Here is a 72,089-nt window from a genome sequence, read left to right on the forward strand (position 1 = left end):
GCGGAGCCAAACAAACAAGCACATTTGCTCACAAAGCAGGATAAAAATGTGATGAGCTCATGCAGTCTCTGTGGAAGGTAATGAAAAATAAAAAGTAATGTCAAAGTCATACTTCAGTTCTCAGGATTGTGAGGAATATGCTATCAAACTGCATCAAGATTGTATGTCTTACAGGTGGTCTTGTCCACATCAACATCTATTTTCCAAGTGGAAAAGAGAATGATGAATTGTGTAATATTTAGGCTGATTGCTGCAACAGCACTAAAAACAATGAGATAACAGCATTTGTCTGTCAGATTGATTTAATGTATCTCACGCAAACAACATGTGAATAGAAGATCCAAGCAGATAGGCTGTGACAGAGATCATTACCTATTGAATAGAACAGTACACCATGGATATTGGTTGGAGTAGGGTATGGTACCCTAATTACAGTATATCAGTATCATAACAGTGTACGGTACATTGGCATGAACCTTTGTTAACTTCTACTCAGACATATAACTGATGATTTGTTCTGCTTTTAGATTCAAATAGCCATATACTGCTGATCTTATGTATTACAATACAAGTGATTTATAACCAAAGGGCAGGTTTTTTATGCTTCATACTTAACTGCATATGAACTGTATTTTTGTAGTTTACAGCCTGAGCTAAATGAAACAAGTTTTTGGAAATTGAAGATACAGAAAATATATAGAAATAAAATATATTATCACAGTATTGCAACATACCATAGTATATGAGCAAATTTACTATTGTGCATTTACAACATTGCAATTTATTATACTGCTGTGGAATATATTTATCCTTATATATCCATTATGAGTTCACTTAAGTTTAATATATTACAGTATGTCTCATCTCAATAAGGTTTCAAATGTGAGTTAATAACATGCTAACATTATAAATCTTAAATTGTAAGAAAATATTATAGGTAATAGTTACATAGCTGCGTAAGAGCTTGAGAAACACCAGCATCAATCCAGGATGCTGCTCCAGGATTATTTCATCAAAGGAGAACCAAAACAAAGTCACTTGATAGGGTGCTGGGCCACCACGATTTTTGATGAAACTGGCAGTTCTTGCCACAAGTTGAAATTCTACAGTAAAACGATCGGGCGGTTGCTTGTCTGTTTTTCCTAGTGCTTTAAAGTAAAACACAGACATCACGACCCTGGAGTAATCCACTTCCACCCACTGTTTCCTATTGCTGAGGATGTATTCCCTTTGGGGTCCTATGCTAACGTCACATTAGACACTGTTACTCATGAAACATCAACGAGCTCTTTCTGCTTCAGCTTCATACTGAAACTCCTGCCAAAGTCACAGAGGTCTTTTTGCAACTACTCACATACTGTAAGTATGAGCATCCTTGTCGCCTTTTTAAAACATGATCCTACACATGTGCAATGAGCTTCCATGTGAACGTCTGCTACAGAACATGACCTCACCCCTGGATAAACAATAACAGTGTGATCAGTTCCCTAATCAGTGGACCATTGGTTTTTTGCTGACAGTGCAGCCACAGATGGAAACCCCCATTACACATACTGGTGCTAAATGAATGGAAGATCCACACCTGTGTGGTAGATGCTTTGTATACATGTTTGTTTGTATAAGGGGGGAGAAACACCATGCCATTTATAAGTGAGGCAATAGAATTATGCATGTACTGTAAACTGCATTTGCAATCCGGTCTTTGCAACTGGGCTTTCATTTGTGTTCTTTTTTCCCTTCATTCTCTGTTTTACTATTTGACATTTGAGTCACATAACTCATATTTCTGATGGCTTTCACAAATCTACCGTCTAGACAATGGGATAAAAAGGTGTTCCAGATGCCAGTGGATTTACAGACTGCCCTTTGTAAGCCAAATAGTGGACTCACCTTTTCTCAGACAGAACGCCAATCTATGTTCCTGTGTTTTTCAAAAACAACTTTTTAATCTCACTATGAAGATTCAATTATAAACGGTATAAGGTTGGGAGGAAAGGAAAGTAAAAAATCCCCCATAATCAATGTAAGTATGTGGAACAGAGTACTAGTGGCATGTTTCTGCCCACTTCTGGATTTAACCTAACTATCCACATCTGGATTTAACCTAATTTACCTCACTTTATTATATATATATTATTGTTATTTTCTTTAGTTCTAAAGAATTTATCAGCTCTAAGAGATATTTATGCCTACAGGGATATTTATGCCTTATTTGGCTGTGTATCCAAAATAAATCTTTATCAGCTTCATCACATTCAGACCTTGACCAGAGGTGACAGCATTCAGAGTTATTTCTATGCAAGCTTTTGAAATGTTTATAATAAATTTATTGAAATGTTCAGTAATTGGTCCATCATAACATCTACGCATCTCCTTCATGAGCACTACATATAACCTTCATAAGTATTTCATAGACAAATATAAAAGTTACTGTTTTCATAAATGCTTTAGTCAGCAACAGCAAAGAAGCACATGGTGATTGTCACTTTGTACTTATGTCATGGTAATAGTGCTCGCTGGATCAGCGGTGACATAACACACCATCTGATTTTTCCTGCATGTGAAGTAAAAACTAGATTATGTTACAGAATAAAGCATTTAAGATAATCCGCTTAAGAATGGTTCCATCTGATCTGTTGTCATTTGAGATAACTCTTTCTCCATTTTCTCTTTTACGAAGTGGTGTCATATCCGCTGTGCTCTGTTCGAGAATGGTTTCATGCATGTTGTCCTGGCACCAGAGGGAATGTTATCTAAACATTAAATTTGTCCAGTTATCCTGTTTGTCTTGGATGAAAAATTTTGGTTTGGGACATTCTTTTTTTTTTTGGTGCTATGAGTATCTTCCCGGAAGAAGCATGATATGAGTGCAGCTGTGGGTTCGGTAAATGAAGTGGAACCATGTTGTCACACAGTGCTCCCAGGAAACCACACCCTTTCTATCTGTAAATATCCATCCTAGCCACCTCCCATTGCCTTCAGTGACACCAGTAGAAAAATGGGTATGACACATCTCTCATGTTTTGAAATCCTCTCTCAGTTGTGACCCAAGCACAGCTCAGTATAATTATATATGGGGGTGAAGTGGGTGGTCATGTAGATCCGCAGATCTTTTGAGAGAAATGCTCTCTCTCTCTCTCTCTCTCTCTCTCTCTCTCTCTCTCTCTTTCTCTCTCTCTCTCTCTCTCTCTCTCTCTCTCTTTCTCTCTCTGTACAGACAGCTGACTGCTGTATTTAACAGGCAGAAATATAATTTCTCATGGCATGTGGTGATAGAAGGCCTGTTCAAGTCTGCTCACTATAGTCATGTAGGTCTCGCACCCTACCTGAGTAAACCACCTCCTGCTTCTCTGTTTAACAGTACCCCTCCCCTCTTTGCTTTCTTCCTCTTCCTGTTCCCATATGGGTTTGACATGCACTTGTTTCAATGGTGGCTGTTTTGCTACCATTTTACAGGAAACAATCACACAAACGACATGTGGCTGTGCCTAAGTGCCACTTTAGGGTTTGGGTTTTTCCAAACTGAACATTATCCAAAAATACCAGCAGCGGCCAAAACACAAGCATTTCCCCAGATGTAATGTGCGTCATGTGTCCACATATCATTGCTGCAGATTTATTAGTTAAAAACTGCTGTGTTTCACTATATAACACTGTTAATGCAAATAATTTCTATTATTTTTTTACAATTATTTTACTTAATATATTTATGTAATTCACGACAGTGAGTGGACACGGTTGACTGCAGAAGTGGCCTTTTTATACACAAATGGGCCCTACCTGAGATGTATTGTCCTACCACAAATCAGCGACACATGATGAAATAGACTAGTCTTCATTCATGCATGATATGTGTAGCTTGGAGAATATCCAGAACATTAGAATAACATTTCAGTGCTCTGCAGCATAATACAAAGGGAAGTACCCTTATAACTCAGATTACAGGTTGCCAGGGAGGTTATTTAAACTGAAGGCGCGTACCCCTATCCCTCCTGCCCCCTAGTGGTATAGGCGGTACTGCCCACAGAATGGGGATAAAGCAAAGATCCATAATTTATTAAAACATGCGAGACAAACATTCCACACATAAGCACTCAGCACCTTCAGTAGACTAACTTTCCGGGCCAACAATGTTACTCATTCCTTTATCAGCACTCTGGGCAATATGTGGCAACAAAAGAAGCCTCCCCATGCCCTGATTGCTTATTACTCCCTACACCACATCATAAACTTATTTTTTTATACTTTCTACAGTTATCATGTCTCATTTATCTTTGCATGGAGAAATCGTATACCCTTTCAGCAGTCAGAACAGCGCCTCAGGTCACAGAATAAATCATTCAGAAAAAAGTTGTAAATGTCCATATGTAATGTACTTACATTGTGTTCACTTTTGGTATATCCAGTCTTAATGGCTCTTTTGTCAATGTAAATATCAGACACTATTTTAAACAAAAGTCTTAGTTCGTGACTGGCAGATCTGATGCTCTTTTTATGTACAGGAGTCCTTTGGCCAACACAACTGTAACCTTTAAAATGAGCCCTCATTGGTGTCCATGGGTCTGGCCATTTGCAAATAATCTATGTGGGTATCTTCCTCCCCCTTCCTGTGTGTAATGTAGATTGTGCTGACAAGCAAAGAGTGAGCACAGACAGAAGCAAGTTCATTTTCAAAACAGCTTAGCACAACATATTTATAATTATGGCAGATTGGAGAAAAAGGTTTTACACTGTGGCAGAAGTCATTGAAGACAAGAGGATCTGAATTAGAGGCTTTATTTTCAGATTTGTAAAGTGGAGACTCTCTTGAAGAGGGTGCTCTACACAAGGATATGCCTGCTGGTGGGCATGTAAGTTCACTGCAAAAGGAAATTCCTACAGCTTTTCAGCAAGACCTACCCAGTTTGCCTATTAGCTTCACCTGGTTGCGGGTGCTTTTTGTGTCAATAGCTCAAATTTCTTTTGAAATTTAATATTTCAAATCTAAATTTCCTTTAGATTAACACTTATGGAACATTCAGGATCTGAATGACACACTTGCATCTCACATCACAATTGGCCACTGCAGCTGCCACAGATACAGACCATCTCCCTCTTGTGCAAAGCTTCAAACAGACAAAATATATGGCGAACATACAATTCCGCCAGGGCAATGGCTTGCAACACGCCATGTACCGGCTGGAAAATAGAGCCCTTAGTCTTGATGGTACATGTGTGCCCTTCAAATAATGGCACAATCCATGTCTCTGCTACTGTATGTATTGCTACACAGTTATAAGGCTTCATTTAAGAGTAGTGCAAACCAGGTGAAAATTGGAGTTATGGGGTGAATTAAATGCATAGCCAACAGTGTAGAATTGCATGTAAGGAAAAGGTAAGATATGAAATAAAATATAAATATCAAATTTAACATGCACATAAAATACAACAAAACCTGGATTATTATAATAAATGGAAGATGGCAACCAAACTATTGCACTTCACCTATATACTCACTGTATTGTCACGTGCATACTATCCATGAAACTAATTATATTCAGTCAGTATTTAAGTTAATACTTGCTGGTTTAAATAATGTAAACAAAGGAGTTAATAAATTGATTACAATTAGCTTTTTCTGAGACGATCCCCATTGATATAAGAAGCTGGTACAAAAAGGCAAAAGATTGTAGAGGAGAGAGGCCCCTACCAGAAAAGGCACAGACAGCAAAATGCACGAGGTCCAGACTGCAAGGCCAAGAGGTCAGGGGTCATGGGTCAGGGCTCAGGGGTCAGACAGTCCCCTGTGGAACCCTCTCTCTGTGGAGAGACCAATCCAACACAAACAGATGGACTCCCAGAGACCAGACTGTTATAACAGACTGCAGGTTGCATGTGACAACAATTTCACCCAACAAAAGATGTTCCAAGAGACTTTGAGCCAAATATTTGTAACGTAGCATCAAAGATTTTCTCCATGAGGGGCAGTGAAAAATTTATAGGATCCCAATAAATCTTCAGATATTCAGTTCCTGGCAGTCACATTTATTGGTTCCATTTAGACTGGAAATTTAAGGTAAAAGTTGGGACAGTAGGTTTTTTAAAACCTTGGTGCCTTATAACAGTACTATGAACTATTAGCATTTCTTTTAATGCTTGTAGTAAGCTCTGACTGTTATTTTCATAGCTTCATGGCAGGGGAACACATCAGTACAAAACAAAAAAAAACTTATGAGCAGCAATACGGAAAACCGTAAAAAGGTATGTTTTACATGTCCGGAAATAACAAACAGAAGTCTACAGCTGCGATTGCCCTGTCCAAATTGAAATCCTGCTCTTAGCTGTCTGTGAGCCCTGCCCTTTTGACAACGCAATCAGCTGTGGAATGTTTTCACAGAGAGATTTGAAAAGCTCAGCTCAGCAAGGCAAATGCAGCACAGATCCAGACATCGCATGATAGGCCAAAAGCATAAACAATACCTAGAGATGTCCAAGGCTTTAGAGGCCGACATCAAAGGGAGCTTGCAAGATTACTCCTTATACGTGTAAGTGTTTTGTAATTCCGCTACTTTCCAAATTGGCATGTTTGATCTCTTAGATCAGAGGGAAACTTCAAAGATAAAAATGAATCACCAAGTGGCTAGAGCTGAACTGGTGTACAAGTTTGTGGAATACCATTAGAACAGTGTTGTGCATAATGTCTGGTAATCCAAAGGTGCTCACTTATGGACCAGTGGTGTATGGATGAATAAAGATTTTCCTTTACTTTCATGGGTACAACCACATGTCTTATACACACACACACAAACACACACACACACACACGTATACACTTGCAGCACATACCAGCAGACTGATACTTTCACAGGAGCATCTTATAGACAGCAAATGTGGGGAGGGGCATATACTTTCATATTCATCATTGATTGGTGAGCAGTTTCTTTAGTGATCAGTCTTGTCATATGAGTAGCAGGACTTAGAGGGTCAGGCTATCTGTAATCAATTAATTTAATTTATGATATGAAACATGTGCCTTGTGATCTGTTCACAAGTTTCTTGTCTTGTTGGTGGTTATCCCTATCCTGCTGCAGACCATTATACTCATCTATTCAAACCATAGGTGGAATATATATATAATACACCACCAGTGCTTAAAATGTTTGAAATCTTTCAGTTTATCCGAGGGTGGATCAATGGTGTCAAAATAATTCATTTAAACTATTCCTTGCACCTGGGGCCAATGGTTATTCATCATTGGAGCGTGTCCATCTCCACTATGTCACAGTGATTACACCCAAAGTAAACCACCCAAAGGGCAAGGCTTTTTGTTACAGTACATAACATGGCCTGCTAAGTGTGGGTGTTTCTGTCATTAAGCATCCAGATTCGTTATTCCCTGCCCCATGTCATAATGCATATTTTCGCTTCTTCAGTGGGTGTTTCTCCAGAAAACCCTAATCTAATTATTATTTTTTTTCCTTTAATAAAAATTTGCCATTTCCAATCCCACCCAAATGCTCAATCTATACGCAAGTGTGCTCATATATGCCTCCTACTGCTTGCTCGCGAGAGTGAACATAACTTGAGGTACTCCTATGAAACACGCGGTGCCAGCCAGATGCTTCTTTTCACACCGCAGCCATAAGTCTCGCCCACACACGGCAGGAGCGGAGGAGATTTATCAGATGATTTTTTCACAATTACCATATTATTTCAAAGCACAACTGACGTTTGTAGCATGCGTGTCTATATTAGCTGCAATCCCAGTCTACTTCTGCTGTTTTCAGACAGATGAGAGGCAAGGGAATCTGCTTGGCAACAAGACAGGGCTCTCATAAAATAAATCTGAGCCATAAATATAAATCTGAAAGGAGTTTAAAATCATAAACCAAAGTGTATCAGGCGCCACTTCGGTTCCCTGAACCACAACCCCCTCCCCTTCACAAACCCCCGCATCCTTGACACAGACCAGGATTTAATCACGGTACATGCTTAACATAAGACATTATCTTATTATTTAATCTAGATTTCTTGGAAGTCAGATTTCTTTCCCAATAAAGTCATCAGATTTTCTTTGAGACTGATAGCAAGGCTGTTATTTGCATTGATGGCATGGATGTACAATGCTGTTCTGAATGCTTATATTTAGAAATTATATGGTGTGGAAAATATCATAAATACTAAACAGGGGCCCATATGTAAACAATTGGCATCACTATAGTTTTAGGATTCATGTTGCAGCCCTTTGAAATGACTCCAATATGAGGTCCAGAAACCCCAGAGAATACGACAGATGACATATTGCATTATTGTAAATCTCACTGTTCGCTGAACATGGGTTGCAACCATATTTTTTTGATCCTCCTTCACAATCAATAACCCCCATCTGACCTGATCTGCAGTACAAAAATAAAATGATACACGAGTATTAGAGATTCTCTGTGGGTGGCCCTTCATGTGATTGAGACATAGACAAAACACAGCAAGCAAACACACACATACCTGTACGTACTTAAGCACACTCATACTAGTGAGTATGTAGAAGTGTATGCATATGTGTATTCACGCACACACACACACACACACGTGCACACACATGTAGCTACACACACACAAACAATGTCACACGCACACCCATATGAGTATACACATACAGACATAAATACAGACTCTCAAAATGAAGGCGCAGCGATTTAGGTCCTGGAAGGTATGGAAGGGATGCTGGCGTGACCGTGTTCAGCATGCTGCAGTGGCGGGTATTAAGAGTACCTTCGGAGGGTCACCATAAGGCATTTCCTCACTGCCTTTTCAATAATGCAATGCCTGTTCTACATCATGAAATAGGAGACACTTACATTTCAGGCCAAAAAGGTATTTGCCCCCGAGCGCTATGCATCAAACTCCAAAGCACATCCGGGTCTTTAAAACCCTCGCCCCCCATCTCTTCTCTTTTATTTTTGAGGGGGAGGGCGAGGGGGAGGGGAGGCCTGACAGGCAATTACAGGATACTTCTTTCCTGGTTTGTCACTCCAGCAGACAGTCTTGACGGATGTAACAAAGGGGGAGACGAATAGCCTGATGGGGCAGCGTGATCCTTGTGGTCAGTGTCTGGGCAAAGCCGCATTCCAGGACTTAAAGGAGGCCCCACATTTCTCTTTCAGTCCATGGCCCACAATTTCAAAGAGCTCCCTTCTCAAAACAGCGCCTTTCAGACGGCCTATGGGCTCTTAAAACAAAATAAAGAACCAAGCAAAAAAAAAACTCAAAGGTTTACGGTCAAAGTACTCCAGCCTAAATCTTTACCAGTGCTTTCTGTCTGCCGGAGAGGAACAGCTCACCTCATGCTTTTTAAAAAAGCCAAATACTATTCCTTATTTACTTTATACTTTTTTTCCCAATTTGGAATGCCAGATCGTATTTGTAGTGTTGCTGCTCCATAACTGCGATATCTTCTGGCCCTTGAGTAGCGCTCCTGTATTTTGAGGTGCCTGCTGCCAACTGGCACTTCCTGTAACTTATGTTGACTTATTTTCAGTCCTCAGCATCAGAGCTGCACTCATTGCCCTGGTAGTCTGCCCTTCAGTTCCTAATCAGCAAAAAGGAGTCACTGTACTGCTATGAGACAGTTCATCTGGCTAAAAATTCCCAGAACCTATTTTCCATACAGCTGGAAACTTTACTGATACAGTCCATTTGAAATGACATCACTGCATGCCATCAGACTTTGCTGAGTTTCCTGAATTTGTAAGTCTTAACAGAAGGTAAGCTGACTCTCACTCGATCCATGTATGTGAGTGAGTGAGTTAATATGTAAGCGTATGAGTTACCACATAACAACATATAATAGAATCAGGGCCAATCCAGTAGTGATTTGATATACATACAACATTTTGTGGAGGGCACAAATTTCATTAGAGTCATTAGAGCTTCACATTTGGTCTGTAATTTTGCAATCAGCCAGTTCAGAGGGCAAGTATTTCCTAATGACTCGTCCTGACTCACGTCCAGTCCATGTATGAGAAACTGGAAGCAGAATGCCTTTGTACTGGCTTGCTGCTTACAACTTCTGGGATCAATGTTTCCATACGTACTGTCAAGCTGATATTTGTCCTGTCCTCTCTAATTATGTATTAACCTGAAATGAAAAGGGATTCAACATAGGCTGCCCTCAGTTCTGTTGGGCAGTGCACTCTCCTAATTTTGGAGCTTTGATTTAAAATGTAATGGTGTGTGTGCCTTGCAATAGATTGGCGGCCTGTCCAGGGTGTATTCCTGTCTCTCGCCCAATGATTGCTGAGATAGGCTCTGTGTCCCTGCCCAGGATAAGTGGGTATATATATAATGGATGGATGGATGGATGGATTTAAAATGTATGTTGCGCTATATTTTGTTGTGAGTATAAATAAAGCATCACAAAGGCTTCACTGATTTAATGAGCCGTTACTAAGAACTGTAGTTTCAACATTTTAAAGGCCCTAAACCTGTATACCTCATATACCAACTTGTTAAGGAGATTGTCATATTGTCATTTTGTGCCATATTTGAAATGAATAGACTGTCGTAACTGCAGATCATCTACGGTTATTCTGGTAATTAAGTGATTAATTTTGAATAAACCTCCATGCCTAGTTCCCATGAAACATTTCCATTCAAATTGTTTTGGAACTCATTTCATTGACAGCAGATGTGCCTACTCTTAAATTGCTGTAAAGCCATTCAGCATCTGTCATAACAGGGTGAAAACAGACTGGCCCCTCGTTATGAAACTTCATTACAGCAGTTTTTCATTAAACCAGAGGGTCTTAATTACAGTTGTGGCCCAAAAGTAGGGCACCAAGCACGTTTACTATTTGCCGCAAAGTGATTAAATTAATTTTATTTTTAGTTCTGACGTGACTAGTGACTATCAGCATCCAGCATGCCTAGTTATTATGATCACTGAGTGCACCAACATAATACTCTACACTGTTGTCTCTCCTATTTATAATACATCAGAAAAATGGAAATAGTCCACAAGAGAAAATGAGGGACAACTGGTAAGTGCAAAACAGAGATTTCCATAAAGGTACATACATAATGACCCATCCATTAATTGAGGGAAATAAAATCCCAGCATTCAGAAAGGTCATGCATTAAAAAGCTGCAGAGCCTGGTTGCCTATAATTATGGCTTATTATGACCTACAATTATGTCCACTGTGATTAGGAAAGAGGGGTGAATATTAGGGCACATTTGGAATGCATTAAGTGACTAAGATGGGTCAACTTTCTGATATTTCACAAGCAACGGTGTCTAGAGAAGGTTTTTTTCAAATAGGATATTCTGGAACAACGCCTGAGACAGCATTTTTGGTTTCCGTCAACCGAGTCAACTGACTTTCTCGTGGAAGAGCAGAGTTGTATTCCACAGATGCTGGTAGTCTCAATGCTACAGCACAACCAGGCCACACTAGCCATCTGTGCTCCCCTATTAAGTTGCACCTCGTTTCCATTCCTCATTTATGGTCCACAAGCCATAATTTGTAGAAAGGAAAGACAACAATGATACGTGTAAATGTAAAGAGTTCTGTGCGGAGAGAAAATCAATTCCCGCTTGCTTCTATGATTAATTCATGTGTAGAGTGTCATGGCCGTCTTGGGATCCCAATCCATTCTTATTGTTCTCAGATTCAAACAAAGCTCTTGAGCCGCTGAGCCACTGAAGTGCAGATGAGTGCTGACAGTATCTGTGCTCCGTCGACCCAGGCACACCTGTGACGTCAAACCCAGGCGCACCTGTGACGTAAAACCGCTGCTTCCATTCACTTTGCATTCCAGCAGCTAAGCTCACCTAAGCCCTGAGTCATGGGGGGAAATTGGGGTGGGCAGACTGTAGGTACCCAAATGACCAGACCAAGGTCGCTCGTGTGCAATGAGACACCAAAGTCCTGGGCAAATGAGAGCTGCCCCTCCTGGACGATGCTACAGCCAGTTATGACTCGCATGTGAATTTGTTTCCAGAATATTGGATCCCCCCACCCCCACCCCAAAGAATCCCCGTTAATTCTTTTTTAAAACAACATTAATGAAAACATCTTCTAAGCAAGTGTAAAGTATAAATATATGTTTCTGATAAGGCCGGGCTAGCGTTATTCTATGTTTGTTCACTTTTGTTTATGTTTGTTTATCTGTATCCAACAGGAAGAGAGGACACATTTACACATGACCGGACCCGGTAATGCTAGCAATATACACTGTATTCAATCGATACGAAGGGGAATAGTCCTTGACAGTTGTTAAATAGTGATTTGTATGGTCGGTAAATCAGGGAAGAAGTATTATTTTTATTTTACCTTTTCACAGTATATCCAGGTAGGTCAACTTGGACTTCAACTGGGGCAACTGGGGGCAGGGGGGCGGGGGACAAAAATAAATTGGAAGGGATTTTACAGCATAGATTGTAGACATTGTATAGCCAGACATATGTAGGGAATGATTATATGGCCAGATATAGAAGGCCAGAAAGATATCGTTCTCAGTAATTGATGAGAACATTTAGACTTTGAACACAACCCACTGAACGTTTTCTCTAAATGAAAAACGAGGAAGTCTGATTTAGATTGACTTTCTGGAAAGGACTGCTTTGCAGTAACACCACAGGACAGCCCTGTTATTAACGCACATATTTACATAGACATTGTTTAATGTTGCTATTTTGGAATAAACATGTCACATGAAACCTATATGGTTAAATTGTATTTTCCTTTCCAGTATTAGTTGCTTCAATATCATGTGTGTCAATCTATATGGTAATTAGTTCCTGGTGGAAATAGGTTTGTGTCAATATCAAGACAGGTTTCTCTCTTTTGCACTGGGACTTTGTACTGAGGGATGTTGATACTACAGTATATGAAATGGGCTTCTTTACAATCTTCAGACATGGGGACCCCTGATTATGGTGGAGGGCATTCCTGGGTTGGGTAAATGGTTCCATGTTGTCACATAAACTGAAAATATGTGAGCCATTTATTCTCGTAATGCTATAACTTTTGTAGCAGGGCTTCTCAGCCTGTTTTGAATAAATATCTGGAGTAATTCATCCTATCCCAGAAGCTAGAGCAAGAATTAGATTTAGAAGAAAACGTGTGAGAATATTTAAAATGCTTGTTTTCTAACGATGGTACCTTTTCATTAATGTCCAACTCATGAATCCAGCATAACGAACAATGAACGTGAGCGCTTGCTCTCCTCTAAAACTGAAATAGTGTTTTATCTGTTTTGTGAGGGGGATGTGCCCTGTGCCAAATGAAACGTAAGGAAGGAATGTGAGGGAGAGGAACATTACCAGGGCAACCAGGGAGTTCTGCAAGTGTCACATTCGATGGCAGTTTTGGAGCTTAACGCTATTTTTCCAAGGCCAAAACAAACCACGGGCAAAGTCACACCATCCGTGCCAGAAAAACCACTCACTCTGAGAAGGGCGCTCATGATGTCACAGCACATGAACACTTGATGAGTAACTGAATAAACTCTGGCTCTTTTAGCTTTGAAGATGTGCCTGTTGTTGACACATCAGCATTAACAAGAATTCGCTGTGCTTCTGGCCGGCACTGACTTGTTAACCGTGCAATGTAAACACTAATATACATTGTATACTTCAGATAGGGTTTAAATTCATTGCTATTAAAAGTTAGGGTTATGATGCGTGCTACGATAATTATATTTTATAGCTAGTTTAGGTATACAGATATTCCTCTGATTGCATTCAATATGGTGTGTTTATTAATTTGGTATCTGTTGTTTGGTTTTGGAAAGTAGCTGAGTAAATGAGCAAGTCCATGAAATATGAAAGTGTTTAATAGATTGAAAATAAAGGATTTATTTTGTCAATAATATTTCTGGGCTGCATCTGTCATTGTGTCTGAATATAAGCTGTCTTTTCCCTGAGGGAGCTGTGGGTGGTATTATTTTTACCGACCAAAGAAATCTTTGACCTCTAATGCTTAAAGCCATATGGGACATGCATCTGCTATGAGGAGCAGGCTTTTTTTGAAGGAAAAAAAAGCATGTTAAATAGTGAAGGGACGTGACAAGAAATGATTTACAAAAGGAGGAATGGAATTTGAGTCAAGGAATCACTAATTATTGTGTTTACACAGCGTTATAGAATGAATTTGTCCATACATATGTTACCCACACACACACGCATGCACACTCACACACACACACAATAAATACAGTATTTTTGCTTAATTAATGATACCAGCGAACAATACCATCCGTAGCATTTCATTGGAAGTACAATAAAACAGCTACTGTGGCTTTAAGGCATGCAGCAGTATTTTCTACAGTATACTCATAAGTATCTTTATGGATGTAAGACAGTCCTAATATTAGCTGCATTAAAGAGCAACGTTTTTTTCCCTTGAGCTTAAAAATTATGCATAACTCCTCTTGTGATGGGTTATTATAGTAATAACATTTACTAATTTATGCAGAAATATTTTTGAAAAGCATTTCAAAGCAAAAGGACTGTCTCACTGTCCATGTGAATATATTGAATACCTTGTATTTCCACAGGACTGTTTATATGGTCAACAGACTAAACAAGACAGCTTAGAATAGACCTACTGGAATTTTATTTTCTCTTTGTAAACAGTTCAACTGAAATCTGCAGTTATAGAATTTTTTGTGACAAACAGGAGGAGTCTGTGGCTGCATCCTTGCATACTTGCATGCTCTCTTTCTGCTCTACTAAGTGAACACATTAAGGGATGCCCTTAAGTAGTCATTTGTTTTCACCTTGTTCCTTACACCACATATGCATTAATATTCACTGCACATTGGATTGGGATCTACTGGGATTTGGAAATAAAAGGAAAGATTTTGCTCATGTTGTGTGCCTCAGTTGACAGCCCTTACTGGATACCTGCCAGCTAACAAACAAGCGGTCCGCCCTCGGCAAAGCTGTCGGTCCGCCGGCGTTTTGCAAACCGGCCCAGTGGCAGCCCGCCTGCTGAGGACAGTTGCAGCAATACAGTACAGCCGGGACAGCTCAAGCCTTTCTTCCGCGGTAGGCGAGATAGCGAACTGGGAGGGTGAAGGTCGCAATGGTAGACCGGGGGGCAGTGAGAATTTTATACGCATGGCCCCCTCAGACATGTGGTGCCCTAGGGGACCGCTTATATAGCCTGTGCCCAGAACCAGCCCTGCAACGGAGTAGACATGAGTTGTTAAAAACATTCAAAATACAGTACTTAGTAAATGGGCCAATAGTGGTCCAACAGGAGCTTGTTTGCTAAGGTGGTTAACAGCCTGGAATAATTGTCTGGTCTCTCAGCACCTTGTAAACAAGATGTATAAATATTTCTCATGCTCAGCATAGACTACCAATCTGAATTTTCAGTGAGCTTCTCTGAAAAAAGCCATGCAATTTGCCACACCAGTGCTGAGACATTTAAATGTATCCCGATGTGTTTATTTCCTGGAAGCTTCCGATATTACACTGCAGAGATTAGAGAGCAGTTCCTGATGCAGTCAATGCCGTTTCCCATGTATGATACAATAAAGGTATTTCCTTATGATTAAATAAGGAAGACAAATTACTTTTCAGCCATGCTCACATCATGCTGAACAGCAAAGAAATGTTAATCCAGCTCTGATAACATTAATGGGAGTCAAAAAGGGATAAAATGTACACTATCAGAGTTGATTTTATGCTGAAATTGCATTGCATGGCCAAATAGGGAGTGTAACAGATTATACACTGTCAGCATCAGAATATTTTCTGTGATAAAAGATGACTGTACCAAACTGAGAAAGAACCATACAGAAAATATTACCACTATGATACCATTATATTACCATCTCATGTTCCACTGATATACAGTAACTGTTCAACAATTAACAATAAAAACAGTTATACAGACTGCATAGTAAAAGGGAAAGGGAAAAAACTGTGCATATGGTACATCACCACTTCATCAAAAGAGTTCAGAATGAATAATTATATCAGTGTTGCATAACTGAGCCGAAAAAGATTCTGTCTAGAAAATTCTGTTAAATGTCTGAAAAACTTTGAATGTTTCATATCTACAGTATAATTTTACATTTTTACTGATTGCATTTATGCTATCTTTATGGGATGTATCAGGGACATTCAGTACCTGATTTAGGAAGCCATATATTGTATTGTACTTCACAGTAAACCTACACATAAAAAGCTACATGTGAAAATTATACTAGCAATGTCTAATAATGTACGTGGAGCATACACCTGGCATCTTAAATTGTCTATTTACAGCTGAAGTTATCTCTGATGTCATGACTGTCCTGCTTTGATCTTTGAAACCCATTAAATGCCTGCTTTTCAGAAGATTCTTTTCTTCCACATTGACTCATCATTATACTGATTTAAGCAGCTGTCAGACTCAGGGTCTTGCAGCATCTTATGTGATCACGTTCCCCATCAATCTGCTGATTGGACTTCGGGCCCTGCGTGACCTGATCTGAATTCACAGAGGGAATCCTGAAGTAACCCTTTGTCAAACAGAAGCAGGTACTTATATGCAACAAATCAGATGCAGAGTATAAGGGTACATTCTAGATATTCCTCCTCTGTTAAACTCATTACAAAGTTTGTCAGGCACTAATCATTCTACAAATAGTATGTGACTGGAAAATAGCCAAGAGTGGTGCTGAAAGAGATGGCTAAGTGCTCAGAAGATCTATCACACAGTATGTAATGTTTTATTTCATATAATCATAGTCTGAGAACTGGGAAACATAAACATGGAATGCTGCGTGTGTTGTGTTAGATGTTCTACCAATGTTCTAAGCATGGTTGTGAACATCACAAACTTTCCCGAGGTCTGGTTGTTTGTGCAATAATGAGTAATAATGAGTTTTCTGAATCATTTTAGAACTGATTTTAGCAATCGTACCTTGAATGTTATACAATAAATGTTTACACAGATTTTAGAAACACAGGAATGTATCGCTTTTATCAGTTAACATTAAGCCCTATGTTCATTTTAATAAGTATGATATGGTTGTGATCCCAGCTGAGTTTTTAGTGATGGCAACTTCTCTGGCTTGTGGAATGAGGGATCTTAATGATCTCCTCCAGCAGATCATTATGGCTGGCATACACCTGTAAAGCAGATGTTGTCAAGGAAAAAATTAAGCAAGTTTCCAGCACCATTATTATTCTCATTTAAATGCAGCACAGCAGCACACAAACCAGCCTGTCATCTCTGGTAAACATCACATGGGCTGATTTGACATGATTGGTTTATTTTAGCTCTAAAATGTCAAGTGGAAGATAAGCCTGTATGTGAATGTAGTGAAGATTTAGGCAAGTCAAAGAAAAAAGATTGTGGAGCAAAGGCATTAATGAAATGACCACAGAAGACAGCTAAATTGCACATGGTTATGTTTTGGCATAATTTATGTTGATTAGCTGAGCTCAGTTTGGAGAAAGGAAAACAGAACTGGGGGTATTTGGGCAATATGGATTTTTAGACACCAACGCCACAAGTCATATCTGATTACTACTGGAAATAATTCCCTAAAAAGTACAACCTTTTCCCCTTATTCTCTTAGAAGCATTCAAAAGCATAAAATAGGAGCCCTTCATGAGTATAAGTATTCTGTATGCAACTCCTGTACACTAACATTGCACTATACAATGACACCAAAGATGCATTATGGTGCTGTAATCAAGCTACCTCTCCTGTTCCACAGGGCTTGTCATAATGCCTACTGGTATAACCCATACAGCAGTGTTTAGGGAATTAATTCCCCTGTTACCAAATACACTCAGGGGCTGACAGATGCCCTTCAGGCTCCCATTACTCGTTCTATGGAAAGACCACAGACACACTGCTGGACCTAGCCCAAACCCACAACCCAGTCCTAACCTTTTACAATGCTGGAGTGGTTATAGTTAACGTACCACACAGCTCTTAATCACGGGGATGTCCATGAATAATTATTTAAAATCTGTATTTCTCATTTGCTTCACAGACACTTTTTGTTGTTGAAAAAAGTAAAGAGAAAAGATTGTATAGCAACTGCCGAGAGGTATACTGTTAGGCATCCTTAAGTATTAAATACGCGTAATATAAACGCACAATTGTTTCAATACTTAAATTCTGTTCTGCTCACAAATCCAAAGCACATCAGCAATATACATTACTGGCATGCATTATATAAAAATATTGAAAAAACATAATTTATTATAAGAGACATACTCACATTAATATATTTGGATTAGGGAGAGAGAAATAAATCTCAGTGTAAGATTGCTTTTACTCTAGTTAGCATTACTTTGTCTCCAAACAATCCACCAAGACTACTGTGCAGGGATATATATGTACATACTAACTCCCACTTAACCACCGCCTGAGTTTCCATCAACAAAATCATGAACTGGACATTAAAAACAAAGCGTTTTATTAATGGTTTCAGAGCAGAAATTCTGAACAAAGTCTCAATTGTTAACTGCAGATTTATGCATTACAGTCCACAACTGAACCTGTATTCATATTTCATTTAAGATCAGTAATAATAACATTTTCAGTGTGTATTTTGGCCAAAATTAAATACGGTGAACAGACCGACTGCCAATATGATATTCTGTAATTTTCCATATGTTTTGAGGTTAGTTAAGAGGGAACCGGTATTAAGTAATTTTTCAGTTTGCACAGTGAGAACCCAAAAACTAACTACAAATATTGGAAGGTTAGAAGCTTACTTGCACATACGTCTTTGAAGACTGAAAATATTTTTTTAACTTTAGACACAAGAACTGTAGACTCACACTGTGAAATAATGCAATTATAAAACTAACTGTGATTACAGTTGTAATGGTGAAACATCAAATTACAAAGTATTGTTTATTGTTGACGAGTAACATTGAATGTGTGGAAACCAATTTGACAGTTAACAAAATTAAAATCAGATGGCTACTAAATTCCATACCAAGTAAATGCCTACCAAACATCAGTTCTGATGTTGACAAATCTGAAGAAAAACAAGGATAAGAAAAAAGTATCCAACCTCCCATCTTAAAGAGTATCTACCTCTAAATAATGTACGCTCACACATCACTGTGGTGTATGAAATTGCAGCAGGATTTACAATATATTCCAACATATCTCAGGTGTGTTGGTTCATATTACAGGAAATGTCAACTCATTTTCAGAATTTAAATGAGGAGGTCCTTGCTCCAGTACAAAATTGAAATGCCTTTTTTTTTACTATAGGTCCACTGTGAGTTTGTTTGACCTCACTCTGCTATAACATTCCTTTTAAAAGAGCATACATGTAACATGATGCTTCCTGACCTTACTCATAATGCTTTGAACCAGCAGTAAAAGCTCATTTCCTCTTTTGCTTTAATCAGGGTTATTTGTAGCTCTTATCAGAGTCTCTGCTTCTCCTGTTACAAATTACAGGAACAAGAGACAAAACAAGAGGACAAAAAGCAGGAACCTTGCAGGAAAAACAAAAGAAGTGTTAAATACCTTTGGTAAGATATAAGGCAGTATTGAGAAAAAATGTTTTAAATACAAAACTAAAAACTACAACTGTTTATAGGTGAAGACAGATTCAGTAAAGAGCTTGTGGAATGGGGTTGTGGGATTGAGGGACAGATGAATGCAGAGCATCTCTCCTGAAGCTGCAGCTTCAACAGGCAGTAAAGGCCCGTGCGCCCATCGGGGCGATGGCAAAGAAGGGGGCTCTGTTCCACACACGCAGCAGTCCTCCAGCGACGGGCTCGCGCTTTCCCAAGACACCCTTAAGACCATGTGTTCGGAATTTAAAACCGTCTCCGGCGAAAGGAGTTCCGAGGGAGTCAAAGGGCGGCAGTTTCCAAAGCTCTCCGCGGCTTTGGACACGGTCCTGCCTCTCCAAAGAGGCCTCTTGGCGGCTCGCGCACCCAGCCACTGAAAACAAACGGAAAGCATTCCAGTGACATAAAAGAGCGAGTAATTAACAGCTCCCGTCCCACGCGAAGGTTCCCTGGCCCTCTCTTTGAGGACGTGCTGCTCAGCAACAGGACTCATCCAGAGGTTTCAAATCCCATTGGTAATTTGTTTTTGTCGTTTTTTTATATATATAAAAACTGGGCAGCTGGTGTTAGGGCAATCCCATTCCGCCCGGAGTCCGTAAATCTGCGGCGGAGACGACTGGGAGCTGGGCCTTGCCGTAAGGCGTACAGTATGTGCCCTTTGAAGCGGGCAAGCTGGCACGCTTCTACCCATTATTGCACAAGCAGTCACATTCCTCGTGGTGTTCCAGGGAAACGTCCGTCAGAGATTTCAGGATTCCTCGTCCTCCGGCCCTGTGTCTCAGTAGCAGAACCTACCAGGCGAACAAACATTATTAGACTTCTGACTTAAGTAACCTGCTATGGTCAACTTAAAATAAAATATAATGGTAGGAACCTTATTACATTAAAAAACCAACAAATATATGGATATTATCCCCTAGAAAAGTGCAAAGCTTGACAACATTTCCCTCTTTTCTGCCCAATTTGGACTGGCCAATCAAATTCATCAGCTCTCACTGCTGAATCCTCTACTATCGACTCAGGGGAGAACAGATAAGCAGACACTCTCCCCTGAAGCATGCGATGTCAGCCACTGATTCCTGTTACACCAAAGTTTGCAAGTCAAGCTTGCACAGCCATGAGGCAGAGGGAGACAAATCATGTGAAGCTGTGGCCTCCAAAACGACCAGCAGGGGTTGTTTGGTGCCCATGACATAACATGTCTAATGTCTGATATGCTCAACCACACTGTACACCACTCCCAGGCATTACATTCTCAAAGAACTATCCATGGCATGAAGTTTCTCTGGACGGTCAAAAAAGGGGCGCCGTACCTCGTGATATTTCTTGGTGACTTTGGTGGGCGTGCAGTGGCAGTCGTAGCACCTGTGGGCGCAGCAGGGGCAGTTCCCCCCACAGCGCTGCACCAGGAGGCAGCTGGGCCAGAAGATGGCGTCGGTCCTCTTCAGCTCCTCCCTGAGGGACACCGAGAAGTTCCGAGGGGTGCAGCTGTACAGCCTCACCTCTTCTCTCAGCAGGTTCAGATCCACCGCACCTGTGGGCCATCAGGCCAAAACAGATTTACATTGACATTTTCATTCAGGCATTTAGCAGATGCCCCTGTTCAGATCAGCTCACAAAAGTGCATACACACTTTAGGGAGGGCTTAGGCAGAGTCTAACAACAAGGAATAAAGAACCGTAATAGTGTGATTTTGTGCCTTAATGTGTGCCCAATTTTGTGCCCATGTTTTCTTCAGCACTTATTCTACAAACTCTACTTACCATAATGCTCATGTTAAGAATGATATTTATATGTGTGCATTGTTTGATACATTTTCAACTCTGCTCAGTTTTACATTCACAGAAAGATGATAGCAACAGCAAAAATAAAAAATAAAAAATGCATGGCATCGCCCCCTGCAGGCTCGGAGGTCCTAATAAGTATATGCATAGGCCAACATCAATGCTCTCAGCTGGATGAGGCCATGAATCAGACACAACCGACAGGGCACTCGCACCTGACACAAAGCCATACCATGTGGAGCCACAGGAAGACGACGAAGAGTAAAAGAATTTTGCCGCACAAGGAAAGAAAAAACAAAAATAGAACCAATACCTCTGGATTTCCTAGGGTGGATGAAGGACTTCCCAAGCGTCTGCCATGTTGGTTTGTACAGCTCCTCCACATCCTGCTGCCATCGGTCCGGCTCCAGGTATTTCATAACCTCCTCCACCGTGCTGAACCCAGCGACCGCGTCCGTCAGCACCTCCACAGTCTGCAGAGCCGGGGGCAGGACCGAGGGGGCTGGAGTCGAGGGAACGCTCTGAAGTTAAGAACACACACAAGGAGGCCCAATGCTTTCACCTTCACCCAGACTCAGTATTGTTTTTTTTATTATTATTCATTTCATATAAAAGTGAAGGACATCTTTGTCAGGCTGATAGCCTCCAAGACGAAGACATTGCAAACATGATCTCGAAGGGAAATAAGTCTCTTTAGCTCCTGTCTATAGTCTCCCACAATCGACCCCTACATCCCCCCCCCCTCCACCAAACACACAGAAACACACCTAACCCCCAATTTCCAACCAACATTCAACCAAATGTCCAAATGTTCCTTAGACATTATGCAAGATTTTGCAAGATAAAATAACAAGGAATATTCCTATCAACAGATTAACTCAGAACATAATTATTGAGCTACAGTGCTATAACAGAACATACCAGGACCTAATAGACAAGAAGTAATACAATTGCTTAATTATTTGCAATCATTAGTTTAACTACTGTTTTGCTGTAATAAAAAACTATAGCAAAACTGTCTGTGTGATGTGCGGAACATAACCCTCTCCTGACATAATGGAGCCTGGTCTTCCATAGAAAACTTTGAAGTATTTAGTTGCATTTTACATTTATGGTTCAGATTATTTTTTGAAAATTATTGTCAATTCATTTTTGTTTTACTGATCCAAATGGTCTTAAAATTTGGCATACATTGTCTTACAGTATTAATAAAAGCACTGTAATGTATCAATCTTAAGGCACCAATACAGAATAATAACCTCCATTCTATCCAGCCTCATTTAATAACAAGTGCTCAAGACTGGATACAGGCTTAGCCAGAACATAAGGACATTCTTTCAGACATTTCAGAAAATGGAATAAATGTCAAGAGACACTATATACTGTAGAAGGGCATCTGATAAAATAAGACTTCAAAGTACAACGATCTGATCTTGATATGAAACCCAAGTGGAATGTGCCTTTAAGACGCCCACACTGCAGATACGGTACATATGCAAATATGTTCACCATGTGCAGTGCATTCAGTATTCAAATGAGGCACAATTTATGTAATGAAAGTATAAATCAGAAATTAGAATCACAATAACTCACTGCTTCTTATGTTGAGTGCAATACTTTTCATCTCTGCCATTTAATTATTTGCTGAGGTTCCGGTAGAACATGAAGAAGATATTGATCTGTACTGTGAATCTTGAACAAGAAGGTCGAATAAAATTTCTCAGATATTCCTGCTTTGTGCAAAAAGTGACTTCTGAAATATAAATGCCTTTCATAAAGGATACAAAACCAGTGAATTTCAGAAAGATTTATGTTTGATACATGCAACCGAACTTCTACCCTGGGATTTGTTTTAAAGGCATACTATGCAGGATTTCTTACCTTCTTTCATGCCCATGTTTACAATAAAAAAAATGTCTCTTCCTTTATTCTCAAACCTGCCTACACCCCCAAGATGTCGAAGCTCACACACCAACAAAACAAGTAGATATTTTGCTCTAGCTACTATGTTGGTAGCTTTATAAGATTGTATTGCAGGCCATTGGAATCACATCTGTCAAAAATACACCAATAGCTGCATTCAAACCAGTCAGTCACTATGCAGGTATGCCAAAATGCTCACCTGACATATCTGATAACAAAAATTCCCACTGCCATATGCAGCAAAGTTACAGGGTGGTAATATTAGAAGTTTCTGACAGGTGGGCTATTACATAAATAACAATATAGCATACAATGTATGCATATTTAAGAAAATACAGCAGCTCTTCTCTTCTTGAGAGGGTGCTTTGTAAATGCATCATAGCATAGCCAAACACAAACAATGATCTGGGTTTTTAGCTCTAAATATGCAATTGAAGGGAAATTTGTTCTTCACAGCTTAATGATCAAAAAGGATTGACCTTAATAGTAAAAGGCCCCATATTTCAAAACCAGTTCCAGCTCATTGAGATCCCTGTGTAGCACTGCCAGAAACGACAAGAACTGCTCTCTCCTTCACCCTCCCTCAGGTGGAATGGCAGAGTTACTTTCCCCCTTTCCCAGAATTCCTTGCTGTCCAGTTCATCGTTGTGCAGCAACAAGCACAGGGACCACAATGGCTCTTAGTGCGCTGGTGGAAGCCAGAATTCAGAATTTAGTCTGTGTGGAGGTCTCCCACAGCTTCCATTTCAAAGACAATTTCACTTGAGTCTTTTTAATGTCAATCTTTCCTCTGTGCGCCAGTGTTTTCACAACCTTTTCGCCTGCCCTTAATGTCTGCAAAAAACGCTTCCTTAAAACAACTACAGATGGGGCTTCTCTTTTTTCCTCTCATGGAAGTGGTAAAGAGGAATTATTGCTGTTTAAATATAAACTAACTGCTGCCCTGCGGCCCAGGGTTCTAGTAGCTCTGGTTTACCACAGAGGAACAGAGGACTGCTGTTTGTACGAGCTTCCAGAATGAAGGAATCCACACAAAATGCCAGGGCAAGTTTCGTGCAAACCAGCGACTTCACTCTCATTAGTGCAGTCAACTACCCCAATAAGAATGTCACACCAGCGCACATGGCAGCCAATTAAATTCACTAAACATGCATACTCATTACTGTTTGGCTCCCCCCCCCCATCCCGACCCCCTTTTTTTTCCTCAATTGCAGAATGCCCAATCATATTCGCTCGCAGCGCTGATTGCTGCAAGCTCCACTGTCAATTTGGGAGAATGCAGACAAGCATGTGCTCTCCTCCAAAGCTGGTGATGTCAAGCCGCTAGCTTATTTCACATCACAGTCCATGACATCAGACATGACATTCAGAGGAAAACACTTCATGCGCAGCTGGAGCAAGCAGACTGTGGGCCCTCGAGTAACAAGTCACTGAATCCCTCCCTCCCTGGTCAATGCTACGGACAATTATACTTTGCAATGAGAGGCTGCCAAACACAGTCAACACTGAGCATGGCTGTATATGATTGGCCATTCCAAATTTGGGAAAAAGTGGGGGAAAGAGCGTTTTTTTTTATCTTATCAAAAGGGCAGGAAAATATAAAAACTCTACAATTCTGTAATTATTATTTGACATGAAACTAATTTCAGGCATATTTCCCCATACATAACATTCATAAATGTGTGTTGCCCAAAGATACTACAAATTCATTAAATAGGCAGAGGGACACTGCAATTCTGTTAATTATTATCAATACTGAGAAATCATGACCAGGAAGTTAAAGTTGAATTTGTAATGGCCAATCGGTGGGTAAGGTGTGTAGTACAGTCAGGAGAAAGAAAACTAAATTAAAACAGAGTCAAACCCCATGCAAACAGTGGTCAGATAGGTCAGATAGGTATCTAATAACCCTCAAAGAGGATCTATATTCTTGTGTTAAGAGCTTAACTAATAAAACCAAGTTGTGAAAACACGAACAGACTACAAAAAAGGAATGTATTACAGGCATCATTCAGGAAATGTGTGGCAGACTTCCACAGCATTCCAGATGTAGCCATTAATATCAATGCTGTTTGGACAAAGAAAACATCTTGAGTGCCAAGATAAATTTCACACACTCACACGCACACAGATACGCATGTACGCGCACATGCATTCCAAGAGATGGTTAAGTGTCGTTCAAATGCTTGCATCTTGTGCTCATACGCAAGATGAACTCCAACAGCCCTTATTAACCAAAATTGAACTGAACCCTGCATGTAATAATTCAGATATGATAAAGCCTTTTAAGAGACAAAACAAAAAGACAAATATTACCAAAAATTAAAATAGAAAACATAAAATATGGAAAAATAATTAACTGAACACATTCAAAGCAATAAACATCCTCTTCAATGGGGCCTGTCTAATGGCTCTCTCTCCCAGCTGCTGTAAAATTATAGGTTCCTCAGACAACCACCTCCTCCTCTATAAAAATAGTGCCCAGACTCCAGTGGAGATTTCGCCTGTCGTCCCTCATGAAAACACATCTCCCCTCAGAACAACACAGCATTCCTTCAGAGACAGGACCAAAGTCTCACGTCAGGCTACTGTAAAAATGGCCAGCTGTTTTCTAAATTCAGGGCATAAACTGAATAATACTTTTTTTAAAACTATTACTGTAACTTGGGCCTGAAACATGAAATACATGTAATCTGAAATTTAAGTTCAAATGCAACAAAAAATGTGTCATTCTTTCTTCTTCCTTTCATGGAGAACCATTATTTAAGAAATGAAATGTTCGGTAAAAAGTCTGTTAACTGAGACCAGGAACATGAAGTAAAGCTTTGTTGCACTGAAACAATGGGCCTTATTGACACGAGCGGGAAACCGCTGGCAAGCATGAACATCATATAAACAACTCTGAAAAAGACCAAGAGAAAGACTGCACATCAAAGGGAAACAATATCATAGAGGAAACACTGCTATATTATTTTTCAATCCATAGCAAGTACATATTTCACAATACGTTAGTTCAACAGTTTTTTAAGTCAGAATATTTTTATATATTTTATATGAGAAAACATAATTTGAAATACAGAATATTATTCTATTCTATCAATGTTCAGGTGATTTATTTTCACGCAAGTTTCAGAATAACTTGTGCTTGCCATTTTCCTGGCTCTGCTCCTAACTTGTAATCTGATTGAACATACTTAACTCTTACTCTTAATATTAAATCTTAATCTTACCTAAATTACTTAAAGTCTGCCACTTTCAGATTTAATCTGTGCCAAATGCATTCCAGTTGAAGATAAAGTTTTTATTTGACAAGGATTAATCACTACTCCCTTATAACTGGTTGTCTAACACATTTCAATTAACATGATTCAGAAGTCAGATGGGGTTCTGGCAGCATGTTCATTGTATTAATTTGGCGCGTTACACATATTAATTTCACAGTTCTGTGCTAAAATGTAGCACTTTGCATGTTCACCACAGAGACTGAGGGGGTGGATGAGCTTAAATTAGTACCTGAAGCCAACTGCATGAATGTCTGCTTTTATGTGCTCATCATCATGAAGAGAAAAGTGGCCTTGTGTTAATGGACAACACTGAACCAATGTATACGTGCATGAACATAAAAAAGAAGCTGAGCAAATTTAATGAAAAGTAGCAACAGGAAAGTGAACTGCAACTTGATATGTAATACTGTATAATGGAATAAGAAAGGTTTAGTGAGAGTACAGTGTATGAATGTACAGTTACGATGCAAAAAAAGCAACATGAAGGAAATCCAAAGAGACTTGGACACAGTTGTACTATTTTTCAATTGTTCATTAACTTTGAAATTCACATTCACTTACTGTATAAGTTTATTCCATTTTTTGGTGAACAACATAAGTTCAACTGTCAGTTTCATTTTCAGAAAGCTGTGAGTATAATTCTTGAGTTTTAAAAACTTGCTTTGATCTACTATTCAATCTGAAGTCTGTCAGGCACATTGCCAACAGTACACACAAAGAGCATAATAAATGCTGTTGCGGGCAGTTACACTAAGTACAGTACACCACAGTACATCTTCCCTTTACCCCTAACTTTGAATCACTAATTAGTGTTGTTACTATTTGCTGCCTATGACAGATTAAGTTTGGCAGTCAACAAAATGAATAAAAAAAATATCTGGCACAACTGAGTAGAAGCCTGTCAAAACCTATTTACGGATAAATCTTAATCGGGAGACTTGAATAGTACACTTCCATAACTCATTGCTTACAATATATGATGACAGATGCTAAATATATTAAAATGACTTTTAATCATTTGAATATATTTTCCGGTTGTTCCTTTATTATTGGTTTGGAAGTTTCCAATCAACAAAGCTTAACCACCATGGTGACGTGCGCCTAGTCTTCTGTCTCTAAGGTTTTGTACAAAAGTAATGAATGCCACCATGGTGGTTAAGCTATGTTGATTGGAAACTTCTGCCTTTTGCCAGACAGACTTGACTGGTGCAGAATGACTGGGGAAAAAAAGAGTTTGTGAATGCTCTCATACACAGGAAATCCAGTTTTTCTTTTCATCCTATTCTTTAGCAGGGGTGGGCAAGGAAGTCTGTTTATCTGTATATCTGTTTCTGGATTCCATGCCAACTTCTAGTCATAATTATTTAATTAAATTATTTATATTTATAAATTTGAGACTAAAGGTCTTCCCATTATTGAGCAGCAACGATACCTCTGGTAAATTTTAAATAATCTAGTTATTTTACAATAACAAACTAGCTAGCTACATAAAGGAATATACGCACACTATATTATTAAAGGAATATAAGCACATTTTGTTGTCATTTACTATCGTGGATACAGGTACAGTACTTATCATTCTCCACTTATCATGACTGCAAAACTTAAAATGATGGAAAACTTCATTGGAAAAGGAAATGGTTACCCTACACATAGCAAATAGCCCTTCTATCAAGCTATGATCAATTCAATGACAGACAGAAGATATGAAAAAATAAATTTAAGGGCATTATGTGAGTGACAGCAGATGTGTTTCATGTCTCCATTTTGCTGCCTAGGATGAGGAATTAAGCCAATGCAAAATTAATTTTTTTCACAGGCACGTCTCAAGTCAGAGGCCAAACCCAGCCTCCATCTTGTTAATCCTTCTTTTGCTTCCAGCCAGAAGAATTAATCGGGGAATTAATTTATCCGCAGGCAAACAGCCAGCCAGCTTCTGTGGAGCCTTTTTTCTCATTGTGACAGCTAATCTCCAGATGATGTCATGATGTGAATACCAACAACACAGCATCTCAGCGATCTCCCGTCTACAAAAACAAAATGTATACAGCTATATCAAGGGCAGAACATATCTGAAGAGCTTTAAATGTCATTGTTATTTTTTAAAACCTGATACGAATTATGGCAGGTATAATCAAATGTGGGCCTTGGGACCACAAGCACTGCAGGTTTTCATTCTTCCCTTCTAACCAGGGACAGACTGAGAACTGGGACACCAGGGGAGATGGATCTCCGAACAAACAGTCACATGAATCAATCTATTGACTATCAGGTCAGAAGGAAACACAGCAGTACTATTAGAGGGCCAGATGTAAATATCCCTGATTTGGTAGATATCTAATGTCTGCTTTGCATTTAGTCCATAACTTTCACAGATACCTTTTCAGCAAGTGTTACTATGTTGCTACTCATCCATATTATTTCAATTGATACGTACCATATCCAAACTCATATTTGTGGTGAGTGATATGACAATTCAAACAGTGATTTAGACAAAATTAAGGACAAATTGAACTAACAATAATAATAATTACAGCCCCCTATCTCCATGTATAGTAATGAAGGGAATGACAATCTTAGCAGTAACCTACTAACAAAGAAACCATATAAAAATGTTAGGGGTGCACAATGTGGGCCAGCCCATTCTAGTATTTCATGTCAACAGTCATGCTTAGCTGTTTTGCTATTCTTAATTATTTAATTACATCAGTTTTTTTTAACTGATCTTACATTTCTGTCAATATTAGCTACATGAGTTACAGCTGCAGACTGCACATGCACCCTGAGGAAAAAAAACAAAAAACATTTTTCAATGGTCCCCTACAGCAGTGATCCAGAATTGGAGTACACTCATGTTTCGAAACACACCTGCTCTCCAAGAATAGTGCGGTAGGCGCTCACTAAACTGACAGAGGATCCTTACCACTTGGAGCAGAGAGTAGTGGATGCAGAATCCTGGTTTTGAGGGGAAATACTGGTCTGATTTGAATCTTATCCTAATCTGGTTCCCCTTGGACACCTGCTTTCCCGGCGACGACTCTGAGCCGCACCATCGGCCGAGAACAGCGCCCTCGTCGGGCTCCTCGATCTCTACGAAGTCATACCTGAAATCGCCAAAGAAAAACGAATGAGCATAAACTGAAAAAATCAAGAAATAGCTCACCAGTGTGTTGTTTCAAAAAAGAGATAGCAATCAATGCACTTCTGTGTTGCTCCCAAAAAGTCTTTAACAGAAGTACTTCCTAAGGAACAGTTCTGACAAACAGGTATATTTTAGCAGTTAGGATGATTGTTTTGGCAAGACTTACTTGCTTGACTTTTCTTTTCAAACATGGAAAGGAAAATGGCAACATGCAAAACCCCAGAATTTGGAGAGTGATGACATGTATTCTTTTCTAATAACACCGTATCAGACAGTGACGTTTTTCACCTGGCAAGCAAATACAAGGCTGCATTGTAAAAGAAAGAATAGGTGCTTTTAAATAATCATCTTACACTTGACAATGTGCCTTTGTCTTCCATTATTTAGGTATGACCTTAATATGAATGTCTTCAGATTATGGCTGTGTTGAATACGCCCATTGCTCTCATTTTAGGCACTTTGCCAGGACTAGAGTTAACCTTTTGACAACTGGCAGTTCTTTATATTGCGAATAAAATGCAGTATTTTATATCTAAAACATTAGCATTTTAATTGCTACATAAAGTACTGTAATATACAGCATAAGGCAGACACACACACGCACACACACACATACACACGCACACACACGCACAGTACTTCCTGGGACAGGAAATTGACCAAAATTGAACAAAAACATTAACGCTCTGTTTGAAAATCAGCAGTCTATGCTAGCTGTTTGATACTGCCATGGGAACAGCAGGAATCAGAGATTGCTGCAGAAGCTCCATCTGGTCTGTAGGTCCCTACAGAGAGCTTTTTCCATGGCATCCAGTTTGCCTGTGTCTCTCCCAGCACCCAGCCTCTGCGTGACATCATAACGCCTTTGAGACAGATGTCACTGTTTGTTACCCATCAGCAGAGGGCAGTATCCCACGCCTTTACTGGCTGTGTTTCTCTCACTCGAGGCATGGCATCTTACAATGCAACAAATGCATCACACCCAATTGTTGCTGGTACATGAGGTCAACATGCACTGCTCCTGTTGATCAGAGAGGACATAGGTGGACAGGGGTCTGTGAGGTTGTGTGTATCCAAGGTATCCCACCAAATCCTGTTCCCTGTGACTCACTGCTCTACATAAATGAATGTGCACTGTATCAAATGCAGGGTCTCTTGCCAATTGCACATCAGTTATCTCTCTGCCTTCTGTAGAGTGACCTTCTCGGAAGCGCAGTCTAGGTCATTATTTAACAGAACACAGGGTCCCATTCACGGCTCTCGCCAGGCCTGGATTTGGAAGGTGATGATGACCCGTCTCTGGCGGTACTGTCGAAGCATCACACAGTCACCAGGGGGCACTGCAGGAATGGCCAGACCTGATATTGACAACCTGCTATGTCCTGCAATCACCAGGATCTCCCTGAATGAATATACAGCTAGGAGGATGCTACAGTATAAACTGCAGTGTATGATAGAAATGAGAGGAGATGCATAACATCTGCATTACCGAATATTACTGTAGCAATCACAAAGACTTCAGTCACTCACCTGCTACAACATAAATGAAATGAATTCTATGCATACAAATGGATTGGTATAAGCATATAATCAGGAAGTGCTAAAGAGAAAAGCACTAAAGTGCCTGAAGGTAATGCACCAGCCGTTGTTGTACTCACTTGCATATTCCCTCCTCTGGATCCTCCAGTCCAAATCTTTTGTCGAACGTCAGCTGTATCCGAACGTTATCGCCGGTGGCAACGAGCCTCCAGACAAGCAGCTTATTGCGGGGGTAGGTGTGGGGGAAGTCGGGACTGTGCACTGTTCCATCGCCAGACACCGTGATGACCTTCTCCTGCTTGGAATTGTGGACTCCTTAATAGAAAAGAGACCATTTTCAATTTTCGGCGTTTCATCCTTAATGCCGCGCGGTGAAAATGAGCAGTCGCTTCTCCTCATTACTCCCCAAGCGCTACTCCTCATTACCAAATCATTTAAAAAGCCGTTGAATTATGGCATAAATGTAATGAAAGACATTTTCATCAACAAAGCGCACTGCAGTTAGATAGAACCCTGGCCTCTGTATTTGTACGGAATGAGGAATGTTGAGACACAGATTATTCTAGTTGGGCCTTATGTGCTTCTTCACTAATAATATGGAAGCATCTGAAAGCTCCTTACCTGAGGTAAAGCCTCTGATAGTCCATGCTCATTAACTCCAAGTACTGAGGCAATAAATATTGCAACTATATCAGAACTATAAACGCTAGAATTAGTTTTTACCGAAGTTCATGTACAGCTTCAGATTGTAAAAGATATCATGAGAGGCATACATTTGTTGTGAACCACAGACCTGACACAGTTGTAGGTACAAAAGAGAGGCACAGAAGCATGGCCACACAGAGAACACTCACCTCAGATCGGGAAGACCTACCCCACCCCTTCCCGACCCGAGGAGAGTTAAAGTGATTTGTCATCATTTACAGGCCATAGGATAGGAGTGGAGACAAAATGAAAATAGCTATTGAGAGCTAAGAGATTACAGATTTGAATAGAACAAGTTTGTATTGTTAGGATTTTTTAAATATATATTTATTTATCAACAAATCATGAAGTGGGCTTATTTGGAACACCCATGGGCTTAAAGGGTACGTTAGGTACCCATTAAGCCCATGCCAGACTTTTGACATATTTTGACAAATTAAACAATAAAAACATTAGAAATTGGTATAAATGAATTATTGACACTTCAAATGAGAGATTAGACTTTCATTATAACTAAAATGTTCTCACTTAAATTGGGGTAGTATACATGAAAAATGTCTGAAAAGCGGATTTGGTGGGCTTAATAGGGACGTTTACCCTAAATTCAATTCTGGATATATAAGTACAATTCCCGAATATATAAATTCAATTTCCGAATATATAACTTCAATTCTGAATATATAAATTACAATTCTGAATATATAAATTCAATTCTGGATATATAAGTACAATTCTCGAATATATAAATTCAATTTCCGAATATATAACTTCAATTCTGAATATATAACTTACAATTCTGAATATATATATAACTCGGTTTATAATCAGGCATATCACAAGACAGCCGTTTTTACTTTTTGAATACTTTCTTTTTTTTCTGCATGGGCTACTGAGTGAGAAAAACAAGTTTAACATTAGCATCAGTAAAATTTGACAGTACAATCAAGGATAAGCAAACAAAAACGTTAAATAATTAAAATTTGAATGAGGCAATAATTCGGACTTCATTAAGGGGTCCTTATTTTCTTGGTATTAGGACCTTTCAAGTAGGGGCACCAAATTTCACAGGGAATGGCCCAAAGAGCTAGAGAAATAGAAAATAATCTCTTAACCAGCGAGAGTTTCATAGAAACTCTTGCTGCAGCATGCGACAGAATACCGTGTTATGGCTCAATGGCAAGCTCCAGCGCTGGAACTTGGAATGTCATAAAATCAGTTAGCGAGCTATACGTTATGTTATGATTAGCAAATTACGTTTTAGCCAGCTAGCTTGTTAGCAAGCACATATTTGGATATTCAATGTTGAAACTGCAGATGCACGTTTATTTTAGTTGTTAATTGTAATTACAAAATGTATTGACGGACATGGCGACAAGCCTACTTAAGATATATCAGCCGATTAAAAAATGTGTGGGTAGTTTTTATCAGCGATGAAAACAAACAGCTCGGTAGTGAACTGAACACCATTACACAGGCGATCTGACAAGCAATATAAATGTTTATTAGAACAAGTGCAGCACAAACATGTCACAAAATAGTAACGGTAGTACAAAACTTGTGTACGCCATCTTGTGAAATAGGCCTATTATTAAGACAATTAAAGCGGAGGACGGTTAGCCGGCCAGGTTGAGAGAGCCGGGCTGGGAACTTTGCCAGGACACCGGGGAGCCCCCTGTTATTTGCTATAAGTCCCATGGGATCTTTAATGATCCCCGTAAATCTGGCTTAACATCTCCTTTATAAGGCGGAGGCATTTGTTATACTACAGTATTGAATACAATGTTTTTTTTTTTTTTTTTTAAATGAACGAGAGTAGAAAGGCCTTAGCCTACATTATGACACCAGTGGAAAATAAGAATACCGAACAGAATATAACAACAGGGAAGTCGTTTAACAAATAAGGACAGTCTCAGGACTGAACAGAATCCAGTATGTGTGTCCTGCAGTTAAGTGTACATGATTGCACTGGGGAAAGTACAATAATCAACTTTTAATAAATGCATGAATGGTCTGATAGTACAAGGAGTGATAGAAAGTAGACATCAATTATTCATTTTATTCTGAGCAGCTGGTATTCAAAGACTCTTAACATGAACAAACATCATGGGCGTATTGGCTTTTTCACAGATTGATACAGGAATCAGCCCTTCACATTAATACTAATTTACTACAGACTGAGAACAGCAAACAGCTACTAATTTTGCCTTTCTGCTCTTACAGGGCTCGATGGACAACCCTACAATGGGAATTCTGGCTTGTTATACATGTAGAAATGAGTATCTGACAACCAATCATTGAATAACGTGATGTACAGTAGCTTAATTTGGCTTATAGACAAGGCAACATTGATCTTATGGTTGATTTTGATACCATAGGAATAGTATTATATATGATACTGTTCTCTTAATCTAACAACACTGTTAGGTTTTGCTGTTTGTGTGAATCTGTTGAAGTGAGAGGCACTCTTAATTTGTGTAAAATGTGGAGCAAATAAAAATGCTAATGAAAAACAAACCTTTTGAAACAATCCTGTATCCCAAGTGTAGGGCTCTCAAATAGCAGTCCAGAAGAAAAAAACAGTCATAATTGAACTATTAAATATTTATGCCGATTTAATATATCTTCCGAAGATAACCTTGTGAAACTTGAAATCATTATTTATTTAGTTGACATCCACAGTGTGTGTATGAACAATAACATCTCAGCTCGGTGATTGCATAAAGGCTTAATGAAACCTTGGCTGGGATTTAAAATCATAAGAGTGGAATAAAGGGATGTAACAGCTATGGAAGGTAAGCTGGGGACAAGCTGTGGCTAAGTTTTTACAGTAAAGCTTCACACTTCACACATTCAAGTTTTGATTTGCAGAAATAAAACGTGTATTCTGAGTACTACTTTGTGTTCTCAGTTATACTGCACTGTTATTAAGAAATAATCACTACTGTCGCAGTGAGCACAAGCCCAAATCAAGATGGAATCTATTAATCGAGAGGGGTGGAAATCTAGGTTGAGAGATGTTTTGACATAAACTGACTAGGTTAGCTCAGGTTAGCGCCAATTTGGCTTTAAGCGGATATAGCCTGGCTATGTCCTAGTCAGCTATAAACCTTCAACCAAATACAGCCGGGTGTTCAGGCCTGTGTTCACTGGGGTGTATGTGCGTTTTTGTGTATTGTACGTCTGCATGTGCTAACATACAGTATATATGAGTGTGTCTGTGCTCTGTATGTGTGTATGTGTATGTATGCGCACACGTGGAAGTGTGCATGTGCATGCACTTGTTTGTATGTGTGTGTGTGTTTCAATCAAACAGTCACTCCCTCTTTCTTCCTGAGGCTTACCAGGAGGTAGAGAGGAAGGAGGAAGAGACTCTTACTGTCGGCTCTAGGTGTCCGCAGAAATCAGCCAATCTGCAAATCCCTTTTCATTCCAAAATCTGGGTCCTCCATGCACCTCACATTAGCTGCTGTACCAGCAACTCAAATCATTAACGTAGATGTATATACTCCAGATATTAAATAAAACCATAAGAATAGACCCCCATCTACAGCTGGGAACACCTTGCTGTTCCTCATTCCCAACAGAAATAGATATCAGCAGGTCGCTTATGTGTGGTAATTGGTACTGTTCCTTCAGCCCTGAATCTAATCTATCACCGCAGTGGGCCATGGGGAGTGCGCTGACAGGTAGTAGATTAAACAGGTGGATAAGCATATTCACGACACTGCAGTGTATCAAGGCCGGATTGCTTTACAGTGGGAGTTTAATTGTGTTTGGCGACTAATTACGCAGAGGGCAATGGTACAGCTGTATAGCAATGACTGCATGGCTCAAGTGTCATCAAGACACAGTCTTGCTAGATTTAGCAGAAAACCCCTTTGTCAATTTTTTAAAAATATATTTTGAAATTTCATTGAATTAATGAGATTGTGGCCCAGTCAGTTAATCAGGTGCAATGACCTTGAAAAGAGGCCATAAAATGGAACCCCGTGTCACTACAGCAGCAACAATATGCAGCAGTCAAGTGACTGTCTGCCACTCAGAAAATAAGATGACCTTGGTGACCTTATGTTACACTACACAGTGCCCGTACTTCTATGCTAGAGAACAAAATGTGCATTCAACATATGAAATTACTCAACGTATGAAATTACTCACCCCATTCTATCAGTGTAAGAATTCATGAGAACGCAAACCCATGAATAGTGTTTCAAACATTTGTGAAAGATGTGTTACAATGCACTTCAATTTAAAAGGGAAGATTTTAGTCAACATAATCCTTTTGGCTTGAGAAGCCATATTCTCCAACAATAATATTCATTGTTAAAAATTATCAAAAGTTGTATCCAAAGGGAGGAAACAGAGAATGGCAAAGGAGATTATATTAAGTTTCTTGAACCTCATAGGTGTTCCGACGGAAGACGGTTTGAAATGTGATTATATGAAAGGTACAAGGAAGAAGCTTACAGTGCTCCAGGGTCTCTTTTGAATAAACAGCATGTGGGAAAGAAGCAATATCATGTCCAACTAAGTAAGCGGTTTGCAAGATGATTCTTGCTCTCCACCCATTGTCAACGGATGGGTTTTTGAAAGACTAATCCAAAGTACTGTACCTAGCGCTTGAGGCAGTGTTTCATTGCCATACACTGGAAACATGCCCTCATCACAAGAACACTTAATATATTGAGCATATTATATAAACAGATGGTACTTTCCCTTCCTCGCCAAAGACTTATTTGATGTCTGTTTTTTTCTGCTTTTTTAAATGAATGGATGATTCGACTCAATAGATGTTTTAGCATGTTCTAGCAGTGCTTTGACAAAGACTGACTGTTTCAGGGTTTTTTTATTTTTTTTTTTTGTTTTGTTTTTTGTCTGAATTTCCCAGCAGGTTTAGTTCGCAGAAAGCCAAGAGCATACAGGTTATCCCTTCAATGGAAGCTGTGGCTGTGACCTCCGTCACATGTTTTTGACTGCCTCCATGTTACACGTGTGAAACGGGCCCTGCATGATTACCATGCGTAAACGCAGACAGGAACTCTTTCTACACTGCCAGCTCTGTGGGCCCACAGTTTCAATCCAGAGAACGCAAATCATGCTTATTTAAATAATTTTATTACAGTGGCAGTGTGGCATAACCCATGCAATACCAAACTTAAAAGCCACTGGTACCCACCTCCTCCTCCCCTCTACACCTCATCAGCAGAGGCACAAGTCAACCTGTTAGACTGGGTCACTGTAAAATATAGACTAAACCATGACCTCACTTTGCTGGTTAAACAATGTTCTAGTGAGGACAATGGGCCCCCTGGGCTAATTACCTCAAACATGACTTTACCTTGACCTCGTTTTCAGGAAGATGAATGGTAATTGGAGAAGGAACTGAGTAAGCAATAGGCCTGCACTGTGCTACTGTTGCGCTTTGTTCACACGTTACACACAGCAGTACTCCTCTCATACAAACAAACTATACCCACATATTGAATTCATATTAAAACAAATAAGGTGCCATCGGCACTTCAGCTGCGGAGAAGAAAAGATATTTCTAAGATATTTCTTTGTTCAGTGCTTACAAGCCTGTGGTGTGTACAATTACATGTTTTGAGAGAACTGAAATAATAGATGTCGTTGTCTTTTATTAATGTAAAAAATATAAGCTTAATGGCATAAGCTTAAATCGTTAACAGTGCTTGCCTGCTATCTTGACCGAATCACCACCAATTGTTAGTGTCTCCAATGAGTGAGGATCTTGCTTTTTCAACTCATCTGAAAGGTGATGACACCTTTTGCACAGTGTCCCTGTCACTACATAGGGGAATTGATTTTATCCTTAATGTAAGGTAAATTTGCAGCCTAACAAACATGATATGGTTTCTTTTTTCAGGAGATCTCTTACCCAAGCACTAAGTAAGGCCAATCCCACGTTTTCAGATATCAAACGGCAAAATTACTTGCTGTATTCTATGTTGCAGAAAACATTTTTTAAATCAGCAGTGAGATATACATTGCTGTAGATGATGTGAAAGCCACAATACAACAGCCTTTCATGTGTTCACTTCTGAAAACTGCTTTTGTGCGTTCTTTCATTACTGAAAACAAACACTGTGCATAAAAGCTGCATTGCATCACTTGTTCTGCCTCAACCTATTAATCTTGAGATTAATCAGGACCGTCATTGGCAGAGGAACTGTTAACAAAAATAAAAAATAAAAATGGCTCTCTAATGCCACATCAAAAAAACAACATAATAGATGCCTCTAAACATACCGTGCTTTGAAGGAGAAAACGAATATCTATGACCTGATCTCATTGTGCTATTGTCTTCAAATACATGAAAAAAATAAATAAATAAATAATTCAAGTAAACAAAGGGTTCCTTCTTTACAATGACAACATTTTCCCAGCGATTAATTATCACAAACAGTCCTCTGTGTGCATCTGGTTCCTGCTAATTTGACAGAGATACTAGGAGAGCTGAAGTGATTTCTGTTCCTGAACCACTCAGTCATGAAACCGCACCATGGCAGGTGCTGAAATTTAATCAGAGAGTTTTTTGGAAGTCCGTACGATAATTCTCTCATCTGCTCATTATTAAAGTTTCTGTTGTGGGTACTGCAGGTGCAGTCCATTCCTGGCCTGCTTTCAAATATTTACTGGTTTTGAAGTCGGTCAGGAAACATGTCGAGCTATGCATGTGTCCCAAGCGTGCCACCATTAAAATCAGCCCATACTGTGAGAGCAGACGGAATGTGTGATACAGATGATCTACAATAAGATTATATATCATACGTATGCTCTTTCTATATTGTACCTTACTTTAACGGTTACTTTTAACTTTATACCAGTTCTGGCCCCCTGGTGGTGAAATGAGCTCCCCACTGCAGCCAGTTTACCCCATTAGTTGTTGAATTGTTTGGCTAACTTTACACTTATACACTTTTTGATATTGCACTTTTGCATTCCTGAGACTAGCACTAATGTTTTCCCCTTTTGTAAGTCCCTCTGGATAACAGGATCTACTAAGCAAATGTAACATCTTCCCCTGTACATTCAACTACCTTTTAGTCGTGTCCATTTCCTTTTTGTGGAACACACGATAAAAGCACTGTATAAATAATGGCATTATTAAGGCTATTATTCTAATTAATGTTTGAAACTTAATTTGACCTCATTAGGACAGAGTTGGTAGCTGAAGCCACTCTTGCACATCAATCTGACAAGAAGAGTCAATAGTGAGGTGAGGGAAAACCTGTCAGCTGACTACTCTCCCTCCCTCAGCAAGCAGACTCTTTCCGGAATAAAGACACCCATGTCTTTATCTATATCTCCTGGAAATTAATTTCACCATGTTCGGGTTTGTCGGGCAAAGTCATGGGCAGCTGTGCATCCAGCCAAGAGAACTCCCAGCCATAGTATGAGACTGGCCTTAAAACTGATGAGAAACCTCAGGGCCTCCACTGAGAAAGCGATCAGCTGATGGCAAGGCCGGTTCTAGGCATAGGCGATATAGGCGGTCGCACAGGGCGCCATGTGAGAGTGACGCCAAACAAAGGGGATGAGAAAAGGGAAAATCCCTTCCTGGTCCACAGAATTTAAATAACGCTTATTAAAATGAAAACAACATCTATTAAAAACCCATACGTTCAGGGTCCTCCCTAGACATTCATATGAAATTCACATTTAACATTGGAAAACTGCATTTGCGGATGTATCTCACGGATGTATCTCACTTGAAAAAAAAGCCCAGATAAGTCTCCATTCCCCTCTACCCAGTTCACGCTTGTCTCCACATCATTTACTCCCTCTAAAAATTCAGGAAATCCTGTAATTACCACTGGCTTGGGCCTCTTCAAAGTGCTGTGATTTCCAGACATCGGACATGCCACTTAGTCTTAGCTGACATTCTGCATCGCCGCTCCCCCTGAGGAGATTCACATGCATGAGTGTGGTTTTACGCACGCTTATGTTCCTGGCCATATGTCCTCCATGGACCTTGTTCACTCAAAGCATAACAGCACATGAAACCTCTTTTACAATTAAAAATTGTCCAGTGTTGTAGTGTTGCCTTAGACAATGATTGGCATGTATTTGTCAGCATAAATCCCATCAAACTGGCCTGTCCTTCTGAATCTCTAAATCAGAAATATCATAAACAATAAAAAAGCATTTCAATCATTTTCAGACAATTGAGAGCTGAAAATAGAGATAAGGGGTCACAACCTCAAGGGAAATCGCATGATTGAGTCTATTTCTTGAGTGTTAGGTATTGCCTTTAAGAAATAAAATGTCAATTACTGACACTCTGATAGGCAATGTCATGGGAAGGTCAAAGCATCGAGGAAACAATCTCCAGGAAAATATAAAAGAATAATGCATTTTATTAACTGGGATACTGTTTGAAACATAAAAAGAAATGTTTAACATTTTTGTGGGTTAGTAGCCACAAAGATCATTCTTAAACGTGCCAGGTTTAGCATAACTCTATGCCTGGCTTTTCACTGGACACCAATGGGCCCATTTATAGATCTGAAATAAATCCATAAAACCATTACCGAGCGATATTCTCTGCAGCTGTGGAGTTTTACAGTGGTTGGCAGTTCCGGAGCCTTTGTAGTCACATCTGTCAGGCATAGCAGCTGTTACCAGGGGCTAAATTACAGTGCGATCCAGTCCAGCCAAATTGTCAGGCAGCTTGCATGGTGAGGTCAAGATACTGTTATTACTGTTATTAATTAGTGACTAAAGACCCAGGTCCTCAAACACGAGGGGTAAAATTCCACTGATGACCGATGAGCCACACATGGATCAGCCATCAGTGTACACCCCCTGCCAACCCCCTCCCCCCCCCCCAACCCCCCCCCCCCCCCAGGCCTTGTCACCATGAATAAATTCAGCACAGTCCAAGCAGACTGAACTGCACATTTGGAGACAACAAGCAAGAACAATGGAGTTTGATGCACTCCTGCAAATAGATAATTTACTCCAAATGGTGGAAATCTGCAGGAAAGGGTTGGTGCCCATATAAAGAGGCTGCAAAATTAACACCAGGCCCTTTATTGTCCCTTGGGCTTTTCTGCATCTCCAGTTAGACAAATATTGTACTCTCAAAGTAGCACTGATCCTTTAGGACCACCTGAATACATTATCTACCTATAATGTACCATATCAGCTTGTCATAAATGAAATAAAGATTTTGACATATGACGTAAATATTTTGATGGAATATTCAATGCATATGAATTTTGTGTAACTACTTCTATACAGTGTATAATAAGTATCTAGTTCATTTTCAAATGTACAGGTATAAAAAAATGTTTAAGGAAGGCTAAATATCACCGATGTTGTAAATGGAGAGTTTTTCAGGATGCCATACCCCAATGTTCAGCATTTGTCGCTCTAACCCTAATAATCACGACTCATGTGGCAGTACTGCAATCCATCAATGGCTGCAGGCTTTTCAGTCAACGGAGATGACCTTCTGTGATAAAACTGTACCTGCTCATTTAATCATTTCACAGAAGAAAATTGCGATGTTGTTGTTATTGTTGTTGTTATTACTGTTATTCTCCATAGGAGGCAGGCAGCTGTGCACTGGTACTGTTGGGAGGACAGGGAAAGGAGCTCGAGTGAAAAGAGGCCTCTGGGTAAAGCCGTGATAAGAGGGAAAAGAACACGAGAGAGAAGAGAAGAGGCCTATGGGTAAAGTCAAGAGGAGAGGGTGAGAAGGACTACAAGAAATGAGGGAGGGATATGGAGGGCCATGTGCAGGGGAAACAGCCCCTGGGCATTGTAAAATACAGCCTTTAATCACTGGGGAAAAGCCCAGGTGTACAAGGGAAATTATGTTTACTGTAACGCAGTACATTGAACAGCTAATTATCTAAAAACCAATTCTCTCCCCATAATCTTAATGCGATCCCAAGGCTAGTAAATCAAACAGTGCTTTGAATGCACATGCACATTTGTGCAGAAATGGAAGTACAGCAAAAAGGAAGTTGAGGAAATGAATGCGAAGACAGCTGTGTAGGACAGCAGTAGGTCATTGCTCCACCTGCTCCACCCATGGGGATCAAATGAAGACGTTTATGACAAAACTTGCTTGTGAAATATCAAAAGCATCTCAAAATGAAATTTTTATTTACTGTACAGGCAGTTTGTGGCAAGTTACTTTGAATATTTTAGAATGTAATAAATCATTAGCACTACATCCACTGAAAAACAGGGGAATAATGATATGCTTGTTCAGCAGAGAGAGCGTGTTTCCTGGATTTGCTCTAACCAATTATTCCGGCTTAATTTTCTGGACAGCTGGGCAGAGCAGCACTGGAACACTCCAATATCGGACAACAGTAATACAGTTTCGCCCAGGATACATGCACGTTCTGCAGCTGCAGCTCATGAATTTCTCAAAAAATAAGATCAAAAAAGTTACTGGAGTAACGAAACGGTTGAGAGCAGTTGGCAGATTAGTCGTTGTTGACCACTCCTGAGGAAAGCTTGATGTCGCACAGACCTTTAACCAGGAGTTTCTTTCTGCCATTCAAAAAAACAAGCCCAGTCTGTTAAATCATATGGCTCTCTAACTATCGACGGCCATAACGGAACACTGAGAAATTACCTCTACGGTCGTGTTACAGTTTTGACAGATCAAGCTAAAAGATGAATCCGGCTTGTCAACCAAACATCATTACCCAGCAGGGCTCCAAAGCTATTTTAAGTTCCGCGGCTATAATTGTAATGCGAAACAGGGGAGCAGGTGTTTGTCATAGGAAAAGCAGCAGAGTAAGGCGAGATTAAGTCCCATCTCCTTCCTGCAACGCGCTCAGATGGCACCGCGATAATAAACGAGCTGGCACTTCCTTGCTGTCACCACTTTTACTTCCAGCCGAACCGTAGCTTCCTCTGATCATGCCATGTGCTTGGCAGGGGACGTCTGGGAGCCGGTCATGGTATCTTAGGAACGACAACACCAACAGCTGGCATCACAGAGGAGGACGGCTGATCTGGGATCAGCTTTTTGCCTTTCCTGTTCACAATGGGTAAGGTTAGAACACAGTCAGAGCAAAGCTGGTGCTGCTCTAAGACACTTAGAGTTGCTGCTACCAGCATGAATGACAACTCTCAAATGAATGATACCTGCTCCCTTGTAGCCCTGTGGTTCCAGAAAGGTGTAAAATTTCATTTTATAATTATGATGATACCAAATCGGTCCAATTAATTGCTCTCCATTGCAGTGTTTTCAGTCTTATTAAAGAAGTAAGAAATTAATTACGTTGTGTGGATAAAATGTATTCTTCCCATTATGCGTTGACAGTGAATAAACTTAATTATAGAATTATTACATCTGAATGATAAACCAATTAACATTTAACTATAAGTATCCTTAGGGATCTGCAATACAGAGGATATCTGATATCCCCAGATACAACTTAAACCACTATAATAGCTGTGCCATCGTTTATGTTATTCATTTCGATTGTTCCCCAAGAACGGCAAATTGTATGATGCTTTACATTTTGGAGAAACTTTCAACAGTATTTGGAGAAACTTTCAACAGTATGACACAGTGGGGTTTGGCAATTTGGCCAACCTAGCTAATTATTCTGTAGGGCTCCATTGCACATTTACAGTTATTAAAACATATTTTTAGAAAACATTAAGAATAAGACACAGAGGACAACAGAGCACATGGGGGACACAAGTTTGAATACTGTGTAAACTGTACACTGTTATGCCCTTAGGCAAATGTATTACCTCAACAGCTCTTGCAAAAAAATATATATCAATGACTTACAGAACACATGACATTAAATCGTTATTTGTCCCAGGCAAGGGCACCTGCTGCGCAATTGCAAAGCGTAATTGGTAGGTGGGTTGAATTTGAAGGTAATTAAAGACAGAAGAACATTCTGGAAATTCAATATCTATATTTCATATGGCTTTAGACTATGGGTGTATTTCAATAGCTGCCTTTAAGTTTCAGTTTCTCTGAAGTGAGAGTACCATACATAGAATTGCATTTATGTAAACAGAATCTCAACAAAAAAACATTTTCAAGGTACAAAAATGCCAAGTTACTCATGCATTCAAAGCACTGTCTATAAGTCATTAATTACATCTTCCGAAATCTAGGCTTACCTTTAAAAGTGTAGCGAAGTTACAACAAGTAATATTGGCCATCATAGCTAACACATTCAAATTAAACAAGCTTTATTCCAAAGCAATGCTGTCCAATGTTTCCTACGTTGTTCCATGTAAGTTGGCCCTGTCTTTTTTTCATCTTACCACCTAGCATCCATACAAAACAATGACAGCAGCCACCAAATTTGAAAAAACATTTTCAGTTGGCAGAAATACTGTAGCATCACATGTGCACGTCCTTATATGTACATTTCGCCTGTGTATCCGAGCATCTTGCTTTCAGCTACTTTGATCACACTACTTTGATCAGATATTGTTATTGGCAGAAAATGCAGTTAAATGTCCAATGGGGAGAATTATTGATTGGGGCCAGGAAAAAGAAGAACAAGGATAAAAATGCAAAATAACCCAAGTTTGGGGCTTTATTGCGTGGACGTGCAAAGCTGTATCAGAATTCTGTGTGTTTACATGAGGTCAGAAGCCACAGAAGATAATGTTCTAAAGGGCTGAGAGTCTGTGGTCATTGTAATTCTTTTCTGTAGAAAACCCTGGAAAGTGCAATCTCTCAATTCTGTATAGGTACGGGCATGCCCCGCCAAGCCACAACTTGGCAGTTGGCATAACTGCCATTCTAATACACTGCAATATATTGTAAATCTGTGGACTTTTTAGGAAATGTGATAAAGATTTATTTCACAGCAATATATTTTTATTTGTTCTTAATATTGCATTATTTGAAAGTGGAAATAAATTATGTATTTACTCATATATTGTGAAGTGTTTCAATACCTTGATAACATATTTTATTTCACTATATTTTTTAATATAATCTACTTCTGTATGAATTGGGTGAACTTCAGCCATGTTTGAAAAGAAGCCAAGTTTACAATACAAGCTGTTTTTCACTGAATGTGGAAATGAACTGCTGTAATAAATGGCCAAGACCAAAAAAAAAAAGAAAAAAAAATCTAAACCTAAAGGCAAATTCTCAGACCACTTTTCTCTTAATTAAGTTGTGGGGACCACTTAACCACCCTTTTAAGTTTAAAATGTGGTAGAGATTGAAACCCCAACACTGGACCATAAACCTCTGCTCTGCCTTTAAAAAGAAACAGTGTATCTTCCTGTGGAAACCCATCAGACCACATGTGAGGTGAGCTCGCTGACATCCTGCAAGCTGATCTTTCAACTGGGGCATTTTGTGGGAACGGAAGGAGCGTGGTGGTTTGCCATATCTGTCCCCCTTCAGGACCAAACAAATTGTGACAGGAACCTTAGAGTGCTACCAGTCCCTTTGAGGCTAAACTCAATCCCAGGCGTCTGAAGCCAGATGCTGACCCACATTTAAAGTCAATGGGTTCGTTTTGTAATGTTATACAGAAACAAATGGGCATCCCCATCCGGGTGCACTAGCGCTCAGCTGGGAAGTCATGGTACAGTCTGCAGCACATCTAAAAGGACAGTTCAATCCACCACAGTGCATACCAGGTGATATCTGGTATAATGCAGTGATGACATTTTAAGGCTGCACGACGGTAGTCATCATTTATAGCTCCTACTTCTTTGTTCAGCCTGCCACGAAACAAAAACCGTAAGACCAATATTTTTGTAGCAGGGCAGGGGGTTTACTGTCTCGATGTCTGCAGGTACTGTACCTGCTGTGGAGGGCAGGCTTATATGACAGGAATGTTCGGGCTACCAAACACGAGTGGGCCGTTCCTTTTATTTAATATTTAACTTTTAACTGCAGGATATCCGTTCCCTGGGTCAGCCAAGGGCTGGGAACACTTAAACCCTACCCATAGATGAAGAGGGTGGTGGTGAGGGGGGGTGGGGGGGGGGGGGGGGTGATAAGAAAAGGGATGCTTTGAAAGATTTTTTCTAGACAAGCAGGTGATGAAATCCCACAAAGAATGTAGGTGTGCCCGGTTCAGACAGAAACCAAGGTCAGCTTGTCAAGCACAGCGCTTGCTGCCAAAACTGTAAGTTTAATGGAATCTTGTTGATTTTTTTGCCAGTGAAGTAACATCTAAGTAAACCGCCAGTTTTAATGTGCCCAGGGCTCTGTCAGTACCTGTTCCAATGAACAAATCTCTGTACAATGTCTTTATTACTCCATAAGTTTGAACATGGCAGCTTACATAATGGGTCCTACATATGGAGACTTAAAGAAATAGAACACGATCGTAATGATTCAGGCAACGTATAATAAAATGTTCAGTCCAAAAACAGTTTTGACAGGGTACTTTTAACTCTAACAGACAACATATGTTTCTAGAAGAGGACTCATGCAATTGTATGCAAAAGTGTGATGGCCCCTGGTGTATTTTACAATGAATCTCTAATTGAACAGAAGCTGACCAGCCCTTACATGGCATATCACTACATGTGACTACTTACTGCATGTCTTAATGCATGATTGCTATTTACTTGCATTTATTACAGATTAAAGAAAATAACAAAATTTGGGAACCCATTCAGATGATTCTTTATTCATTTTTAACAAGGTGAGTACTTAGTCCCAGAAAAGCGGATTCACCCATTAGGACTTCAGTTAGTCAGGATAATTCTAGGGTTGAACCATTATTCTGAATTTACTTCATAATTTATAATCTGTCACACTGCAATTATTCTGTCCTGTTCCAACATCCACAGGCTCCTCTAAGCAGTTGTCTGGGGACCTAAAAATAAAGATAATTGACTTTTACAAAATAGGAGAATGCTAAAAAAAATAATAAAAAGCTCTCAATGCTTCAGGCTAGCCATTTCAGCTGTCAGTAATACTGTTTAGAAATGGCTAAATTGAACACTTTGGATCCAGAAGGTCAAGACTTGCCCAAAAGCTGGTCCGATCTGCACAACAAAACCCACCGATCACTGCAAAGAACATGAAGAACAGTTTAGCTGACACTGGAGAAGCTGGTGACAGGCCCACAATGCAGCGTACACAACAATGATCTGCAAAGACAGAGTTTTAAGAAGGAAGCCTGTTCCACAGCCTCATCACGAAAGTCAGCATCTACAATATGTGAAAGAAAAACCCTGATTAGCCCGAAGCATTTTGGAACAATGGAGTATGGACTGATGAAATTAAAATTAAACTGTTTGCCCACAACCAAAGGAAGATGTGTTTAAAGAAAAAGGGTGAAGCATTTGAGGAAAAGAACACCTTGCCAACTGTTAAGCACAGGGGTGGATCTATTACAGTATGCTTTAGAGCTGTGTAGCAGCCAGTGGAACAGGAAATATTGTGCAGACAAAAGGAAGAATGGATTCGACTAGATATCATATGATAATACATTAAGCTAATGTCCCAGAGACAGTCAAGACCGTGAAGTTGAAAAGACGTAGCCAAAATTTGCATACAACTGTATTAATGATTTTTTCTGTGTACAAACAAATTTGTGTGTGTTAATATTAACATGCAGTTATCACTGGCAAGGACTGAAAAAATGTTTGTTTTGCCTAGTAAAAAATAATCTGAACATCTGTTATAGAATAACTTGTCTGTAATCCATTCAAACATATTACTTAAACTATGTCATCAAATGTTTGATCTTTTAATCTGTGATTCTAGGGGGGAAAAGTAACTCAGTAATTTTCCTAAATGTTGTGGTTTGACAGTAAATATTTTTATTTTCAAATGACCAGATCTACACCCCTAAATGACAGGACAATTTGATAGCAGAACAGTGGAATTATTATCTACAATCAATACAACTAAATCAGTGAACACTTACATTCACTGCTCAAGAGCTACTAATTTTGGAAAAATCGATTTGCACTGTGCATGACTCACGACAGATTGACTGCAATTCTCCAGTGTTGAAAAATAGCACAAAATAGCCAAAAGTAATCTCCCTTACTGTATGGCTAATTTCATATTTTACCATCTGGTTGAATTTGTACTGATAGAAGGTTGAATCTAAATCTATTAGCCTTGATTCCCAACAAGCAATGCTAATCAGATGTCACACACACAAATGACTTTAGGATTCTTTTATCTCTCTTTCCCTCTTTGAAAGTTCCAAATTCCAACACATTCTTTCTTTCTGCAGGCCAGCGATACACAATCTCTACAGTATGTACTGTAAGTCCAATGAGAGAGGCAGTGCTGTAAGAAACATGAATAGTTCAACAAACAAAAAAACTCCCTGGCCTGCCCCTTACATACAAATTCACACACAGGCTTCAACAGTTATGACAAATGCCTTCTTGTCTTCACTGTGTAATTGTGCTGTTCGTCATCGGAAAGATGATCATTTTTGCTGAGGCTGGACTCCCTGCAGCCACACGCAGGACGCAGATTGTGTTACCACTGGCAAAGGGAGGACCGGTAGCAAGGAAATGTGACCTTCGAGTACACATCCACCCATCTCCTCGCTGCTTTCAGGATATCACTCACTTTCTACCAGCTGTGATCATCACTGATGCAATTGTAAAGAAGTCGTCACTGAAGATGATGTCACACAATATCAGCATTTCGTAAACCGTGACTTTTTGTTTAGTTTTATGTTACAAGGGTTTGTCTGATGGTACCGTGCATTAATCAGCAGATTTTTAAAAATAATTATTTTGCTTTATTTCAGTGACTTTTAGCACAAACTGGGGACTGCATCTCCCACTTGAATATTTGACTGGTGTATCTGACTTCAGACAAGCATTGTCGAAGGAAAACAAAAATAAGGTACAAATTTCTGGTGCACTGAGCCTGCTCAACCAACCGTTAAAGTGCCCTCACAGTATGAGCCTTTTACGACTTTCTCAATCTCGGAGCAATGCACCGCTTGATGAAAGACAAGCAACAGAATAAACTGCATTTTTGGATCATCCCAAACAGGTACTGACTGCCACGAGCTGTAGCCAGGCATGCCGGTTTCACTACCAATGAGTGCACCTGCAGTATCGATACAGCAAAACAAAATGAGCCTGCGATAAAAAATTAGATAAAAATATGCCAGCAACACATCTGTTAACCTGACTGATACATTACACAGTAACGGAACATAGTTCAAACAGTACAGTTGAATCTCATAACTTTAACTGGTGTAATGTGAAACGGTGTTTGGCTTCCAGGAGGCATAAAGCCACCCTGCTTGCAGACCACCATGTCTCGCTAATTAAAGCACCCAAGTGTTGGAAAGCAGCTCTCACACGTCAGTTACGCAGCATGTGAGACATTTACAAAACTTTGTATTTGGAGGGAAAGGGCTTAAGCCAGGAGGACCATTAGTCCGAGATTCGGTGCTGGTGGTCTACCTTTGACGCGCCTGGATACGGGGTTGTGCAGTCGTGTCAATCCCAGGAGGTGAACTGAGAAAGGAACTTGTGTAATGGCCCCACAATGCACTCCTGTCACCATAACACTCTGAGGGCAGAAACGGCACAGAGGCCTTGTTCTGCACTTCTCTTTGTGTTATGCTCGGAAGACAAATATTTAACGTACAAGTTTATTTTTGCACGCTCTGCTCGAAATGTTTAAATTCTGCAGAGACATGAGATTTTATCTCCACAGCAGCCTTAAATAGGAATATTCCAAGTCCCTGGTAAAGAATTCTTTTTTTTGTACATTATGCATTTCCATTTGAGTTTTTATTATTTTATTTTTTTACTCTTGTTGTTGAAAAATTGAAAACTTAATAATCTTTTTGCCAGTAATACAAATTTTGTCAATAACATAAATGTTGTTTAAAGGCATGTGGTCAGTTGATTGACATTGATTGACTGTGGCATGATCGCTATACATCACCCCCTAGTGGCAGCACACTCACACAGCACTCCCAATGCCCCAACCCCCAAACTCCCCGACACAGTTCACATGAGACACTGAAACTCCATCCTGACCCACTTAAATGAGAAGCCTATCCCTTGGGAGAGCCTACCCCCCAAAACCAGGCAGGATGTAATACGCTTGCATGCCAAGTGTATTAGACCGTATTAAAAAATGGTCAGGCTGCAGAAACATCAATGCAGCAAAAATCCAAAACCCTAATCCACAACTCATATTAGTCATCAAACCTATGGACCACTGGCAGACAAAAGTCTGCTCATAGAGTCCGGTAAATCACCTTCAATAAAATGAAAAATATAACATGGCCGAACACATAAAACGTAATCCTTTGCTACATATGATTAATTATGCATTTACTACTTATGGTCAGAGGTCAGAGGTCATAGTAAAAAGTGACACCACATAATGCGTAAAGAAGGATGTGCTACCGAATTAATTAACATTTTGGACATTAATAACATCTTCAAAACATCATTCGTTCCAACCAACAATTAGTATTGTAAACAAAAGTAATCTTCTTACACTCATACCTGTTATATTATTAATCCAAAAGGAAATCAGAGAGAAAATAATAGCTATAGAGGGTCAGGGGAGCAATGGTGCAATCTGAAGTGGTGGATCTTCAGTCTGCATCAGAAGAAGGATAGGGCTTTGGCTGTCCTGACCACAGTTGGAAGCGGTTCCGCAACCAAGGGCCAGAACAAAAGACGTGAAATGGGAAATGTTGCTTCGAGGTCTAATTCATCTCAATGCAAAATCAATACTTTATTTTCAACAGTACAGAATAACACCAGGGGCAGCAACCTAGACATAACCCTCATTTCAAATTGTGGCAGTCAGTTGAATGCTTATACTGTATATTAATGCAAATCAAAGACAATTACAATCCTGATACTGGCCCAGGAGCCAATTATCTCAAAGCTCATTGCTCCACTCTATTTGTAAACACTTTTAAATTTTGAATAACAAAAAAAGCAAGCATTTCTGAAGCAGGAACCACATGAGAGATATTCTTAATTTATCACGCCCTGCATGTTGACTTTGTGTTTTTTTCCAGTGGAGGTTTAAAAAAGAATCCCTTGGAAGAAGTAGTTGAAGAAACTTGGTCTATAGTCCACCTTCTAGTCGATAGGGATCTCCATCCCAAGGACACACTTAAGATAGAAAGATTGGTTTAATATTGTGTGCAATGAGAGGTAATGAGATTTTATATTAAAAAGGGTAAACAAGATCTAATTTACCAGTCCCTGAGCAAAACCTCTTTCATTTTGTTGAGTGCAGACAGCCTGCTTCTTATGCACTTTTTACTTTATTCCGACAGGACGGAAGCAGAGAGGGGTGCAGACAGAAATGGGCTCACCGTACCAAATGTACCACGGGGGGTAATCGAGCCCACAGCTGCACCAGAGGATTTGTATGGATTCAGATTCGGTCACCTTGCGAACAATGTCACTCAGTCTTACACCTTAAGCAACACTTGGTTTAAACGGTTGATTTCTTAAAGGAGGATATCAATGAAGGGTATATTTCAGCAGTTAGAACCATAAGTATCACAGCATGTTTGATCATGTCTGGGACCTGTGCTACCAGATCCAGTATGGTCTTAAGCTCCCATCATGATTCCTGCTGACTTGATTTCTTCAGCAGGCATACAAGGGAACATTTAATGATATCAAGCATTTCTCATTGCATCATGAGAAATAAATAAGCATTTTACGAGATAATTATCTTTCATCACTACGTACACCTAACTGAAGCTTGAAATTTGACCTTTTCGGAGGGTGCAAAAGTCAGCAGGGCTTAGAAAATTGATATTGCCCCAGGGAAAGTGAGTAGTCAGATGGACAGAACGGTGGGGTTTAAAATTCAGATAGACCCCAAGATACCTTTGAAGCTAAATCAGTATGTGAGAGGCTGCTAGCTCTCTCGGCTCTCACGGTGACTGTTAGTAGTTTGTCGCTTGGCCTCATATTCGACCCATAAAAGGCAGCGGTAATACCGTAGAGTGTTAAGCTCACAAATGCTGGTAACAATTTGGTCTTCATCTTGGTTTCAGCTAATTCAGAATGATCATGTTTCATGCATCTGTAGGCTACAATTCAAGGGTCCTGGCAGGCAAAGGAGATTCGTTTTTGCCATGCTAATGTTACATGGGCACTAGACTGTGCACAGCAGTCAACACTCATCTGTCTTCATCATTTTTACATGTGCATGAAGGCAACAGGAATGTAGCAAAAGGGCTCTGAAATATTAACAGCATGTCCAAGGGGATCTTACATGTTTGTCTTGTTTCCATCAGGCCCCAGCTGAGGCTACAGGAGATGCAAAAAAGAAAGCCCTTTTAGCGCAGTGTCTGCAGCTGGCTTGTTAGATGTGGTCAGCACACGGAGATGAAATGCTGTGGGTGGGCCGTCCCAGACACTGATGGGAAGAGGTAATGAGATCATGTTGGGAGTAAATGGTTTTCGACTGTTGAACAATTCTACTGATAATTCTCTCTGTTACAAAGAGGAACCAGAGCTAGTCAACTGGCACTTTTTCCATTAACATTTTATCATTCAACATGTTATCCATCCACCTGTTTTCCATGTTAAGTCTACTCCGATAGAAGTGCATTTTATTCTTATAGAGTTTTTTTTTTTTTTTTTTTTTTTGTCCTTACTGGCCCCATTACAACTTTTAGCATTTTAATATTCACACATTCCTAATACATGAGTGTAATAATATATTGACCACCTCCTACCATAACATCTTAATACATGCATGAATCAAGCACATTTAGTTTTAAAAAACTTGATAAATTGGTAATTTCATTGCTGAGCTGCTCTGCTGATACAGAATTGGATGTGACCACCCTTCAAGCTTTTCACATAAACATTTATTTTTGCCAACCCACTTATTTTCTTCATGAAATATTATTTTACCTAGAGGACGTTTTCGTGAAATACACGTACCCTAAGTTGGTCATAATGATCATGGGCTATTTCACTGTGTTTACATTGTATGTATGTGCTTCAACTTCTAAAGAAATCCTGTGTTGGGGTCCGTGTCTACAGGTCACCCAACTTCCTGGGACAGCGTTGATAGTCATCATGTGTACTGGCTTTAATGAATGGAACCGCTGAGACCAGAAGCTATTACCGCCACAGCTACTATGTGTGTATGGCGCCGCCTTAATTTTACACAGATCAATAGCGGCTAGTCTTCGGGTATCTGATATGAGCCATTCAGGGGAAAAAATAACACTGCTGTTCATGTCAAAGGTTAGCCGCTGTCTGCATTTTTCTTCAAGGTTTTTTCGGGTGATTTTTAAAGGCTTTCCCCACGCCCAATGTTTTCCAAATCCAGCCTGATTAGGCTAATCACGGGGCATGCCTTTGATGAGAAGAGAAGCCCTCAACAGACCGCAGGTGCCTCATGTCATCGCGTGAACAAACCGCGCGCTGAGACAACGTTCTTCTCGCCAGACTAACAAAGATGTTAACTGAAATAAGCGTCTCACGTGGGTCTTTGCACATTTCAGCGTCTACTCCATAGGTTGGCAACGAGGGTCGTGTTTCTGCTTTTCATGCCAACTCCTGGCCTTAAGTTCTTAATTATCCTTAGCCATCTGACATTTTAGCTACAGTGCATTTCTTGATAAGCTCACGAATGACCCCAGAAGACTGTTCTTGTGTACCTATATGACGTTTTTCTGTGATCAAATCTGGGAGTTAACCAGAACCACTGTTGGTGTACACAGCCAATTAGCTCATTTAGCCAGTGTAATTGATGGAAATAAAAACCTGCATAGACACCGGCCCTCCAGAACCAGAATTGCCCACCCATGGTCTACTCACACGCACTATGGTAGACTAATAGGAAAAGTGTTTATTGCAAAGGCTACTACGCTTACTATCTCACTATCTGAGAGACTGAAATATCGCTCAATAATATAATGCACAGTAAACGGTATAACTGCGCCTGGATTTAGTCGGTTCTGATTGTAAAATGTTTACAGCATGCTGTAATATTCCATTTTGACTCATACCAACGCCTAAACTTTGTTACACTAAATAATATTGAGACTTTACTGTATACATTCAAGCGATTTTCCTATTTCATGTGAAAATGCGATTTAAAGTGGGAAAACTAATAAAATAAGAAAATCCATAGATGCCTTGCTGTGTGAACTTGATATGAGAACTTGATATAACGCATAAACTTCAAAATGCAGAAAGCAGGTGAAGGCAGTCTTTATGTGGTTGATGACGCATTCAGGGGTTAAATGTTCTTTCATTTTGTTATAGAACCTTTAGATTTAAAATGAAAGAAAAGTTCATTCTGAGCGGAAGGCATCCGCAGAGGTCTCACAACCACACGCCAATAAATGCCTTCAGGTAACCAGGAAACATTAAATACGAATTACTACAGGCGAATCATTTTATATAATGAAACACATCAAAGTCGTGCAGTTAATTAGGACGCAGCTAAGTTCACTAAAGTCGGTGACGAAACTGGTTGAGGGAAATGAACTGTAACTCAGCAAGAGTTCAGAAGGTAAACAAATTACACAGCCTGGGGCTGTTCGCTCGGCATGAAAGAAGCCTTTTAACAGTTAAACTGGAACCTGCTCTCCAGAGACATGCGATCAGAGAGGCCGTTCTGCACACACGTTTCGGCCTTCACTTGAAAGCTTTAAGTAATTTCCATTTCCTCCGCAGGTTTACGCAGTTCTCACAGAACAAGAAGCGTCCATTCATAGGCATTAACAACTCCAATGCCGGGGGGTGTACCTTGCACTCCTTATAAATTGACCACTGAACCATGCGTTAAAAAAACGATATACGTTATTGTCCAAAATAACATGAGATCATACATCTGCTTACCATTTTGCTGCTTCATTGGTGTATGGGGGAGCTTGCTGCTGACGCTTGACTCGGCTTGCGATCCATGTTGTTGGACAGACGATGCAAAGAGGAACAATAATGACAGGATCATTTGGGATTAATATAAACGGCGAGTGTGCACTTCAGGACTGTCGTTTCTTCTATTGAATTTACCATGCGACCTTTGGAAGAAAGCGGTTATCTATATTCGGAAACATCTGTTGGAGATCAATAAGAAGTAGCATCGACATAATCCCATCCAGAAGTGTATTTCTGTCATTAAAAAACAGGCTATAAATAAATTACATTTTATTATATAGTGCACCCATAGACTTTTTAAAAACGACGATGATAAACTTTCGGGTCCGCTCAGAACCAGAGCAGGATGCACACTAGGGGCACCTGTCAACGTTTGGAAAGTTTACTTCAACTTTTGCAAACAAAATGAGCTGCTATTGTATGCCGATTTGCCAGCTGTACATTGCGATGTACAGTAGCCTTAATGACAGGCGTGGTGAAGCGCGCAGTGCAATTAAAGTAATCCCGTGCTGATTCGAATAGTTTTTATCCAAGAGAAATGTACTCGTCTCCGAGTGGGTGGTTCTTTAGGTAAGACACTTCCCATGTAGTTTGCTGTTTCTTCCTAGCCCTGGAGTCCCGGCGCTTGCAAGTACTTTACGAGCCAGGCATTCCAACCAGAGATGTGTTTCGCGCTTTAGGTAAGGGTATCTGCCAGAATATCCGTGTGATCCCGCGCAGTCTGAGTTGTTGTGTAAAGTCTGATCCCATGTATAGCACACAGAATTAAGAGGCAGCGCTGACTCGACAGGGTCCCTGCTGAATCTTGTGAGAACGAAGACTGCCAACTGGCGATTCAACAGGTGCTACACATAAAGTCAAACTTTGGAGCGAAGGAAACTCCCCCCAGGGAAGCGTTAACCGTGCAGTTGCTGCCCAAGCCACCGAGTTAAATAACATAGCTCTAATATATTCTAAGATGTATGTAATTCAGTTGCATAGTGGTAAAATTAGTCTTGTATGTTTTTCTCACTATAGCAAGTTTCTGTTTCTAACTGTAAAAAAAAAAAAAAAAAAAAAAAAAAAAAAAAAAAACTGACTATTCAAAAGATCTGTTGGTTTTAAGAGTGGAATTGTCAACAAAAAAAAAATCTATACATCGCACCTATAATATCATTTAGAGTCCTCATTGCCATAAACAAAAGTATTGAGTTATCAGGCTGTGACAGCTCTCAGAGTAAAATGTCCACTGTTAATTCAGCTCTTACAGAGTAGGCTACATATGAGTCCAATAAGGAGTTGATTTAACACTGCACATTTTGGGACCAAAGCTCATACTCAGCCTTCCAAGAATACGATATGGAGGACAATGTAGTTGACAATATCAAGATTTATACGTTGATAATACAGTGAAATTATTGCCCTAGATTCAGTTTCTGCATGACTTCATTTGGGGGGATGACAATGCTGTTTAATCCACGGCAGAAAATAGGTAATTCTTTTACTGAACTTTCAAGGTGATTTAGCAGCTTGCTTACTCCCAGTTACATTTTCTGTTTACTCTCTGAACCTGCAAACTCCCTTTTATCTGATTGAATTGTATCCTGCAAACATTTGGAAATAAAGGTTATGTATATATATGTATATATATATTCTGAAAAATGCATTTAAACTTGCTGGAAAAGTGCATGTACTGTAACAGGTGCACTGCTTATTTTTATTGCTGTGATTATCAATAGAAAATGCATTATCTAAAGGAAGTTAATTCGTTTTGTCTGCCGACCTTCCTCAACCCTTCCCATTACCCACTCCTGGGTCTGGACCCACCACTTAGGAACCACTGGTGTAAGACTAAAATCTCTTGCTTAAATTTACTACCCAAAATGATATTACAGGCATCATATTGCCGTTAGACTGGGCACAGACCTTAACCTTTCTTGAACCATTTAATGAGAGGAAAGACTTATGATTATTTAAATTCATTCAGTCACTATCTACATAGTTGGGACTTGTTAAAGCTAAGACTTCAGCATAAAATCCTTCCCTGTTCTCTGTACCACTCACTATCACTTTTTAAGAGAGCAAAGTTCCAGCGGCAACTATCTTAAGCATTCATCCATACAGTCGCTTAATATGCAGTTAAGAAAGCCTATTTCCAGTATTAAAAATGTGTTCTTATAGCTTGCTAGGTGATTGAGAAATATGTACACTTAGTCCCAAATTCAGTTGTAGACATAAAGAGTACCTAGAGTTGTTCAGTTATTATTTGATGTGTATACCGAAGGTGAGTTTCAAATTAATTTAGTTGATATTTTAAGAATGCTGTTTTCTGTGTGAATTGAAGAAGTGTTTGAAAAATAATCTCAAGCAAAGTTCATTTGGCACAAACCAAATAAAGAGGACGCTTAATAATTACTTAAAGATTTGTGTTTACTGGTCCAGTTTTCAGATCCATGGTTCAACAATTAATGTTTGTCAGGAAATTGGATAACCTCATAAGATGAAAAGTTTTAAAAAATGTTACTTAATATGATGGGTAGCAAACTAGTGTTCTATGCAGTGATGTATCTTCTTAAAAATAAACTGATTTGACAGTCACGTTTAGATGTGTGTGTTCTTTGTGTAAGATCCCAAACATTTGTGTAACAGAAAGTATTAAGTTGCACTCCAGGGACTGTGGCAGCTGTCAGGCCACCTTGTTTTTTTTATTTTTTTTATTTTTATTTTTTTAAAAATGTTTTTATCTGAAGCTGATGATTGTCTTCTTGGGACTGCTTGGCTACTTTTTGCCTTGGTGGTCTTGTAAACTCACAAGAGTAATTAAATGGAAAAACTACAACGGAATTAGATAAATCTCTGAAACACTGGACAGAACATATCTAGGTTTTGACTGCCAATCATTAATATTTACAGAAAAAATGTATTTGTTGAAAATTAGCTAGATATGATTAGATTTAAAAGTTGATTTATTTGTATGTTCTACAGACACATGCATCAGAATTACATGACCATGTTCTGTATACAGTATAGCATAGATCAGCATAGCAACAATGATTAAACCAAATTCTGCATAATTTGAACAGTGTTCCTCATGGATTAGTATGTGGTCAGATTTCAATGGCTGCAGCGTTCTAAACAATAACATGGTTCCTTGCTTGGTGTCACTGGCTTGGTGAAGTGCAACCTTGAGAATAATCATAAGGATAATTGTTCGACTTACTACGTAGTTCAAGTGTATCAGATTGAACTTCCTGTATCACAAGGAAGATGTTGAAAAATAGGGCTTGATTTATATTTTCTTTGTCATAATGCTTGTTTTTTTTCCCCCTGGTACTAAATTGTAATAAACATATACCACGGATAATTGCAATATGTAATGTTCTAATAATCTAGAAGCTGAATTTCTGGCTCCATATATACCAATTATGAAACCCTTGAGTTTTCAACTGATATTTTGCTTAGAGGCTAGAGACACCTGGTGGTCTCCATAAGCTACAGTCTCTCTCTACAGTCTCGGGTTCTCATGATGAGGAAGCATTTGTTAAAAGGTGTGTGTTTTTGTGTGGGGTACCCCCATTTTCAGCTGTGTGAGAGTAAATTAATGGATGGCTTGGAGGTGTTAACTGTTACTCAGGTGTTTCCTTTTGCATGGATTGTTCACACATAAAATATCAGTTTCAGCAAGTTTCGAGTGTTTTAGCCTTTGTTTTCATCTGTGGAGACTGCATTTGGAGTCAGAGGGATACACTATCATGAAGATCAGAGAACTATCTATGGCTGAAAAACAACCAATCTGTAAACTGAGAGAGCAGAATAATCCATTAAAAAGGACAGAAATGGTATATATCAAGCACTGCAGCTTGAAAAGTATTGAAATAGAAAGAAACCACATGTGGTCAAGGAAGACAGCCACAGTTGATAACAAACAAATCCGATGAGCTGTGGAAAAAAAAAAAAAAAAACCATAAAACAAAGGTCAGTGACATCACCTGCTTAGTCAGGTTTTGAGAGCAGAATTATAGAGGCTACACTGCAAGATGCAAACCTCTCATCACCTGCAACCACCTAAAGACCAAATTAGAATTTGCCAAAAATAAATAAATACAGAGATGAACCAGAAGAGTCTGGAACAAAGTTTTATTGACAGATGAGACAAAAATTAAAATAGTTACCAAATTGATGGAAAGCCAAAAGTGTGGAGAAAGGAAGATACAGCCCATAATCCGAAGCACCCCCCATCTATAAAATATAGAGGAGGCTTGGGTATGAATGGCTGCTTCTGAAACAGAAAAATATGCTCACTCATGTTTTTTGATGATGTAACAGAGAATAGCAGAAGTAGGATGGATTCAGAAGTGTACAGACAAAACCTTTTTCTGGTTTTGTACAAAGAAATTCCTCCAACCTCAACAGCTGGTACTTTATCCTGCAGCAAGACAATGACCCCTAACACACTGCCTTTGCAAACAAATTATTCATCAGTGGGGAAAAGTAGAAGGTTTTGGACTGGCCAAGTCAGTCTCCTGATTTGAATCCAATCAAGCATGCATTTCACTTGCTGGGAAACTGCAGACAAAAACCTCCTGAAACAGAAATCAACTGAAAGCAGCTGCAGAGGATGCCTGGAAAGGCTTTTCCAAAGAAGATACCAAACCATTAGTGATGTCAATGGGTCATAGACTTGATACAGTTAATGCATTTAAAGGCTATGCAACCAAATATTAGACTATTGCTCTGATTTATATACTATGCCAGATTGTTTTAGCTTCGATATGGTCCTGTTTAAAATCAAGTAAGTCTCATTCTCAGTCTTCAACCCCACCCACTCATCCCCAAGTTCCCAACCAACTGAGTCACAGACACACAAATTCATTAGAAACTACTGGTAAATTTTTTTCCATCAATTACTTAGACCGGATATTGCATTATCCAGTCGGGACCATAAAACATTACAAATAATTTGAAAACTAGACGTTCCAGTCAAAAAACCGGACATCTGGTGACCCTAGCTGGATAGCTAAAGGTAATATTACTTGTAGGTTCAACAGAAAACAAGCCCGCTCCATACTGCTTTTCATCCCCTTGACAAACTTCAGCTGACATCATCAAGGAAAAGTTATTCCAAGGTTAGCTCTAGTTCTTGAATGAGGTCTGGCTAGCTAGCAACAAACACTCCGCAGCTCTGTAGCTACACCCACCCCTCCCCACACAGAAAAGAACACCATGCCCAGAAACGTACCAAACATGTTTTAGAATAACAAATACAGGTGAAGGTGCATTTTCATTTGGCAAAATACATAAAGGAAGTGCATCATAGATATGCCTTAGCATGATTATTTTATAACATTTTCAAGGTAAAAATCTAAAGTTCATCCGTTAACGTGCACACTTGAAAATGGGCAGACTCAACACAAAAGCTGTTCGGGTAAAATGGTAAAACATATGCGCATGCAAGATAAAAACTGATCATCTGACTTTCGTCTCATATTCATCTTTTCATCTCAAATCCAAATTCCTTACATATATAGCAAAAATAACAAATTTCACTGTACTATTCCAATGCTTTGGAGGGCATGGTATCTGTCATTGTCTACTTATATAACAAATGTGATTACTAATGCATGAGATTTCCTAGCATGGAAGCCATGAAAAGACTCAGATGCTGGCAATGCTCCACATGTGCCTTCTGCGCGAATGAATACTTTGCATAAAATATGTTCTCAGTTGAGAGGGAACCCCCCCATGTCTCACCAATGCCGCTAAAAATGTGACTTCTATATGAACCTGAGTAGCTGAAATAAAGGAGACTGGTTTTAGCCTGATGTCACATCCTGTTGCACAGTGTATTACTGTATTTAATTATCTGTCTACCTACAGTAGTGTCTGTTAGGACTATGTATTTTCCACTGAACATGATTAACATGGTTCTTATTTGTTTGCGTTTGATCTGTGAGGGTTAAACACAGATATTCAATCCAATTCAGTTGAATAAAATATGTTGAATAAGAAACAAATATTTCACCGTACTCCAATGAACATTTTTAGCCATCACACTCTATCTCCAGTCTAATTTACAGTATCGTGCAAATTGAGGAGAGGGAAATCAGCTGTGCTGGAGAGCAGGTTGTGGCATATAGCTACAGGCAGTAAAACAGAAGGGCTCAAATGGGACATCCAGATCTCACAGTCTCTCAGAAAATATCAACGAACAGTACCATCTTTGGGGATTCATGTTACAAAGTGTCATAAAATTTAATTCTATTAATCTCCCACAAATAGTCATTTCCTTACAGAGTCCAACATTGAAGTGTGTGTGTGTGTGTGTGTGTGTGTACGGGGAACACCTCTGTGATCTAACACTGAGAGTGCAATTAATCATTATTTCCATGAGAGTACTACTAATTTCAGCTCTACCTGCTATAGAATATTGATATGCAAAATTAATATGAGATAACTAGGTAAACAGAAGCTTAGAATACGTTATTGGTGGTGTGTTATCTGTTACATAATGCACAACAATTACAAAATGGTGTGGGCACAGAAGGTACTTAAGCAGGTACTGTGAGAACATAAATAATTTCTATATCCCTGAATATCTTGCCATATGTATGTATAATGCTGTGTATCTAATACTGTATGTGAACAAATAGCATGTCACCTCTCAATCTTCCTTCTTTTAGAATGCCTGTCAGCCCGTCTTCCTGTACCTTCACATTGTATGAATGTCCACTCTTTTTATATAGAGTGGACATTCATATAATGTGTGGATCAGCTAGAGCTCAAGAAAAACCCAATCTGAAATCATTTACTTCAAGAAAATAATTTGACTTCCCCGAATGATCGCGCCCCGTTCTGCCTGAAGGTAAGCCCTCGCACATCAGTCAGACCTTTGAACCAATTGTTATCTTTGCATGGTGGATGACAGGGTGAATGCATGACTGCATTAATTCTACTCGCTTCCACCCAATGCCTGCACGTATAATGACCCGAAAATGGATTTGTGCTCCAAATAACAGTGTACTGTACTAGCGGTCCTTAGTTAGACTACCTGGTCCTTTGTATGAAGTGAAATACCGGCATGAAAACTGACAAATGTCACAGAATTCTGAAAGGCACCATCTTACACCACTTTCTGGAGGTGGCACAGAATACAAATGACAAAGTCATTCTGCTATAGCAGATTCGTTTGAAAGAAAATTGCTAAAAAGGCTGCTTCTGATTAGTGCTGTAGCCATTATATTGTGCGAAATACAGCCATTAAACAGCACCCCTTCTGATTATCTGATCATTCGGATAGGCACAGTAGGCTGCTCAGCCTCCATTTAACAGTATCCGAATGATCAGATAATCGGAAGTTGTACTGTTTAATGGCTGTATAACTCTTGACAGTTCATATGAGTCTCACGAGGCATAAACTGTAGTCTACCAGAGTAAAGTGTATTCTCAGTGTTGACTCAACATTGAACATTTTACTGTGTGTTTTTTTCTTTGGGGGGCAGGGACTGTGTCTTCTGTGTTCGTTCTCTTATGAGGGTGCGTGTGCCTCCTCATAACAGACAGACGGCACTTAGTGCTCATTTCCTCAGAGGCACTGACGGCTGTTAGAGCGGCAGTCCTGCAGTGCTGGGTCGCCCCGCTGCAGAGAGAGCTGGCAGTCGGCCACTCTCTGCATTTGATTAGGCGGGGGGCAGATTACAGTTTGGTTGCATCCATGCCGTTCCATCCCCCTGGGTTCCTCCTTTGTGTTTGTTTTTAGAACCATAATGCTGGCGAGGAGGTGAAAACAGCAGAAAAAATAAATGAAAAAGAGGTTTATCATCATGAATCATGGATTTACATGGATGGATGTGTGAGAAAAGAGAGGAATTAAGATAAAGTAGCTTATTTTGGTAAGAATGAAATGTCTGTTTCTGGATTACAGTATATTATTGGAATCAAACTTATGTTAGGGGTGAGTAGGTGCTTAAAGGATATTTCGTTCATTGCTACATGACACTGAAGTATTTCTGGTTAAGCTTGAAATACAATATGTTTGACTATTGAACAAACTACAGTTTGTTCTGGTGTTACTGATTAAGTGTACAGGTGAATTTTAAGAAAAGATGTATGGGTAATAGAAAATGAATTTAATTTTAAAAGAAGTTATATGTTATTTTTAATGGAACATTTAACTCGGGTACTTCTTATTTTGTGATTATACATGTACACATACTTGAAGGAAATATACATTGTTTTGCACTCTGCTCAAAAGAGACACACAATCACTCTTAAACTGATGAAGGCCATTTTCAAACAAAATGTTTCTCATCCTGTTTTTTCTAACTTTTTCTAAAGTTAACCATTTTCCTTAACTTTAGGAAATACAAAGGCAAAATAAAATAGCTGTTAGCATCTTAGGTCATAACATGATGTTGCATTAGAAAATGCATTATTGCTTCATAGCTGTATGTAAAATATAGTTGTAAATGTGTGTTTGATATCAAATGTTTGTAACTGAAAATTCAATTGTGATTGAAATATAGAATTAAGATTTAATGTAGACTCCATTCCTTGGGACGGGAACCACTGAGGTACAGTACAGTAGCTTACTATTGATGCAAAGTTGTGCTAAATTTACCTGTTAGAAAGCTCATTCCCTATTAATTTTCTAATAATTTTCTAGTTCAAATCATTTCTGAGAAGTTTCTAAATAAGTATTCTACAAGGATGGGGGTCAGAGTTTTGTGTAAATGAAGTGATGGAACTGTTGTGTTAAAATGGTTTCTGTACAGTTTCTAAATACGTATTCTACAAGGATGAGGGTCAAGGTTTAGTCTAAATGAAGTGACATCTACATGTGGCTCATGTATTCCTTCATTAATTGACCTTAGCAATTCCCTATCTCGAGGACACTTTATCACGGTTTAAATAAAATTAGATCGCCAAACAGCTCAATTGAAAGAACGGGCAGTTGACCCCGCAGAACGGTCATGCTTTCATCCCGGTCTGGACAGTTAAATTGCTTGTGCGCAAGACCGAGACAGTGATTTTCCATAGCTTTGAAGCTACTGCGCATGTGATAGGACAGGTACATGGCAAGCACGGACTCCATCTTTTGCATCCTTAAGTAGAGCAGTACAGGGGGTTACAAATAACGTTGCCCACTGGGACACATGCAATACAGTATATAGCTAATGTTTCCCTAGGTTAAGTGGTAAGTACATTCTAATATAAAACCTATTGAATTTTTTTTTTAAAATGTGTGAAATGTGTTTTCTGCAGCACCATGATGCGAAATTGCGTTTGAGCTTTGCTTCACTGTAGTTCCGCAATCTCCTACCCAGTCTGTCATAGCGGTGGATAATTTTGTCAACGTATTACCTTTATATACGAACGATGCGAGTGTACGTGACTTTGGTGGTTCGTAGATCTAGGCAGATGTGAGGATGTCATTATGGTGATTCGGGATATATGTGCGTCTGCTTGCTGTGTGGCTGTGCTACGCATGCTAAGGATAATAATAATGTGACGCGGATCTTTGCATTGTTGACATACGAAGGATGAGGATTGTCATCTTATATTCTGGATTTATAATGGCACCATACTCAAAATATATTGATCCAAGAGTTTGGATTTAACGTACATGTCGTATTTGATTGTAAATCATAAATATTGACATCTTTATTACGGAAAATCTACACGTAGGTAAGCATGGAAGTTGGACCTACTGGTTTCGTCATCCAAGATAACTTTAACTTCGTTATTAGGTTTTCGTGACAGTGAACTGAACGTGTTGTAAAACACAATGCTGATATTTGTTAATAATGCTACTGCTTAGGTACCCTATACCCGTACACAAAACTGGCTGTTGTGGTATTTCTTAGATTTTATCACGTGATTGATTTTTTGAGAAAGCAACATGAAGAGTTACTTTAACTTTTTTAGGATCCTTAGAACTGTTTGTTTTCATATAAGTTTCCTGGAAAATGTTATGTGATTTAATAACCTGATTATAAAAAAATGATGTAACCAAAGAGTCCCCGGTGAATTTAAAGTTACGCACACTTGCCAGATTTCCCAGGGAAAATAGAGGAATTGATAAGGATAGCTATTTGGAGGAGGGGCATGGAATGATGTAATGATCTTTAGATCTGGCCACACCAAGTTGGCAACACTGCTACCTGTACAGCAGTAGAGTGTGGAAAATAGCTGTGGAGAGTAATCATGTTTCACAGGGAAAATGTGTCCACCACAAGGAAATGTTGCCTGCTATGATATGTCTTTTTGTGACGTTTCATTTAACTTTTACACTGATTTTATTTGAATCAGTAGACCAAGTCTCTTTGCAAATGTTTTGAATACACCAAATCTGGTATTTGTTTGTTTTAAATCTTTGTTCTTTATTTTTTATTCCTTTGCAGTTTACATTTTCCAATATGAGGGCTATGGAGATTGCCCTCGTCCTTGTCCTTGTACTTGTCTTGTCTGTGATGGAGGCATCTGCCAAAGTAAAATCATCCAAGAAAGGGAGGAAGGTTGTCTGCCCTTCGTAAGTGTTCAAGTTTGAATTAAATTACTTGGGATCAGGAGTATTATGCTTATGTTAATGGTTTGTTGTCTGTGGACTGTCCTTTTATGTGATGTGACTCTAGTGCATGATTATGATACTCATATGGAAATGCAATATACTGCAACATATTGAAGTAAAATATATTATTAAGATCAGAAAGGATATTGCAACACTTCATAATATGTAGGAAAATAAGCAAATTGCTTTCGATTTCAGGTATTTCAGTTGTTTGAAATATACTACAGCCTATTCTGATTCCATAAGGGAAGACAGAATATTGAGTGCTGTAAATTCAGTTGTAAACTTTAGACTTTAGAGATTTTTATTTTTTATTTAATTTATTTTCAGAATCCACTGGATTATCATAATTGCCAAAAGCCTTTCTGCATGTGTCAATTCCAGCAGTATATGATAGTTGTAATGGTTCCCATTTTTGGCCCTTGCTTCCGTTACCTATATGCATTCAAATTCATGGATGTCTATGCAGTGGTGAAGGAGATGATCATGATATGAACCCAGCAAACTACGAGATATTTTTCACAAGCATCGCCTTACCCTTAAGGTTTTTTTTTTGGTTTTTTTTTTAAGTCAGAGTTCATCATAAGAAACATACTCTCTAGCTCTCTGCTCAGCCAAAAAAAGTATTGTGTCTGTGTAAATGTAATTTTTTTCTAATTCTGGATAAAATAATATTAAAAGTTATTCTTGGGTCCATTTGTAGCAGCTCATGCATTAATAATCCAAAAAATGAAAACAAAACATTATTGTGTCTGTGATTATTCTGAGTCTGTGATCTGTTAATTCTGGGATAATCCTTTGCTTCTGAAATCCTCTTTTATTTTCCAATGTGCAAGTCTAGGATTTATTCCCCTTTGCCTATTTCTGACCCTGAGTTCAATTTAAAAGTGAAAACTGCTTCCAACCAACAGTATAATCACAATATTATTGTAATTTTATTTAAAAGCAATTGTAAACTTTTTTTTACATTGAAAGATTGTAATATTATGTTTTTTCCAGATACTTGTCATGCCTGTTAAGTAGTGTTCGTATTTCACGTAACTAGATTTTCTGGTAATGGTGCATGGTTTTTTTTTTTTTTAACCTGGAAATCAAATCAAATGGAAAGTTTTGGATTGGTACATCATAGCGATTTTTATATAGCTCACAATAACATTTTTGTTTCTGAGCATGAAAAAATTGGTTCCAGTCCAGTTTTGGGCCTTGGCCTGTCAGACCATTCGAATGAAAAGTTTATTGGCGCGTGAGCTCTTTGTAAAATGTGACGGCTATGCTTTGATCATGGGAACAGCACATTTTTACACATGACTTGAAAGTACCCCGCTCATCTTGCCAGTTTTAATCAGATGGACAGTGTGCAATTGTATACTGAATATCTTTTTATTAAATTCTTTGGCAAAGCTTTAAGGGAGTGCTATTTCGGTCAACCTTGGAAGGGCACCATTGGAAGTGCGACCCATGTGGCTTGTATTTGTTCCCTGTCCTTTTGCCAAGGGCAGATTTGACTGGTGTTCACCAGGTTAATGCTACTTTTTCGTTAGCTCACAGTGGCTATATGTGGGGCACAACTCTAGCTTCCCTCAAAGGCAAAACAAACCCCATTCATTTTTACAAAAATAAATCTGAAAGGATAACAATAACTCATAAATCTTTGCGCAACAAAACATTCTGTGTAAAATAAACCCTGATCGAGTGCTTTTAACTTGAATTGATTGTCCTTGATCCTGATGCTAAAACAAAATTAATGTCCTCCATGAGTTGTTTTCTCATGCTGAAGCTGTGCTATTTGAGTTGCTATTAACCTTCAGGGCAGTATACATTGAATTTGAGTTTGTCTGTTGAACTGCCACAGACAGTTATCAGCAGAAGATCTTGCACGAGTCCCAGAGAATACAACAAGTAACATCCTGAACAGGCTACTGGTCACTTACGATCCCAGAATTCGGCCGAATTTTAAAGGCAAGTTATTTTTGTGCATTAAGGTAAAATCTGATATTGCATAGTTTTGCCTGTGACCTTCATTTGTACAAGTACTTAATCAGCTGAAGTCAAATATACTTAATAATATTGCATGCAACCACTGTCCATACTTTTAAGTTTTTAAAAAATTGTTTAAGTAAACAGTTATCTTTTGTGTATGTTTATGTGGTTTTGCATTTCTGGGATTTTCCTGCACAGAAGTTGAATCTTAGAACATTGCCCAGTGCATTGACCAGAACATGTTCCAATTTAGCCATATGTGTTTTAACTAGATGGCATTATAGAATGACTGAATGATTATCTGGGATGTTGATTTAATTTTTTAAATAAAGAATGATTTGGTGGATTTATGGCCGGGCCATACAGTATTTATGTGGAGTGTAATCAAACAGATTCATATCTCATTCCTTACATATCATTCTACTCTGTGCTTCTTGTAGCTTCTTGTATATTGTAATATTAATGTGAATGTGTCAGTATATCATGCATAACTACTTTTAAGTTCATTCTCTCTATGAATAAAATCTGAAGCCTACTTGAATTGGCCATTATGGTGTTTTTAATCTGGGAAATATTGTTCCCATTTCAACTTTCAATTTCTAGGTATTCCAGTGGAAGCCAAAGTGAACATCTTCATAAACAGCTTCGGCTCGATCCAAGAAACCACCATGGTAAGAGCGGTTTCCCTCGAATATAAATATGCAGTCTCTATTTCAATGATGGTTTGGTTAACAGCATGCAAATATATATATTTAGGATGTTGGTGGCCACAATCTGAAATAACAGTGATGTGTCAATATGTTTTCTTTAACTGGTGGATGGATACACAACATTCTAAGTTTACTGTGGGGCCTAGCTGCTATCAAGTCACAATATGCTGATACCCAATAAAATGCGTTTTGTCAACTCTAACAGACTTTATATGAGTTAAGCAGATCACATTTACTCTATCAGAGTAAAATGTACTCTATTAGAGTTGATTTAAAACTGACCCCTTTACTGTGCAAATGTTGAGTGGTGATACATGCTTTGCAAGTCCTGGCACCAAAAAATGAATCTGAGCACTGATATTCTACTGCACAGCATGTGGTCATTTAAAAATTCCAGCAATGGTGGTCCCCAGGATAATCACCTAAGAGCATTATTCTTTTTGAGTCGGTGATGTGTCAAATAATAGAGAACCCATTAAACTTTCAGCTCCTTACGTGCTCCATTTGCACGCAGATGTTGAGCAAGGAAAGAAAGGTTAACCGCAAAGGGAAACCTGACTCTTACTGAAATAGAATGTACTACAATATGTTAAAAATGTGTGCATTATTAATACAAGCAGTTGATAGCGATGATGACAGTCACCGTAATTACAACAGTAATATTTTATTTCTAAATTGCAGTGGCCACTTTGTGTACTTAAAATATTGCTTTTCTTTTATCATTGTAACATTTTTATGTCTCTGTTTTTTATGTTTTAATCCCTTCGTACTTGACTAAAGTAGGCCACATAAAACCAATGCTTTATTAGCATGTTTTTAAAACATTTTGCTGACTATTGTAGAAGTACATTTTTCCATGCGTTGCCACCGACACTGATGGATTTTATTTCGGGAAAATACAATAGAAACAGGAATTTTGTTTCCTGGCCATTCTTTAACATACACAATTAATGTCATCAGCTGTGTTCAGCAGTAAATCTGCTGTTCGCAAGTTGCGCAGTGAATGTGTTCAGGTGCAGCTGCCTTCAGATGGAAACTGCTGGTCTCTTGCACAGCTAAACTCAAGCAAATTTTAATGAAATGAAATGAAGATGAGGAAACATTACTGAGTGCTTTTTGTCCTTGCCATCTCACTGCTGCTTTAAATAATCCCTCTGTAATTAAATTCTGAGACTCAGTATTAATGTGGGCCTTAAGAGATGGGGCGATTACCAGTCTTCACGATAACACTGCATCTGTGCTGCGGTCCCACAATATGAAGCAGTGTGAGCATGCACATACACATCTAGTACAGGGTGGAAAAATCTTGATGCGGTGGTATTTTCCACAACTATTATGGCCAAAGAATGTTATCTGCTTTTTTTGTTATCTACATGTACATCAGAATTACTCATTTTAGTCATTTAGGAATAAGCTCAAATGTACAAATATTGTGGGTAAAAGAATATGCTTCTCATTTTAGATCTTGTGGACAGTAATGAGTGATCTCTCCACCAAGATGGTGTCAGTGACAGTTTTTTCATCAGTGCCGAGGTCACTGCAGTTGACTAGCAGTGACCCTCAGCAACATAGTAAGCAGCTGCAGGACTGAATTAGGGTTGTTTGACTTTTTTCCCCGAACCAAACAAAGTCTTTTTTTTCTTTCCCCTTTACAATTTGCCCCCCCCCCCCCCATATGTAAGTGAAAACCAGAATAAAAATGCTAACGAGTGCAACTCCATGGATTTCTGTGTCGCGGTTGAAAGCTGCTCAGCCCAATTAGCGCTAATGAAAGCTTGTTTTTTTTTTCCACGCCGTGTCGCCGATGTGTATGTAAACTTTGAACCCTGCAGACACACAGTCATTTGTATTCCTGGCTGAAGTGCAGGCGCAGGAAGGTGTTACTGAGAGAGTGGCACACACGAGGACCCTGATAAACACCAGCTGTGTGTCTGTGCCTGAATCCTGCAAGGAGGCTTTTCTCTCAGGGCCTGGTCTTCAAGGCCCAGACATTTTCCCCCGGACTTGTTTTCCACCGTTTCCGCTGTTTTGTTTTGTTTCATTTTTTTGAGACCCTGGTATAATTCCTGTATGCAGCAAGAGTCTAGCTGTGCCAGTTTTTTCACCTGCTGGTTAAGTTTGTGCCAGAATGGAATCGCCTTCATTTTTCATTGTCAGTTTGCCTTAGAGGAAAGCACTTGGGCGTAGAGCAGCATTCTTCCCAACTGCCTCTTCCTGGGGGCCAGATTCACATGGAGCAAAATGTTTTCTGTCTTTTTCTGAATCGTTCCAGCAAATATCCAGCTATGTAAAAAAGTGGTTGAAGAGAACAGTGCATGTGCAGTAGTATTGCCCTGACAGAAATGCAATATATGTGAAACTATATTAAAGGAAATATATTACGAATATATGGTGACTCTTTACAATATATTGGAAAATATTTAAATGCCATATTTTGTGAAATAAATGTCAACATATATTATTATCATCATTATGTTTTTCAAAATGTACATTTACAGTGTATTCCATTATAGTATTTCAATGAAGTAAGGGCTTATATATTGTTTGATGAATGAAGTTTTGGACATGGCCTCTTCTTGCCTTCACCTTTATCCAGGATTACAGAGTTAACATTTTCCTGAGGCAGAGGTGGAACGACCCCAGGCTGAGGTTGCCCACGGACTTCAAATCTGACTCCCTCACCGTGGACCCCAAGATGTTCAATTGCCTCTGGAAGCCTGACCTCTTCTTCGCCAACGAGAAAAACGCAAACTTCCACGATGTCACGCAAGAGAACATCCTGCTCTTCATCTTTCGCAATGGTGACGTGCTCATTAGCATGAGGTAGGATTTCTTAGTAGATTTTCAATTGAGTATGACTGAGGTTGGTATTCTTAACCCTATTTCATTTAGCACTTGCACAGAGTGGATGGAATGGGAATTGTGTCGGTTTTATGTTGGGTGTGATTGGCGCAAACATCTTGCGTGCTGTGATGATTTTGGGCTCTATTGTGATAGAGTAACTGATGTTTAATCATAACGCTACTGTGTAATGCTGGCTATACTGTAACCTACAGCTATAGACAGGGAAACTACCAACCTTCTTATGCAAATTTGACATTTGCTTTACTGCATAAATATTCATGATTTATATACTAAGGAGAATTGTTAACCCAGGGGATTTTGTGCTTTTGGAAACACTGACATCACAACAGCCTGGATTGTCACTATGGCATATGTGTATAATATGTAGTTATACACAATGAATGATTCATGAAATGTAGAAACCAACTAAAAATCTCTGCTTGACGGATATATTGTTTAGATGTAATCAGTTCACCTTCTGAGCTGTCATCTCTTCTCTGTCTGAAAGAAGGGTAGCCTGTCCACTGTCCTTTAAAATAAATACTAGTATAGCATCAGCACTTTGGTTAAATACACAAGGTAGTGTGAATGAGTGTGATTTATGCATTGAAGTAAGACTCTCGGTGAAACGGCTTGTTGGTTTATTATTATTCATTATTTTCCAGGTTGTCTATCACTCTGTCCTGCCCACTGGACCTGACCTTGTTTCCCATGGACACCCAGAAGTGCCACATGCAGCTGGAAAGCTGTGCGTGAATATCCCCCTGTGAATAAACCCCTCATGCTAACACCTCTTAGCCTCTTTGGAATTTAAGGGCCACAAAATGGCCCTTTTGATGATCAGCTAATCACTGCATCTGGCCTCAAAAGAGCAAGCCGTGTGGCACAGTCAGGGCAGCCTACTCTTAAGCCATGTAAAGGTTCCCTGAATGGGCGGGGGTTTGATCACCAGCCACGACATCTTCTGAGCTGTGATTCATTTTGTAGATGTTACCCTCTCTGCCCTTTCTGTCTGTTTAAAGCTAAAAACTACGAAAAGAGAGCAGACTGTCCTCTCTCCTTTAAAAGAATTTGCATTTTCTTCTTGTTAAGTTGAACATGCTCGTGAATTCTAAAAATCTTTGGTAGCGGTGAGTTCTTGTCATGGCATGCATTCTTAGTATGCCTCTTGGGTAGTTCTGTGACAAATAAAAATTCAGGGAAAAAAACATGGTTTGATGTACACTACTGTGCCAAGCATGTATTAATGAGTCTTTG

At 39.3% G+C, this 72,089-nt stretch overlaps 2 protein-coding genes across 2 annotated transcripts in view; one reads left to right on the forward strand and one right to left on the reverse strand.

The window, feature by feature from the left end:
* Positions 1-18,396: 18,396 nt before the first annotated feature.
* LOC118226720 (platelet-derived growth factor C-like) lies at positions 18,397-55,586 on the reverse strand. The gene is made up of 6 exons (XM_035416539.1): positions 54,714-55,586; positions 31,328-31,523; positions 29,451-29,631; positions 21,634-21,841; positions 20,850-21,070; positions 18,397-20,327 (listed from the first exon to the last, which is right to left on the reverse strand). The coding sequence occupies exons 1-6, from the start codon at positions 54,823-54,825 to the stop codon at positions 20,220-20,222; spliced, it is 1,026 nt and encodes a 341-aa protein (XP_035272430.1). The 5' UTR covers positions 54,826-55,586; the 3' UTR covers positions 18,397-20,219.
* An 8,181-nt stretch (positions 55,587-63,767) lies between these two features.
* Positions 63,768-72,089, forward strand: part of LOC118226746 (glycine receptor subunit beta-like) — a 16,737-nt gene continuing 8,415 nt past the window's right edge. Inside the window, exons 1-6 of the mRNA XM_035416583.1 lie at positions 63,768-63,924; positions 65,132-65,259; positions 67,151-67,257; positions 67,882-67,949; positions 70,585-70,811; positions 71,498-71,580. Coding sequence (XP_035272474.1) covers positions 65,147-65,259; positions 67,151-67,257; positions 67,882-67,949; positions 70,585-70,811; positions 71,498-71,580 — 598 coding nt within the window. The 5' untranslated portion in view covers positions 63,768-63,924; positions 65,132-65,146. The remainder of the gene's footprint in view (positions 63,925-65,131; positions 65,260-67,150; positions 67,258-67,881; positions 67,950-70,584; positions 70,812-71,497; positions 71,581-72,089) is intronic.

Source organism: Anguilla anguilla, chromosome 5 (genome assembly GCF_013347855.1).
Source record: "Anguilla anguilla isolate fAngAng1 chromosome 5, fAngAng1.pri, whole genome shotgun sequence".
Classification (NCBI taxonomy): domain Eukaryota; kingdom Metazoa; phylum Chordata; class Actinopteri; order Anguilliformes; family Anguillidae; genus Anguilla; species Anguilla anguilla.

Excerpts from the sequence above, each read along its gene's own strand:
- LOC118226720 (XM_035416539.1), bottom strand. The coding sequence starts at position 54,825 with ATGATCCTGTCATTATTGTTCCTCTTTGCATCGTCTGTCCAACAACAT. Across the intron at positions 21,842-29,450 it reads ACTACTCTCTGCTCCAAGTG|AGCGTTCCCTCGACTCCAGC; the intron begins GTAAGGATCCTC and ends TCTTAACTTCAG. Across the intron at positions 20,328-20,849 it reads TCACCAAGAAATATCACGAG|GTTCTGCTACTGAGACACAG; the intron begins GTACGGCGCCCC and ends TTCGCCTGGTAG.